This window comes from Anas acuta, chromosome W, assembly GCF_963932015.1.
Source record: "Anas acuta chromosome W, bAnaAcu1.1, whole genome shotgun sequence".
Taxonomy (NCBI): Eukaryota; Metazoa; Chordata; class Aves; order Anseriformes; family Anatidae; genus Anas; species Anas acuta.
In genome coordinates, this window is record NC_089016.1 from 8,933,425 (window position 1) to 9,003,865 (window position 70,441).

Sequence of the window (70,441 nt, forward strand, 5' to 3'; positions counted from 1 at the left end):
GAGGGCCAGGAGAAAGACTTGTGAGAAGGCTGTGAGAAACAGAGACACTCAGAGCTTTAGCAGCTGTCTGTGGATGGAGTAGGAGGACAAGGTCACTCCTGGGACTGGGCCAGGGCTAAAGGTCCCTGCATGAAGCTGGGCTGATGGAGAAGTATCCACCCTGCATGTGTGCCTCAGCCTGGGAGCAGGGGCCTGTCCACAGTGCGGGATGGCTGGGCTGTGCTCAGCCATGCCCCAGGAGATGACCTTGCTCTCTTCCTCCCCACCACTCCCCACATGGGGCAGGCCCTCAGGAAACACCCCTGAGCCTGGACATGCACCAACCTGCTGCAGTGAGGTGCCACTACTGCAGGGGAAGAGGGGAGGCTTGGAGAGACACGTGGGGCCTGTGGGCAAGAGTGGTGTGGCCTGGGGAAGTGAGTGCCTGGGAAAAGTTACCTTGGAGCCATAGGAGCCATTCTGGAAAGAAAACTTGTAGATAGGAACCGCACTTTTGTGATGGTGCAGAGCTGCTGGGCACATTGTGCAGGGTGCTCTGATGGACTTTTGTGTCCTTTTCCATCGTGTCTTAAGTGCCACTTTTCTCTGAAATAGAGCAGCCAACAGAGGTGTGATGGATACTCTGAGATCATGAAAGCCATCAGAAAGCTGATCCCAGTGAAATGACTGATATTGGGAGGTCAGGAGAAAGATGGACAGGAGAGATGTGAGATTTGGGGGAGGGAACAGGGGCTTGGCCAGCAGAAATTAAGGATTTTGTAGAGGTAAGAGGGTTCAGGTTATGCTGATGCTGCTGTAACCATGACCTAAAACAGTCATATGAGGCCCTTCCCCACTTTCAATCAGTAACATTAAGTCCCAAATCTAAATGCTGCTCCACACACTAACAGGAATCCAATACTCTAATGTCTGAACTCAAATCACAGATCACAGATCAAATCACAGAATTTCTAGGTTGGAAGAGACCTCAAGATCATCGAGTCCAACCTCTAACCTAACACTAACAGTCCTCACTAAACCATATCCCTAAGCTCCACATCTAAACGTTTTTTAAAGACTTCCAGGGATGGTGACTCCACCACCTCCCTGGGCAGCCTGTTCCAATGTCTAACAACCCTTTCGGTAAAGAAGTTCATCCTAACATCCAACCTAAAACTCCCCTGGTGCAACTTAAGCCCATTCCCCCTCGTCCTATCACCAGGCATGTGGGAAAACAGACCAACCCGCACCTCACTACAGCCTTCTTTGAGGTACCTGTAGAGAGCCATAAGGTCACCCCTGAGCCTCCTTTTCTCCAGACTGAACAAGCCCAGCTCCCTCAGCCACTCCTCATAGGACTTTTTCTCCAGGCCCCTCACCAGCTTCGTCGCCCTTCTCTGGACCCTCTCAAGCACCTCGATGTCCTTCTTGTAACGAGGGGCCCAAAACTGAACACAGTACTCGAGGTGCGGCCTCACCAGAGCTGAGTACAGGGGGACGATCACCTCCCTAGCCCTGCTGGTCACACTGTTTCTGATCCAAGCCAGGATGACGTTGGCCTTCTTGGCCACATGAGCACACTGCTGGCTCATATTCAGCCGACTGTCCACCATCACTCCCAGGTCCTTCTCTGCCTGGCAGCTCTCCAACCACTCGTCTCCCAGCCTGTAGCTCTGCTTGGGGTTGTTGTGCCCCAGGTGCAGGACCCGGCACTTGGCCTTGTTGAACTTCATGCAGTTGACCTCAGCCCATCGGTGCAGCCTATCCAGATCCTCCTGCAGAGCTTTCCTACCCTCGAGCAGATCGACACACGCACCTAACTTGGTGTCATCTGCAAACTTACTGAGGGTGCACTCAATGACCTCATCCAGATGATCGATGAAGATATTAAAGAGGACCGGCCCCAGCACCGAGCCCTGGGGGATGCCACTAGTGACTGGCCTCCAACTGGACTTGACTCCATTTACCACGACTCTTTGGGCCCGGCTACCCAGCCAGTTTCTAACCCAATGAAGCATGCGTGAGTCCAAGTCAAGAGCAGCCAGTTTCTTGAGGAGAATGCTGTGGGAGACGGTGTCATTTCTTCTGCTTTGTCCTCCTGCTTCCAAGATGGCCCAACTTTGGAGAAACCTGCCTCATGTTCTTCTTCCTCTTTTATTGTCTGGGTAGGGGTTTTATTTCCATTCTATAGAAAAACTGAGTTTCACACCCATTTTTTCCTCTTGCATGTAGAGTCAACAGATGCTGGCTTAGGTTCATTCTCTAGCCCAGTGACGTGTCCCATTGCAGGGGCTGGAGTGGCTGCAGGGCCCATCACAGGAGTTGTTCTGGCTGCGGGGCCTTTCATAGGAATTGGAGTGGCTGCAGTGTCTATTGCAGGTTTGGGAGTTGTTATAGGGCCTATTATAGGGATGTGTTTAACCTTAAGCCCATTGCAGGAGCTGGAGTGCCTGTAGGGCCTGTTGCAGGGTTTGGAGTGGCTTTGGACAGGCTCTGGGCCTGTCAAAGGGGCTGGAGTGTGCCTGCAGGAAAAGTCACAGGGGTGGGAGAGGTGTGGACTGTAGCTTCATAAGCATAACTTAACCACCAGCATATTGCAGTGTTTTGTGTCTCTTTGGAATTGCCGGGGTGATGACACGCTTAAGCATTTCATAGTTTTGTTTAAGATTGCACTTGCTCAGAGGTGAAGTTCCAAAGCACTGGACGTGTCCACTGCTGTAGGTGCCTGCCCAGATCTTCGAACTCTTCCTGCCACTCCTAGCTTTCCTGCCTCTGGACAGATCTCTGGATGGCACGTTTAAGTTGTTGTTTAGACTTAAACAAAACCTGAATGGCATTCAGGAGACCTAAAAATAGGAACATGCTGGTTAGACCATCGCAAGGATATTCAAAGCTTTGAAGAGCTGTTGTAATTAGCCTGGAGGAGAAGCATGAGGTGGAGGAGAAAGGGAGAGTGAAGAAGTGGGGAAAAGCATCCCCCACCACCCTGCATAGATTTACTCCCTGAGGAGAAAAGGCAAAGCCTGTAATTCTTAATAGTTTCCAAGAGATGAAGAGATGGTTCCTGAGGTATTGAGGGGGCAATAATTTGATCCTATCAGAAGTCAGTGTTATCCAATACAGCAAGGCAGTAACCTTAAACCAGCCCCCAGAACTGATAAACAGCATGACATGGAAGTTACTAATGTGCTATACAACACAGTTCTGAAAAGTAGCACAACAGACCCCAGATCAAAAAGATTAATATTGTGATCAGCAACTGTTAAACTCATCTAATGCTTATAACAATTTATTTTTAAAACTCTGCGGTCAGATCTGGCATCTCAACCTCTGTGCTCCACGCTAGGCACCAAGAAGACTTGCTGTGGTTTGACCCTGCAGGAAACTCAGCACTACAAATCTATTCATCCAATTGGATGGAGAGAACTCAGAGGAAAAAAAAAAAGTTCATGGGTTGAGATAAAGGCAATTGAATAGAACGCAAAAGGAATTATTATTATTACTATTATTATTGACACCAATCGACTAAGGTCATGACATTTTTGTGTTCATATCAAAAGACAGGAAAGGTGGTGGTGATTAATCAGAAATTGACAGAGCTGAGCATGACATAGATTGTATGAAATAAGTGCTGGATATTGTCTTAGTTTTGTCTGAGATAGAGTTATTTTTTCTTCCTAGTAGCTGGTATGGAGCTGTGTTTCAAATTTACAGAATCACAGAATAGTTCGGATAGGAAAAGACCTTATAGATCACATAATTCCAACTCACCTCCCATGGGCAGGGACACCTTCCAGTAGACTAGGTTGCTGAAAGCCCCATCCAACCTGGCCTTGAATGCATCACGGGATGGGGCACAGATCTAATAGATCCATATCCTTCTTACACAGGGAGCCCCAGAGCTGAATGCAGTCCTTGAGGTGTGGCCTCACCAGGGCCAAGTACAGAAGGACTATCACTTCCCTACATCTGTTGACCACAGTATCCTTGGTACAAGGCAGGCCTTCTTGGCCAACTTAGCACACTGATGGCTCATATTAGGCCGACTATCCACCAATATCCCCAGGTCCCTTTCCACTGGGCAGCTGTCCAGCCACCCTTCCCACAGCATTGCATGGAGTTGTTGTGCCCCAAGTGCAGGACCCAGCACTTGGCAAACTTCATGCAGTTGGCCTCAGCCCATGGGTGCAGCAATCAACAAGACAGAAGTCACCTCATGAGCATTTTTAAAGAAATGGGATGGCTGCTGCTCTTGCAGCTTCTTGGCAAGACACAGCCAAGCTATGAGCCTCCTGCTCTCCAGTCATGGACTCAAGCTGAAGGGACAAGATGACCCATATGCGGGCCTTCTTTCTGTCTGGGTTCTCCTGGCTCTGGAGGCAGAGGGGATCCCACAGTCAGCATGCCAAGCAGGTGCTCTCTGCTGGCCTAGCAGGGCCACTGCCAGATGTCAGCCCAAAAGTTCAGATCCCAGGTCTATGTCAAGGGTGACCTGCCAGCTACAGACAGAAGTGACCTCACAGTCCCTTTCTGTGACATGTTCCTGCTGCTCCCCTATCCACTGCAGAGACAGAAGTGACCTCACAGTCCCTGCCACAGCCACATTCCTGCTGCTGCGGCAGGAGATCCTGAGGTAGAGCTGACTTCTCTAGTCCCTTAGAGACAAGGGTTCACTTTTCTGGATTAGAGATTTAGCAGATGGGCTGTTCTGTTTAGGGTGTCAGGTCTGTGGTTAGGTTATGGGCAAGCTTTGTGGAACAGTTTTTTGTTTTACATCTGCCTAGAAGTCTAGGTTTAATGGAGCATGTTAATGCTAGTATTGAAGGCAGGGATTAGGGTGAGCCCAAGAGTAAAGGTAAGGGCAAAGGACTATGGGCTGAGTTTTGCTTCACGGAATAGAATCATAGAGTATCCTGAGTTGGAAAGGACCCACAAGGATCATAAAGTCCAACTACTGGATCCACACAGGAACATCCCAAAATCAGACCACGTGTCTGAGAGCATTGTCAAATGCTTCTTGAACCACAGCAAGCTCAGTGCCATGATCACTGCCCCAGGGAGCAGTTCCAGTGCCCGACCACCTTCTGGGTGCAGAACCTTTCCCTCACACCCAGCCTGACCCTCCACTGTCCCAGCTCCATGCCTTTCCCTTGGGTCCTGTCGCTGTCCCCAGAGAGCAGAGCTCAATGCCTGCCCCTCCACTCCCCTCGTGAGGGAGCTGCAGGCCGCCATGAGGCCTCCCCTCAGCCTGCTCTGCTCTGGGCTGAACAAACCAAGGGACCTCAGCTGTTCCTCATATGTCTTGCCCTTTAGACCCTTCACCATTTTTGTAGCCCTGCTTTGGACGCTCTCTAATAGCCTCATGTCTTTATACTGTGGCACCCAAAACCACACACACAGTGCTGGAGGTGAGGCTGAACCACCACAGAGCAGAGTGGGACAATCCCTTCCTTTGATCAGCTAGCAGTGCCTGATACTCAATACTTTGAGTTCAAGCATTAGAATAGGGGATTCTTGTCAGGGTGTTGGAGTGGCATTTAGGTTTAGGGATTACTCTTTAAAACTCTTCAAAAGTGGGTTTTCTTTAAAACTGGTTACTCTTTAAAATTGGCTAACGGCCTTACATCAATGTTTTAATTCTGTGTTAAAGCAGCATCAACATTACCTGAAGCCTCTTACCTCTACGAAATTGTTGTAGAGGTTCACTCACCCTTCTCCCTCCCTCTCTAGGGATGTCCAGATCAGGCCCTGGCTTTGTGTTTCATGGATTACTGAGGGCAGATGGAGAGACATCAGTCAAGGCAGGGAGGTGCTCAGAGCAAGGTGAGAGCAAGGTGGGGAAGCAAGGTGGGTATCTAAGTCCTGCAGGGAAACAGGTGCAGACCTGACAGCATAGGACAGCGTGTGGTGGTTATGGTCAAGGATCTTTTGCAGGATGAAAGCTTTGGCTGCTGGGCTCTGGCTCTTGTCTCCGTCAGCGATGCCTATGAGGAGACACCTCATCCTTACAGCAGTAGGGCCTCAATGCCTCCTCATCCCCCTCCAGGAGCCTGGGAGATGTCCTCCTGTAGCCTTGTACTTGGCACTGCCCTTACCTACTGTGCACCGACACAGGAAGAGCCCTAAACCCAACTGCAGGGACAGCATCTCCCTTCCCAGAGGCTGGGGTCGGGGCCCAACTGTTGAACTTCATGGGACACATCAAGGTTTCCTCAGCATCAGGGCCACCTTTCCTGGGCCTTGGTCTCCCTGTCATCACTGCCTGCCTTTTTCTGCTCTAACAAGTCCATGGGGAGGCCTTGAGAGTAATGTCCCTCAGTGGGACTGTTAGCACTGTGAGAGGTTTTGGAGTTTGCATCAGACTTGGACTACTCGAGAAGCTGCTTCAGCCACCCAGATAAAGCTCCTCTGCCAGGCACTGCAGGGCTGGGGGCACTGCCTGCAGCTGGCATGGGGAGAGGAGAGAAGGGGGAGAGAGGTTCAGGGCAGCCTGAGGTGGGGGGGAAGGCAGAGGAGAGCTGGCAGAGGGAGAAATCTTGCCAGCCACCTCTCCACGGTAAGTCTCTTGGTGCAGAACCTGCCAGGCTCTGCTGGAGCTGGCACAGCCCTCAGCTGATGGGAGCTGTCAGGATGACGCTCGGTGTTGAAGGGCATGCAGGGCTTGTGTGCTGCAAGGTCAGCGTGCAGGGCCCGAGGGCTCCCTCCTCTTGGGGCCAGCTGCAGGCTGTGCAGCCGGGGGTGCAGGCAGGGGTGGCCAGGGCTGTGGTGCAGAGCAGGGTCCCTGCTGTGCCCCAGGGGTTGTGTGCCATGGCAAGGCCTCTGCCACCTGCCAGGCTCAGCACTCAGCCTGCCTGGGGAGCTGCCCAGGGGCTGCAGGGAGAAGCTGCAGGTGGAAGGAGCCCTCCTGGTACCTCAGGGCAGGACAGGGCAGGGTCCTGCTGCTGCCCAGAGCCTGCTGCCTGGGGCAGGCTGCTCACAGCCCCACACCTCCCCAGGGCACTGAACTGCAGAACTGCCCGGCAAGAGCTACCTGAAGGCAATGCACTTTTTAGAATCTGCTTCATTTTCCTGTCCATGTGCTGGGGCAGAAGGATGGTAATGGAGTAGGAGCATCTGTAGTAGAGACAAAGGCTCCTTGAGCATTGCTGTTGCTCTGAGGCACCTCACACACCTCAGCATACAGACAGTACCAACACCACCTTTTTTGCTTCTTAAGGAGTTATTTGACCTTCTCCCGTCCTGCAGACAGGGACATGTCCTTGTGCAGTGGACTTCTCAGATCACTTAGGGTTCCCTTTAACCTGATGCTGTAGACTAGGACTGACTGCTGCAGAGCCCACAGCACAGCCCCCTGCTTCTTGTGGCACCCTCAGAGCACCAAGGAGAGGTAAGCAAAGCAGCTGCAGAAAGCTCTTCCTGTGAAAGGAATGGAAAAGAATGTGTTCTGTGTGACTGTTCTATGAGACGTGCAAAGTATTTTTGTCAGACAAGTCCTTAAATTTTACAATGTCACTTTTTCTTTTGGACAGACTACCTTGCTCAGGGGCAATAAATGTGTAACAACAGCTCCATCACTGAGTTCCTCCTGCTGGCATTCACAGACACGCGGGAACTGCAGCTCCTACACTTTGGGCTCTTCCTGGGCATCTACCTGGCTGCCCTCCTGGGCAACGGCTTCATCCTCACTGCCATAGCCTGCGACCACCGCCTCCACACCCCCATGTATTTCTTCCTCCTCAACCTTGCCCTCAATGACTTGGGCTGCATCTCCACTACTCTGCCAATAGCCATGACCAATTTGCTCTGGGACACCAAGGCCATTCCCTATTCAGGATGTGTTGCACAGCTCTTTCTTATAATCTTTTTGAATTTAGCAGAACTTTCGCTTCTCACTGTCATGGCCTACGACCGCTACATTGCCATCTGCAAGCCCCTGCACTACGGGAGCCTCCTGGACAGCAGAGCTTGTGCCCAGATGGCAGCAGCTGCCTGGGGCAGTGGCTTTCTCCAAGCTGTGCTGCACATTGCCAACATATTTTCACTGCCCCTCTGCTGTGGCAATTCCCTCAACCAGTTCTTCTGTGAAATCCCCCAGATCCTCAAGCTCTCTTGCTCAGACTCGTACATAAGGGAAGTTCAACTTAGTACGGTTACTGCTTTTCTATTTGGGGGTTGTTTTGTTTTCATTGTGCTGTCCTATGTGCAGATCTTCAGGGCTGTGTTGAGGATGCCCTCTGAGCAGGGCCGGCACAAAGCCTTCTCCACATGCCTCCCTCACCTGGCTGTGGTCTCCCTCTTTCTCAGCACAGTTATCTTTGCGCACCTGAAGCCCCCATCAATTTCCTCCCTTTCCCTGGATGTTGTTCTGGCATTTCTGTACTTGGTGGTGCCTCCAGTAGTGAACCCCTTCATCTACAGCATGAGGAACAAGGAGATCAAGGTTGCCATGTGGAAAGTGATGACTGGGTGTTTTTCTTGAGCAATATATTGCCTGCCTTCTTCTGTAAATCACTCATAATGTAAATCATGATAGCTGAAACCAGTGGGTATTATGTTCTTATGTTGTTATTGGTGTTCTGCTTTTTTCTCCATTTTATTTTATCAAATATTTTCAACAAAGAAATATAATTCTTCATTTTGCTTGAGTATTTAAACCAATTAAAGTGACTTTTTGTCTTATATCGTTCCTCTGAGATGTTTTCTGTGGCTTCAGGGACAGTGTGCAGAGTTGGAGAGGAAGAGTCGTGGCAGTCCAGCCTGGGAGCACCACTGCTGGGTCCATGCAGAGCTGCTCTCCTGCCACTGCCACCCTCTCCTGCTGAGCCCTGCTGGTGGAGTAAGGCCTGGCTGCTCCTGTAGCTTGGTGCCAGTGCTGCTGTGAGGCTGTGCTGGGACTGCAGGCATAGACAGGCAGTGGGCACATGAGTGACACAGCTGGCCTCCAGAACAGCATTTCCCTCCTAAAAGGGCCATGCCTGAAGGCTCACATCATCTTTCAGTGTTGCTATCACATCAGAACATGCTCAAAGAGAGTCCCAAAGGCTCCCTGGGACATAGGATGAGCTGGGAGAAGAGCAGGGCCTGTCCAGGTGCAGGACAGACACAGGAACAGAAACCCTTTGCAGCTGCTGCTACCTGCAGGCACATCGTACGCACATGGAGAGAGGAACAAGAGCAAACACAAAGGCCACCAGCTATCCCTAGGGGTGTCATGAAGGCCAGTGGGGCAGAGTGTCTTCAGGTCCCTTTATCCTGAGTGTAACAACCATGGGGCATCTGCCTGAATAGCAGAGAATAGTCCAGGGGGAAGGCACCTTCAGAGACCGTCTAGTCCAAAGTGCAAGACCTGAATGCAGATCTGTGATGTGTTTCCTTGAACCCTCAAGGTCTCTGTGTCCATTCCTCATGCTGTGGGGCATCTCAGAGGAGGACAGAGCAAGGCGATACACCCACCACAGGGCTGAGGTGCCTACCAGCCTCTGGCAGTGGCTGCAGGAGCCAGAGGGACCCTGCAAGTGCTGCAGTGCACTGTGTGTGTGTAAGGCAGGGACTGGTGTCTCTGAACAGCCCAGTGTGGATGAGCAGTACATGAGGCCAGCTCAGATATGGGCATCTATCAATTCCTAAATATCGCAAGTCAGGCAGGCGGGGCAGGAGGCCGGTGTGGCTGACCGGGAACATTCTAATGGAGATTAGGTGGAAACAGAGAGTGTTTCGCTACTGGAAGGAGGGCCAGGTGTCATGGAAAGAATACAGCGATGCTGTTCGTGTTTGTAGGAAGAAAATTCGTGTGGCTAAAGCACACCTAGAGTTGAAGCTGGCTGTGTCTGTGAGAGAAAATAAAAAGGTTTTTTTTAGATATGTGAATGGAAAAAGGAGAACTAAAGAATACATAGGGCCGCTCCTTGATAGGGAAGGTCTCCTCACAGACAATGACATAGGCAAAGCAGAGACGCTTAATGCCTTCTTTGCCTCTGTCTTCAATGCCAATGATGGGCTTCGGGACCCAGGGTGCCCTGAGCTGGAGGACCGGGACGGTGGGGATGACAAGCTCCCAACCGACCCTGAATGTGTGTGGGATTTGCTACTCCACCTGGATCCCTACAAGTCCATGGGTCTGGATGGGATTCATCCCCGGGGGCTGAAAGAGCTGGCGGACGTCATCGCGGAACCTCTCTCAATTATTTTTCAACGATCCTGGGAATCTGGAGAGGTCCCGGTAGACTGGAAGCTGGAAAATGTGCCGATTTTCAAGAAGGGTTAGAAAGAAGACCCTAGCAATTACAGGCCTGTCAGTCTCACGTCAGTGCCTGGTAAAATCATGGAGAAGATGGTTCTCGAACTTATTGAGGCACACCTGGGGGACAAAGCAGTCATTGATCCCAGCCAGCATGGGTTTGTGAAGGGTAGGTCCTGCCTAACTAACCTGATTTCCTTTTAGGATAAGATCACCCATATGGTGGACCAAGGGAAACCAGCTGATGTGATTTTTTTGGACTTCAGCAAGGCTTTTGACACAGTTTCCCATAGGATCCTACTGGACAAAATGTCCAGCATACAGCTAAATAAAAACATCATACGATGGGTGAGCAATTGGCTAACGGGCAGGGCCCAAAGGGTTATGGTAAATGGGGCTGCGTCAGGCTGGCGGGCGGTCACCAGTGGGGTCCCTCAAGGCTCCATTTTAGGGCCGGTGCTTTTCAATATTTTTATAAACGATCTGGATGTAGGAATAGAAGGTATTTTGAGCAAGTTTGCTGATGACACCAAACTTGGAGGAGTTGTGGACTCTGTTGAGGGTGGAAAGGCCTTGCAGAGGGATCTGGATAGGTTGGAGAGCTGGGCAATCACCGACCGCATGAAGTTCAATAAGAGCAAGTGCCGGGTCCTGCACCTGGGACGGGGAAACCCCGGCTGCACGTACAGACTGGGCGATGAGACGCTGGAGAGCAGCCTAGAAGAGAGGGATCTGGGGGTGGTGGTAGACAGCAAGTTGAATATGAGCCAGCAGTGTGCCCTGGCAGCCAGAAGGGCCAACCGTGTCCTGGGGTGCATCAAGCACGGCATCGCTAGTAGGTCGAGGGAGGTGATTGTCCCGCTCTACTCTGCGCTGGTGCGGCCTCACCTCGAGTACTGTGTGCAGTTCTGGGCACCACAGTATAAAAAGGACATGAAACTGTTGGAGAGTGTCCAGAGGAGGGCTACGAAGATGGTGGAAGGCCTGGAGGGGAAGATGTACAAGGAACGGCTGAGGGCACTGGGCCTGTTCAGCCTGGAGAAGAGGAGGCTGAGGGGAGACCTCATTGCAGTCTACAACTTCTTTGTAAGGGGGTGTCGAGAGGCAGGAGACCTTTTCTCCATTAACACCAGTGACAGGACCCGCGGGAACGGGGTTAAGCTGAGGCAGGGGAAATTTAGGCTTGACATCAGGAGGGGGTTCTTCACAGAGAGGGTGGTTGCACACTGGAACAGGCTCCCCAGGGAAGTGGTCACTGCACCGAGCCTGACTGAATTTAAGAAGAGATTGGACTGTGCACTTAGTCACATGGTCTGAACTTTTGGGTAGACCTGTGCGGTGTCAAGAGTTGGACTTGATGATCCTTAAGGGTCCCTTCCAACTCGGGATATTCTATGATTCTATGATTCTATGATCTCACAGAGCCTTGACACTTCTCTGTGCAGAACTCCAGTAATTACCCCCAGTGTTCCCATGAGATTTTTGTCTCCCTCCTTGCACAGGTTCATTGCAAATGCCTCTCTCTGACTTATCACGCTACTCTGCCTTTTGGACTGGTGGTGACAGCAAACTGGTGGCTGTTGGTGACAGCCAACATGGCTTCACACAGGGCAGATAGTGCCTGACAAACCTGGTGGCCTTCTACGATGGGCTTACAGCATTGGTGGAGAGGGGAAGAGCAACTCATGTCATGAACTTTGACTTGTGCAAATCATTTGACACTGTCCCACACGATAGCCTTGTCTCTCAATTGGAGAGACATGGATGTGATGGATGGATCACCTGGTGGGTGAGGAATTGGCTGGGTGGTCACCCTCAAGGAGCTGGAGTCTACAGCTCAAAGTCCAAGTGGAGGTCAGTAGAGTGGTGTTCCTCAGGGGTCAGTATTGGGACCAGCACTGTTTAACACTTTGTCAGTGACATGGACAGTGTGACTGAGTGCAGTCTCAGTGAGTATGCTGATGACACCAAGCTGGGTGGTGCAGTCAATACACTGGAGGGAAGGGATGATATGCAGATGGACCCAGACAGGCTTGAGAGATTTTCCTGTGGGAACCTCATGAGGTTCACAAAGGCCAAGTGCAAGGTCCTGCAGCTGGACTGGGGCAATCCCAAGCACAAATACCAGCTGGTTGGAGAACAGGATAGAGAGCAGCTCTGAGGAGAAGGACCTGGGGTACTGGTGGATGAGAAGCTCAACGTGTGCCGGCAATGTGAATTTGCAGCCTAGAAAGCCAACTGCAGTCTAGGTGGCATCAATCAAGTTTGGCTCAAAGGTTGACAGAGTTGATTCTCTCCCTCAGCTCTGCTTTTCAGTACTGCATTCAGCTCTGGGGCCCCAAATTCTAGAAGGACATGGAAGTATTAGAAAAAGTCTAGAAGAGGCCAAAAGCATGATAGAGAGGCTGGGGCATCTTTTCAATGCAGACTGGCTGAGAAAGCTGGTTCTCTTCAGGCTGGAGAGACCCTATAGCAGCCTTCCAGTACCTAAAGGGGGCCTAAAAGAGGGTGCTTTAAAATTAGGTATAAGAAAGACATTCTTTCCTTTGGGGGTGTTGGTCAATGGAACAGGTTGCCCAGAGAAGTTGTGTCAACCCATCCCTTGCCCCTTCGTGGCCAGAAGCCTCCTATGCCAAACCACGATGGACCGCCCCCCACCCACAATTTGTTGTTTAACCTCATCTTTTCTGCATGGGGCCTCCTCTGCACCACAGAACCCAATCTCAGCTCCCACTTTGCCACAAGCGCTTTGCATGGGTGCTACAGGGCCTAACTCTACCATGTCCTGCCCTGGCTCTGCCATCCTGCTGGGCAGATTTGAGGGTGACAACAGCAAAGGGATGTGTTTGGGTGTGGAACGTGGGGCCCGGCAGAGACAAGGAGTCGAGGGAGAGGACAGGGCGAGGCAGCAAAGGCAGCACGAGCAGTGGTGTTGGTGCAGGGCCACGTTTGTATGAGGAGCCTGAGTGGGCAGCAGCTGGCAGGAGGTGAGGGTGATACTGTAAAAGCCAGTCAAAGTAACTCTCTAAGACTCAGTTTGGAGTTTTAGAAAACAGGTGTTTTTTATGGAGGTGCTGGACACACGGGATCACTCCAGTGCTTCCAGAACTGTTTGAGCTACAGGGGTTATATACAAGCAAAACATACATGTTAATCACATTTCCCTAAAATATATTCATACCACTTCCTGTAACCCCTTAAAATCAGTAAGTGTCGCTGACACATGCACATTTGTTTCCACTGTCTTTCAGGGGTCTCTTGTGGTCATCGGTAGTCTTCCTCACTATGTTCGTTAGTTGAATCCAGTTCTTGACCATGCTCAAGCCATTGAAATCTTTCTTCTCTTATTCTTTCATCTTAGGCATGCATACAAAGCTTAGGTGGTTACACATCCAAGGATATATGCATAGCATGAGTTTCTCACCTAATCTTCTGACACATGCTCTAGGCCTGGGTCACCTTGCCCTCATTCTGAGATACAAGTCTGTAGGCTCTTATAGATAAAGCTGACTAATTAGTGACTAAAGTAACACGAGGGATGAAAGTTTCTAAACTTCCTTCTCTCTAACAGAACCTAGTAAAGTTTTCACCTATCTGCTAATGAAGTTTTTCAAATTTGACGCCATTGTTCTGTCAAGGAAGAGACCATTTTGCCTTTCAGCTCAGTATCGAGGGGAGGCCAGGAAGCGCCTCCTAAGGCTGCTCGTGCCAGCAGAGACAAGGCCGAGGATGAGGGAAGAGAGGGGAATGGAAGGGATGTGGTGAGGTCCCTGTCGCTTTACGGCCTGGTTGCCTGGCAGGAGATGTGCTGTCCAGAAGGCCTTGTGAGGTCACCCAGCACCTCACAGAGCACCCCAAGGCAGCAGGGATGGCACTGGAGAGGCGGGTGGCAGAGCCCAGCCAGGGGCTGGCTGTGGGTCCCCTCTGCTGCAGCCGCCTGATGGCACGTGGCAGGAGGAGGGCAGGCAGGGCTCGGGGCCACTGAAAACCAGGCACCTAGGGGGCTAGAGAGAGGTCAGCTCTGCCTCAGGATCTCCTGCCACAGGAGGAGGAATGTGACCGTGGCAGGGACTGTGAGGCCACTTCTGTCTCTGTGGTTCATAGCACAGCAGCAGGAATGTGTCACAGAAAGGGACTGGGAGGTCACTTGTGTTGTAGGTGGCAGGTCAGCCTTGACTTCTCCCTGGGAGCTGCACTTTTGGGCTGACATCTGGCAGTGGCCCTGATAGGCCAGCAGAAGGCACCTGCTCGGCATGCTGACTGGGGGATCCCCTTTGCCTACATACCCAGGAGGACCCAGACAGAAAGAAGGTCCCAAGATGGGTCTTCATGGGCCTGCATAAGTACCTCAGCCTCTACCTTATCTCCAGACCAGCACCAGATTTTCCCAACATCTAACAAGAATGATGATTCTCCTTAATCCTCCTTTATTTAAAGTGTTTATATAAACAGTTTTTTATTGTCTTTGACAGTAATAGACAGATTTAGCACCAGTTGGGCTTTGGTCCTTCTAATTTTGACCTGCACAACCCCAGAACATTCAGGACACAGCTCCAGACAAACTGACAGCATGCATGAGAAGGAAGCAGGGAAGCGGTGGAACCTGGCAGCCTACCATCCCGTACCCTTCTGTGACTCTGTGCAGCAATTCCAATTAACTGGTTACTCCTGTGTTATCCAAAATTTCCTGCAACTCCTGATGCTGCTGTCTTGTCAGAAATAGCACAATCACACGAAAGTTGAACCATCTGCCTGCAGCCATGAATGGCTGACAGAATGGAGCATCAGTGTGGGGGGAGCTTGAGAAACTGCAGGATTTTGCCTAAAGGAACACCTTGACATTTACAAAGAGAAGAGCTTTGTCCTACACCAGAGGAAGAGTAACCCCACACATCAGGGCAGACTGGGACCCTGCTGAGGGAGCAGTGCCCAGGAGGAGGAGGGCCTGGGCACCACGAGGGATCTCGTATGAGCTACTCAGCTAAGACCTGATGTGACACCACACAAATAAAGGTCTACACAAAACAGGGACAGAGGTGCAGGTCTGGAAGATGCTAAGATAACTCTGGTCATCAGAGGAGCAAGGACAAAGGCAAGGTTGAAAGTCCCAACAGAGATCTTTGTGTCCATGTCTGCGGTTGTTGTTTCTGTCACTGAGGCCTATGAGGAGACAGCACATTGCTAAAGTACCAGGGCCTCCTCATCCCCCCTGATGAACCAGGCAGGGGTCATACCATTCTCCTGCACAACCCCATCTCCTACTGACCCAGGAAGAGCCCTGAGCAAGGTGGGAAGGGAAAGGATCTCCCTTCCCAGGGGCTGGAGGTCAAGGCCTGGCCCTCGTGCTTGCTGACACACATCCAGTTTGTCTACACATCAGTGTCACCTTCACACAGTCTTTGTCTCCTTGCCCTCACTGCCTCCAGTGTTCTGCTCTAACGAGCTCCAAGGGAGGCTGTGTCAGTGCTGGCCCTCAGGGGAACACTGCAGGAAACTTGCCTCTGACTTGCACTTCTGGAAAGATGTCTTCAATTGTCTCTGAGTGCCTGAGGTTTGTCGGCTCATCAGGAAAGCCCCCAGAGGGGTGATTGCAGTGCCTTGGGCTGGTGCTGTGCTGCTGAGCTGGGCCGGGCTAATGGGACAGAGAAAACACTTTTTAAAAAGTCCCATGAAGCAGAGAGCCAGCTGTGCCCAGGAGCAGCTCCTCTGCACAGCACAGCAGGAAAGAGACACAGAGGCAGAGACACAGAGAGATGAAAAGGGAACGGGGGCTGAAGGCAGTTGTGAGTGAGAGGATGCTGAGAGCTGCCTGCAGGAGAAATCTGCACAGCCCTTGACAAGGTAAGTGTCTGGCTGCAGGGCCATGCAGCTGCAGGTCCTGGAAGGGTCTCCTGCTGGGTCTTGTTTCTGGGAGGGCAGTGGGAAACGCAGTAAGCTTTGAGAGTCCTGCTGGGTTGCAGTGCAAGGTGAGAAAGTCTGGCAGAAGTCCCTTGGAGTGTCATAACCCAGCTGCCCTTTTTAGCCAAGAGTTGGGTGTCCAAGTCTCCTCCAGACACTGCAGGGGATGCAGATTAGGTATTGAGACACCCCAGATTGCGAATATCCAGCTCTGTCTGTGGGGCATTCTCTTGGGCTGCAGTCTGCTCTCCCGCAGGATACAGCTCTCTGCTGGCATCCTTGTGTTATCCAGGTACCTCAAGGAGAAGACACCTCCGTACTCAAACCATGTCTGTGCTGCTGGATGGCTGTCTGTGGGCAGCTGGAATGAGACCTCTGCAGCCTTTGCGAAGAAGGAAAAGCTGAGATCCTGCTCATGCACCTGGAGATAAGGTGAGGATAATGTCCATCTGCACTGGGGTTGGGGCTTCTTTGCTTTAAGCTGTCTCCACTTCTTTGGAAACACAAGAGTGTGATTGTTCTACTAAGCATAATAAAATTGGACTCGCTCTACAGTGTGGTTGGAGGTGTTCTTTGCAATAACCCTGCAAAGTTCATGGATCTCGTAAGTGGACTGAACTTGAGTTTCCTCTTTGTTCCTGCTTTCTGACTGCTTCACAGAAGGAAGGACATCTCTAAAGTCCCCAGCAATCCATGCTTTCAGTGCCAGTCTCACCCAGCATTAGCTGGGACTCAAGCGATAGAGCTGCAGAAAGCTCCTTTTGCAAAGAGAGATGCTTCAGATGAGAGTGCTCTAAGGCTTGCAGTAGGTTTTCCTCAGAGAATGGTCTTCTAAACTTTTTCTGCCTTCTCCTTCTCTACAGACAACAGTGTTCAATGTCAGAAAATGCCCAACGTCAGCTCTGTGAGTGAGTTCCTCCTGCTGGCATTCACAGACACACGCGAGCTGCAGCTCCTGCACTTCGCACTCTTCCTGGGCATCTACCTGGCTGCCCTCCTGGGAAACGGCCTCATCCTCAGCGCCGTAGCCTGCCACCACCGCCTCCACACCCCCATGTACTTCTTCCTCCTCAACCTTGCCCTCCTCGATGTGGGATCCATCTCCACCACTCTGCTCAAAGCCATGGCCAATGCCCTCTGGGACACCAGGGCCATCTCCTACCAAGGATGTGCTACACAGGTCTTTTTTTTTCTCTTCTTCGTATCAGCAGAGTATTATAACCTTACCATCATGGCCTATGACCGCTACGTTGCCATCTGCAAGCCCCTGCACTACGGGAGCCTCGTGGGCAGCAGAGCTTGTGCCCAGATGGCAGCAGCTGCCTGGGGCAGTGGCTTTCTGTACAGTGTCCTGCACACGGCCACTACATTTTCCCTGCCCCTCTGCCATGGCAATGCTGTGGACCAGTTCTTCTGTGAAATCCCCCAGATCCTCAAGCTCTCCTGCTCAGATGCTTACCTCAGGGAAGTTGGGGCAGTTCTGTTTAGTATTTTTTTAGCCTTTGGTTGTTTTGTTTTCATTGTGGTGTCCTATGTGCAGATCTTCAGGGCAGTGCTGAGGATGCCTTCTGAGCAGGGACGACACAAAGCCTTTTCCACGTGCCTCCCTCACTTGGCTGTGGTCTCCCTGTTTCTTAGCACTGGCATATTTTCCTACCTGAAGCCCCCCTCCATTTCCTCTCCATCCCTGGACCTGGTGGTGTCATTTCTGTACTCGGTGGTACCTCCAGCAGTGAACCCCCTCATCTACAGCATGAGGAACCAGGAGCTCAAGGATGCAGTGAGGAAACTGTTTCCATACATGATTCTTAAACATCCATGATGCTTTCAGAAGGTGTATTCTTAATAATATGCATATATTTTGATTCACATTCTATCATATCATTTTTATCGTTACTAGTGTTATCATAACATTGTCATTAATAAGAATCCCAAGAGAAATCAAAGGATATTTGAGAAAATGACACAACATTTTTAAAATTATTTTTCTCTGTTTCTATTTGAACAATATTTCATTTTGTTTTTAATAATCTAATTCTTAACATTCTGAATGTTACTTCTTGTGTTAGGTTTGACCACATCATCTAATGTACATACAGAACCAGGCTTCCTTGCTAGAGAAAGACAATAAAGATATTATCAAAAATTCATTGGTCTCAGTTTCCTTTTCTTCCCATCTACTCTGGAGCTGGGGGAGCAGCCCCAGCATCCAGGAGGGGCTCAGGTCCAGGAGCCCAGCTGCCACAGTTAGGAGCAGTGTATTTGGATTCGACCTTGTGGATCTAGGTGACAGTCCTGTCGTCTCTATAGCAGGGCCGGCACAAAGCCTTTTCCACGAGCCTCCCTCACCTGGCCATGGTGTCCGTCTCCCTCAGGCCTGTCATGGTTGCCTACCTGAAGCCCTCCTCCCCATCCCTGGACCTGTTGGTGGCAGTTCAGTACTCAGTGGTGCCTCCAGCAGAGCACATCCTCATCTGTAGCATGAGGAGCCAGGAGCTCAAGGATTCCTTGTGGAAATTGATGTCTAGATGTGTCTTGGATGCAAGAAATTTCTGATCTGCTTCTGCACGTGACTTGCAATGTCAATAATTGGAGGAAGAGCCAGTATACCTGTTTGTGTTTCTTTTGTTTGTTTGTTTGTTTGTTTGTTTGTTTGTTTTTGGTGTGGTTGTTTTTGTGCATATTCTTATTACATTAATTCAGCTAATGAACACCCATTAAAATGATATGGATGTACCTGTTGAATATAGCTCATAGACTCGGTGCATGTGAAGCCATGCTCTCGGTGAATTTAACCTTAAGCAAGTTAAGATTTTACTGCTTTTTTTGTCTGACATCCTTCCTCTGAGACCTGTTCTGGCTCTGCCGGGCAGTGTCTGTGTGCAGGGGTACAGACGAAAAGAGTCCCATCCCAGCAGCACGGCCAGGGAGCACCAGCGCTTGGGGCATGTGGAGTTACTCTTTTGACCATCCCACTCTCTCCTGCTGAGCCCTGCTGGTGGGGTCAGGCCCGGCTGCTCCTGGAGCTTAGTGCCAGTGCTGCTGTGGGGCTGTGCTGGGACTGCAGGCAGGGACAGGCAGTGGGCACGGCAGTGGCACAGCTGGCCTCCACTGCAGCACCTCCCTCCTAAGGGGGGATCTCCTCCAAGGTGGACTGACCAGAGCTCAAGTGCTCAGTCTGGTGTGAGCAGGCAGAGGAGAGCTCTGCAGCCACAGGGCAGCGGGCACCACAGCCCCCTCGCTCTTCAGAGCAGCACCGCCAGCTGGGGTTCGGGCTGGGGCTGGGGCTGGGGTTGAGAGGGCGCTTCTCCTGAGTGTCTGCTAGGCCAGCTTCAGGCTCATGGCTTCTAGATACAAATGTGATCCCCACTGTGCACTAGGAGCTGAGAGACTGCCAACAGGCACGGGGCTGGAACATTACCTGCAAGGTCCCTCCTGCTTTAGCTCCTCACAGGACTGGCACGGAACTGGCTCCTGAGTGTCAGAGAGGCTGGGAGCCCAGCAGGTGTGCCATGAGCTTGGAGGATCACAACCAGATCACTTCTACCTGGGCAGGTCCTGGCCCAAAAAGGGGGTGTTTTGTAGGTGTGGTATTATAAGCTCAGTGGTGCCTCAGAAACACCAAGTCCAGCAGGAAGCGAATGGCTGTTAAATGGCCTGTGAGGTGACTGCTTTCTGAAGTAGCTGACAGGTCATCCCTTGACTCCTGGCTGGGATCTGTGCCTTTAGGCTCACATCTGCCAGTGTCCATGGTAGGGCAGCAGAAGGCACTTGCTGTGCATGTAGTTTCTGAGATCGGCTCTTTCTAAGTACCTGGTAGGCCCCATAGTGGAAGAGGTCTTGGATAGGGGTTGTCATGTCAGAGGTGTCAGCTTTTGCCTGAAGTCATCCTTTAGGACTGCTTTCAGTTTTCTACACAGAGTGGGCCACTGCCTCCAAGACGCTTGGGGCAAACTGCATGAGGGTTTGGAAAAAGATAGCCTGGGTGCAAAGAAGCCTTTCCGTATCCAGAAGTTGGAGGCAGGAAACAAGATTTTGGGGTGGTACGAGAGCTGCAGAACACATTGTGCAGGGTTCACCTACAGCCTTTGTGTTCTTTTCCATCCTGACTTAGGTGCCATGTCAGTCTCAAGAAAGGAGTAGCCAATGGATATGAGGCACGTACTCTGAGATCATGAAAGCCATCAGAAAGCTGCCTCTACGAAGATGACTAATATGGGGAAGTCAGGAGAAGCCTGGCCAGGAGAGATGTGATATTTGGGGGAGGGAAAAGGAGCTTAGCCAGCAGAAATTAATGATTTCTGTGATGTTAGAACGTTCAGGCAATGTTGATTCTGCGATAAAACTGGCTTAAAACAGTCATTCCCCTATTTTAACCCGTGACATTAATTCCCAAAATAAATGCTACTCCATACCCTGACAGAAATACACTATTCTTATGCCTGACCTCAAAGTATCCCTTGAAGCCAAAAACCTAGCCCATAGCCCCTTTCCGTTAACTTTACTCTCTTGCTCACCCTAATCTAATCAGCCTGTGGGCCACAAGAAGGGTGGGAAAGCTCTGATGAGCTCAGCTCTGCCTCAGGATCTCCCAAACCAGCAGGAGGAATGTGACTGTGGCAGTGACTGTGAGGCCACTTATGTCTCTGCACTTGATAGGGCAGCAGCAGGAACGTGTCACGCAAAGGGACTGTGAGGTCACTTGTGTCTGGAAGTGGCAGGTCAGCCTTGACTTCTCCCTGGGATCTGCACTTTTGGGCTGACATCTGGCAGTGGCCCTGCTAGGCCAGCAGAAGGCACCTGCTTGGCATGCTGACTGTTGGCTTTGCTTCCTTGCAGCACTGTACAGGGGTGTGGAGGTGTCATAATGAAGTAGCATCACTGTACCCACCACATCCCACAGACCCCAAGACTAGCCCTGAGCCAGACAGGGGGGTGCAGGGTCTCCTCTCACAGTTCTAGGGGTCAGGCCTTGGCTCTTCTGTTTCACCAAAACCAACCAAGATTTTTCTCAGCACAGTTCTTTGCCTGTCTGTAACCATGGCCTCCAATTTTCTGCCCTAACAAGGCCCTGGGGAGGCTTTGTTAGTAACAGCCCTCAGTGGGGCCCATTAATACTCCAAGTCACTTCAGCTTTTCCTTCTGACTTTAGCTTCATCAATCTCCTCTCAGCACCAGAGCCGAGTACAGGGGGACGATCATCTCCCTAGCCCTGCTGGCCACACTGCTTCTTATGCAAGCCAGTATGCTATTGGCCTTCTTGGCCACCTGGGCACACTGCTGGCTCATATTCAGCCAACTATCAACCATCACTCCCAGGTCCTTCTCTGCCTGGCAGCTCTCCAACCACTCCTCTCCCAGCCTGTAGCTCTGTTTGGGGTTGTTGCGCCCCAGGTGAGGAACCCTGCACAAAGAACCCCAGAAAACTGAAGAGCAGGGAACAACCTCTTGGCTGTATTCCTGTCATCAGCTTTGGGGAGGCGTCCAGGCTTCTGGGTTTGCCCTGAGCAAGACCGTTCTGTTACTGTGGTGCTAGGAGGGAGGCCAGCTGTGACCCAGTGCTGCACAGTGCCTGCTGCTGCCTGCAGCCACAGGGATGTCACTACAGAGACAACAGGACTGTCACCAAGGCCTGTGAGATCTGACGGCTTATCCGAATAAAAGAGCACAGAAGAACACACTGAAAGTCAAAAGAGAACAGCAGTGACAAGGCCACGTCCTGCTGCTGGCCATGGCCATGGCTCCAGGGAAGCAGCAGCCCCCACCCAAACTCCATGTAGCAGCTGGGTTCTTGGCCCAGAGCCCCTCCTGTGTGCTGGGGCTGCTCCCCCAGCTCCAGAGGTGTTGGGAAAAGATTGCAGCAGATAATAATGTAGTTCTGGTGGTGTTTTTTTTTTTTTTTTTTTGTTGTTTTGTTTTTCATTTTATTTATTATGTTTCTCTACATAACCTACTTCTTTCAATAATTAGATGAATGGGTCACTATAGATGAAAAAATATAAATAAGAAAATCAGGTAGCAGGTTAAGGATAGCATAATTTAAATCAAAAGAAAGAATTTGTAGAAAATACTTATAGACAAATATAGTAAGAAAAATTTTTCCTCACAGTTCCTGAAATAATCAGGGAACTCACAAACATTATTGATTGCAAAGAAGCATGTATCCAAATAGTCTCCTTACTGCATCCTTGAACTCCAGGTTCCTCATGCTGTAGATGAGGGGGTTCACTGATGAAGGAACAACTGAGTAGAGAACTGACACAATAAGATCCATGGATGGGGAAGAGATGGAGGGGGGCTTCAGGTAGGCAAACATGCCAGTGCTGATAAAGAGGGAGACCACAGCCAGGTGAGGGAGGCACATGGAAAAGGCTTTGTGCCGGCCCTGCTCAGAGGGCATCCTCAGCACTGCCCTGAAGATCTGCACGTAGGATAACATGATGAAAACAAAGCAAAGAAAGGCTAAAGAAACACTAAACACAAGTGCCCCAACTTCCCTGAGGTAGGCATCTGAGCAGGAGAGCTTGAGGATCTGGGGGATTTCACAGAAGAACTGGTCCACAGCATTGCCTCGACAGAGGGGCAGGGAAAATGTGTTGGCCGTGTGCAGGACAGCATTGAGAAAGCCACTGCCCCAGGCAGCTGCTGCCATCTGGGCACAAGCTCTGCTGCCCACGAGGCTCCCGTAGTGCAGGGGCTTGCAGATGGCAACGTAGCGGTCATAGGCCATGATTGTGAGAAGATAAAATTCTGATACAATCAACAAGACAAACAGAAAAACCTGTGCAGCACATCCTTGATAGGAGATGGCCCTGGTGTCCCAGAGGGCATTGGTCATGGCTTTGGGCAGAGTGGTGGAGATGCATCCCAGGTCAAGGAGGGCGAGGTTGAGGAGGAAGAAGTACATGGGGGTGTGGAGGCGGTGGTGGCAGGCTACGGCGCTGAGGATGAGGCCGTTGCCCAGGAGGGCAGCCAGGTAGATGCCCAGGAAGAGCATGAAGTGCAGGAGCTGCAGCTCGCGCGTGTCTGCGAATGCCAGCAGGAGGAACTCACTGACTGAACTGCTGTTGGGCATTTGCTGACATTAAGCACAGCCTCCTGTTGAAGATGACAATGCAGATCAAAGTTAGAACAGACTTAAATGAAGAAAACCTATTCCCTGTCTTAGCACACACCCCAGGCGATCTTCTCTCTTTACAGGAGAACCTGCCAGAATCTCATTGTTTCCATTCTGATCTCTCTGTGCAATGCTCTGGGATTCTCAGTCTCCTGTACAATCCTGAGAACACATTAACCTCAAACTTGCCTCTTCTGCAGTGCAGGAATTGGAAAGCACTGAACCAAAAAAAAAAAAAAAAAAGCCTTCTCCTTCAGATAAACAAAGCCTCAATCTTCTTGTGGAAATGACCCCTTATAAATGTCATTCTCTAAAGCATCTTCCACTCCTTTCTGGAGAAACAGAGAGACCCAACCTGACAGATGCTATCAGCCATTGGATGGGCCAGCTGTAGAAGACCCCTCTGGCAACCCCACCTGCATTGCCCTGCTGCCAGAGCCTCACGGTGTCAGGAGCCTGCAGATGTGTCCTGCCACACGCTGCCCTCTGTTGTTGCGCTCCTCAGTGCCTCCAAGCCCTCTCTCCTTCTGTCCTCTCTGCGTGCCAGCTGCAGTCAGAGCCACCAGCCCTGCTGCGCTGTGCAGAGGAGCTGCTCCTGGGCACAGCTGTCTCTCTGCAGCGCTTACCAGGAGTTCCCCTTGGGCCCAGGAGCCGGGCCCAGCTCAGCAGCACAGCACCCAACCATGGCATCGCTTGCTCTGTGCCCTTGGGCTCCCTGGAGGTGTCCCCAAGGCCTCAGGGCTGACAGCTCCCCAAGGCAGCAGGGTCTCTGCTGGGGTGTGGTGTCTGAAGCAGCCTGAAGTCATCACTTACTGCTTCTCTCTGTAGATGTCAGAGAGTGATTTTTTAAAGTGTGATTTGTGCTGTTGGACTGTGGTTGTCAAGCATGTTGTGCTTTATCCTGGCAGAAAGCTCAGCACCACATAGCTCATCCTCACCCCCAAAATGCTCATGTGTTGAGATAAGGATGGCTTGATAGCAAAGGAAAGGAAGAGATGTTGCTGCTTCTGCTGCTGCTGCTGATGATGATAATGTAGTTTAATAAATCAAGCGATGCACAGTGCAATTGCTCACCACACACTGACCGTTACCCAGCCCATCCCCAAGCAGGGGTCCCCCTGAACCTGGGCAGCCTGCCTCAGGATCTCCTGTGTAGGTCCTTTGACCTTATGTTGTTTTACATCAAAATCAGTAGTGGTGGGACTTCATTCAGTCCACAGACGTCCACCATTATCTTCCACTCCCCATTAGAATTTTGCACTGTCCATATGGGACTATTAAAGGGTGAGAAAGCCTTGCTGATCACTCCTTGGCTCTCCAGTCGATGAACCAGGTCATGCAGGGTAGTCAGGGAGTCTCTGTTAGTGCAATACTGCCTCAGGTGCACTGTTGTGGTAGCGATTGGCACCTGCTGCTCATTGGCCATCAGCACCTCCAGAGCAGAAGGGTCCTGTGAGAGAGTGGGCAAGGTAGACAACTGTTTGATGTCCTCCATCTCCAAGGCAGCTGTGCTAAAGCCCACCAATACCCTTGTGGATCTTTGAAGTATCCTTTCCTGAAGTAGTCTATGCCAAGGTTGCACAGAGCCTCCAGGCCAGTCCCAATGGGTTGCATTTGCCACTCCTTCCCAGCTAGACTCACTTCAGCCTCCAATACAGTTAACTCTTGGGTTTGATTTGTCAGGCTAATAATCCTCAAAGTCCAGTACACCCAATTGTTCTCTCCCTGTCCCTGGCTTGAGACAGGGCCTCTCTCATCCTGCTCATAGTATTCATTATACTGTTTGGAGGACTGCCTGCTGGAGCATCAGTTTTCTCAGAAGAACCACTTTTTGCGAAAGGTTTTCCTTGTGCTTCATGTATCCATGCCTCTAGGGTCGAAGTAGATTTTTCCATCCCATTTTCTCATGGTCTTTCCATGGTCACACAGTCAAAACTAAAGGGTTGCACGTGGTATGTACCCACTTGCTCATTGGTGTCCTAACAAGAGAGGGGGGACCAGAATGCTCTAAAAATATTTCCCTGAAGGGAATGAGACACTAAGACACCATTCATTAAGTTTCCCTAGCTGTCCATTGGAAAGATCCTCTACGCATACTCAAATCTCTTCCTCTTTCATATATCCAGCACGGTGACTAGGATGTGGAACACCCTCATCACTGTGCTGGTGCCTCCCAAAAAAACCTGCAAATGCCTGTGGCCTTCTTCCTGGGGGAGAGTTGTCCTCCTTGTACAGCTCCAGCACCCTGTGCCAGATGCTGGCCAGCTTCCTGGCTGGGGACAGCACCCTCTTTGCTCACAGAGGTGGCAGCACTCTCAGCTGCACCTTCTGCATGACCGCAGTGCTTCCTTCTGGGGTCATGTCCTACGGTCAGCCCTGGGCTGTATGCCATCCCTGTTCTCTGCAAGGCTCGAGAAGTGGAAGGCCTGACTCCAGAAGGAAGCTGTACCTGAACCGGGTGAATTTCTCTCATGTACAGGAATTCTTTCTCCTCCTCCCAGCTATTCTTCTGTGTCCCCAGTGTCATAGACACCTTCTGTGGTTTTGCCCCATTGCTGCAGCTGTCCTGCAGTACCACAGTGATACTCATGGTCTTTGATTTCATAATCTACATTTTGGATCCAATCTTCCTCTTCCCTCTCACGCAATTCTCATGTGTGTACGTCCTGTGTTGACAGGCCCAAGGCCTTATCCACCTGCTCTTCTGTCTACACAAGTGTCACTGTTTTCTATGATACTGCCATCAATGTCTGTGTGAAGCCCATAACAGCCTTCCTCAGAGATTTTAATGAAACCCTTTCCCAAGTAAACATCATCCTCCCGGTCACTCCTCAGGTTGCATAGAGGTGGTGTGGGAATGGTGAGAGAGGTGTTGGTGGAGCTGCAGACATTGTTATAAGACCTCTCTCAAAGACCTTGTAAAGGCCAGATAAAGGAGAGGTGTTGGTCAGGATTTTGAAAAGGCATCTTCTACAAGAAGGGTAAACAGAAGGATGATTAACTAAGGATTGATGAAAATGCAAGCTTTAAAGATAGCTCTCTAACCAAATCTAAACTAAAACCCTCAAAACTTCTCCTTATCTCAGATCCTGAGCAGGCACCTTGAGCAGAACACCAATCCCTCCTTTGATACCGTTGCCATTCCCTTAACCCTGTAGGGTGAACTCTAATTCCTAAACACTAAAATGATCATCTGACCCCCAAAGCCCACCACCATGCACACAGCACATCTCAGCTTCAACCCCACTCCAACCCATAACCTCAGCTGCTTGTCCCCTTGGGGCAGGGCAGGGACTCTGAGGTCCTGCAGCAGTCCCATGGCGTTGGAAGAGGCATGTGAGGTGACAGGAATGTGATCAGATCAGAGGCCACAAGGAGGAGTTGACTGGGAATGCTGGGATGAGGTCAGGTGTGCCTCTGAATCTGTTGGGCCTGCAGGAGGCACATGGCTGTGAAGGAGGCTGGGAGGTCACTTTTGCCTCTGGAGCTGACATAAGGAGGAATGTGGCACAGATAGGGACCATAAAGGGCAGAAGCATGCACATGGCATTGAAGATGATGGCGAGGCACCATCTGTTCTGTTCAGGTGATAGGCCACAGGAAGGCTGATGGCATGGGAGTCATGCTTGAGGTATAGTTTGTGAGACCATAGAATCATAGAATGGCTCCTGTTGGAAGGGACCTTAAAGGTCATCTGGTTCAAACCCCTCAGCCATAAGCAGGGATGCCCCCCATGAGATCAGATTGCCCAGGGCATCATCTGACCTGCTCTTGATCAGCTCCAGGGATAGGGCACCTCTAAGGTCTCTCAGCAACCTATTCCAGTGCCTCACTACCCACTAATCGAAGAAATTTTCTCCTAACCTCTAAGATAAATCTCCCCTCTTTTAGCTTAAAACCATTCCCCCTTGTCCTATCATTATCTAATTGAGCAAAGAGTCACTCTCCATCTTTTTATACAACCCTTTTAATACTGAAAGGCCACAAAGAGGTCATACTGGAGCCTTCTTTTCTCCAGGCTGAACAGCCCCAGCTCTCTCAGCCTTTCTTCATAGGAGACATGCTCCAGTCCCTTGATCATCTTTGTGGCCCTCCTCTGGACCCGTTCTAACAGACCCACACCCTTCTAGTGCTGGGGGCCCAGTCCTGGATGCAGGACTCCAAGTGGAGCCTCACAAGGGCACATTAGAAGGAGTAGAAGTAGAAGTGACCTTCCTCTACCTGCTGGCCACTCCTCTGCTTATGGAGCCCAGGATGCAGTTGGTCTTCTGGGCTACAAGCGCAAAATGTACTGTCTCATTGTCGATCTCACTGTCTGTCACAGATAAAGATATTAAACAGCACCAGTCCTAGGACAGACCCCTGAGGTACAACACTTGTCACCAGCCTCCACTTGGACATAGAGCCGTTGAGCACCAGGTGTGACCTTCAAGCCAACTCCTTTATCCACTGAATGGTTCACCCATCAAATGCGTATCTCTGTAATTTAGAGACCAGGATGTCATGTGGGACAGTGTCAATGGTCTTACAGAAGTCCAAGTAGATGACATAGGTCGGTCTTCCCTTGTTGTCTGATGTGGTCACTCCATTGTAGAAAGCCACCAGATTGGCCAGGCACCATTTACCCTTTGGTGAAGCCATTCTCGGATCACCTTTTTGTCTTGCATGTGCCTTGACATCGATTCCAGGAGGATCTTTTCCATGATCTTTTCAGGCACAGAGCTGAGGCTCACCATTCAGTGGTTCCCTGGGTCCTCCTTTCTATCCTGTTTTAAAAATGGGAGTGATGTTTTCCTTTTTCCAGTCACCAGGGACTTCACCCAACTGCCAGGACTCTTCAAATATGATGGAGAGAGGCTTGGAAACTACATCAGGCAGTTCCCTGAGGACCCTGGAATGCAAGTCATCAGGCCCAATAGACTTGTATTTGTTGAGTTTCTTCAGGTGGTCTCAAACCTCCTCTTCACTTACAGCAAGTGAGAATTTGCACCCCCAGCCTCCATCTATGAGTTCAGGGAATGAAAGGCTTGGGAAGCCTGACTGGCAGGGAAGACTGAGGCAAAGATGTTGTTGAGTCCCTCAGCCTTCTCCATGTCTGTCATTATCAGTTCACCCTTCTCATCCATCAGAGGGGGTACACTCTCCTTGGCCTTTCTTTTCTGAGCGACGTATCTACAGAATCTCTTCCTGTTATTGTTTTCATCCCCTGCTAAGCTCGGTTCCATCTGTGCCTTGGCTTTCCTTATCATATCCCTCCACATCTGAAACTGAAACATGTGAGAGGGCCTGGGAAAAGTAGCCCTTGATCCAGAGAAGCCACTTGGGAAACAAAACTTGTAGGTCGGAAGCGTGATTTTGTGGAGGTGCAGAGCTGATGGGCACATTGTGCAGGATGCGCCTAAAGAATTTTGTGTCCTTTTCCCTCCTGACTACAATGCCACATCCTTCTCAGGAATGGAGGAGCCATCAGAGGTGAGACAGATGCACTGAGATGGTAAATGTCATCAGAAAGCTGATCCCAAGAAGATATGGGGAGGTCAGAAGCAGCCTGAACAAGAGACATGTGAGATTTTGGGGTGGTAAGAGGAGCATGGCCAGCAAAAATTAATGATTTCATAGAGGTAAGAGCATTCATGCAATGCCGATGCTGCAGTAACACCGACTTAAATCAGTAATGTATGTCCCTTACCTTACTGGAAACAGTGATTTTAATCCCTAAACCTAAATGCTACTACAACACTCTGAATGGAATCAATTTTCTCTCTTGAAAACCATAATCCCTTCACTTAACACCAACATTAAAATGCTCTATTTAACCCTAAACTCCTTGGCAGATGTAAAACACCCGTAACCACAGAGCTTGTCCATACCTCAACCACAGATGTGACAGCACAAGCAGAACACCAAACACTCCCACTAAAACTTTGCTGAATCTCTAACACAGAAAGTGAAAAAGAGGTACCGAGGGGGCTAGAGAAAGCTCACATTTACCTCAGGATCTCCTGCCCCAGCAGAAGGAATGTGACTGTGGCAGGAACTGTGAGGTCACTTCTGTCTCTGCACTTGATAGGGCAGCAGCAGGAACGTGTCACAGAAAGGGACTGGGAGGTCACTTGTGTCTGGAGGTGGCAGGTCACCCTTGACTTCTCCCTGGGATCTGCACTTTTGGGCTGACATCTGGCAGTGGCCCTGCTAGGCCAGCAGAAGGCACCTGCTTGGCATGCTGACTGGGGGATCCCCTCTGCCTCCAGACCCACGAGGACCCAGGCAGAAAGAAGGCCCCCAGATGGGTTGTCCTGTCCCTTCTGCTTGAGTCCATGAGTGGGCAGCAGCAGGCACAAGGCTTGGCTGTGTGTAGCCAAGAAGCTGCAAGGCCAGCATCAGGCCCCTGGCTTGGGAGATGCTGGTGAGTATCTATGATCAGACCCTAGCTTCGTTTTTCAAGGAACAGCTGGTGAGGGTTGATGAGACGTTGGTGAAATGATGGAAATGCTGGGATGAGAGCAAGGTGGTGAACAGAGATGGCTGTCTGCAGACTTCCAGGAAATAGGACAAAGTGTGGGACAGCATATTTAAGCGTGCAGAGGAAAAGACAGAGGTTTCTGGTAAAAAGGGAAGGCCCCAACAGTCCTGATGCTTTGGCTAGAACTTTTGAGAAAAAGAGATATAGTCATTGCAGTGCAGCCTCTTTGCTTCCCTGCAACCTTGTGCAGAGGCAGGGTGGTGTCATACCAGTTTTCCTCTCGTGGCATCACACTGCCCACCACATTCCTCAGACCCCCAAGAAAAGTCCTGAGGCAGACAGGTAGGTGCAGGATCTCTCCTCGCAGTGGCTGGGGTCAGGCCTTGGGCCTTGTCTTCACCAAAATCAACCAAGACTTTTCTCAGCACCGTGCTTTGCCTGTCTAATCATGGCCTCCAATTATCTGCCCTAACAAGGCCCTGGGGAGGCGTTGTTAGTAACAGCCCTCAGTGGGGCCCATTAAGACTCCAAGTCACTTCAGCTTTTCCTTTTGCATTTGCTTTTTCGCACAGTTGCATCATTCTCCTCTCAGTACCCAAGTTTCATTGACTCAGCACCAAAATACACCATGGACTTCATTAAAACACAGAAACTCCTAATGAGCCATGTCTCTCCCACCATTTTCTTCAAGTCCTCAAGACTTGATCAGCTAATTGGAGAGCTTTCATGTTGTAGTTAAGGGGGAAGATTTCAAGGAGCATCTAATAAAAGTCTTTCTTCATTTTAAAGGCTGAATTTTGTTGTGTTTCAGTTTAGAGCATCATTCTCCTGGTTATATTGGTCTAGGGTTTCTCTTTCGAAGCCCTGTTTAGGTGGGAAGAACAGTGTTTTTCCTATTTCAAAACAAACAACAGGAAATCATGCTGCAATTAAAAAAAAAAAAAAAAAAAACAGAAACAAAGAAACAAAAAAAAACACAGTTCAAGTTCCTTATTTTATTGCCTCCAGTGATGTTTACCTTCCAAAAAGGATGACTGTACATGATGTATTTTACAGTGATTTAATTAATTGTGTTAATATTAATCCATATCATACTAATTCAGTGATAAATGATGAGTAGTCTTACTAAGGAAACCATTACAAAGACTGCTGAGAGATGGGCGACCTTGAACTCACTGATACTCCAAGCAGCAACTGGGTCACTGAGAGTGGTCTGAAGGATTAAACGGTAAGAGGAGGGCAAACCAGGAGAATGACGGGAAGTGCATAGGTCCAGACAGGCAGCTGGAAAGGGGACATTCAGCAGGGTCTATGTAATCAAGATGAGTTTTGTGCCTGGATGATGAGGGAAGGAGCACACCACGATAGAAAAGCGATGACAATGCAAGTACAGGTGAACACCAGTATTTCTTCTCCTGGGATGAATATGCAAAAAAAATATGAAAAATCACATTTCTTCATGATAGAAATTACCCTTCACATGAGACATTTTACAGAACGGATTAAGTCTTTTGAGCTGATGAGTTGTTGCTTTATTATTCAAGTACTGAAAAAAATACTGGGTATTCCGACAGAGCTTTGCTGCCTGACCATAAGCATAACCAGGGAAAACCTCCAGTGACCCCGTTGTGTTTGAGGCACTTCCCCAGATTGGCAGATGTCATTAAAGACCTGCAGGAGGCCAGAGCCCTTTGGGAAAATCAGGTGGAGCCAGGTGGAGTTAACAGGGCACCTCCACTGCCAGCAGTGCTCTTTGTCCCTGTAACTGCAGCCCAGTCCAGCACAGGAACACCCCTTCAAAGGCAAACCTCTCAAACCTCTTCTTCAGTGGGTTCCTTGGATTGACCTAGATTTGAAATGGGCACTGGAAACCTGAGATACTCTCCCTTACTTAAACTAGAAACTTGAACATCTGTTGATGACCTTCCTGGGTCATCTTTAGCAAACTCAGGCTGAAAAACTCAAGTATAGCATGCTTGAAATGGCTGAGGCAGGACACATCAGCTTGCCCCACTTTGCAAATGGCCCCCGTCCAAATAACATTTTAAAAGCAACAAATACAGAATGACCCATGAGGTCAATGTGCAGAGTAAGGGAAAGTCACACATATTGTGCTGGAGTAGCAGAAGGCAAAAAGCATTGCATTGTGCCTCAGAATAATCAAGGAGACCTAATCCAGTTCATCCATGAGGAAAAGCAGAGAGAGAAGGACGTTGAGTTTGGCCTAACATGAAGAAGAATGTGCATCACTGGTGAAGGAACCGTCATTTGTGCCATCATCAATGTGAATTACACAACCACCACCGCACCTAATGGTAACCTGTCTGCCCCGGCTTGGTATTCCCACAGGGCAGTGGAAAGGGAGCCGACAGCCAAGGGACACATTTGGGTGTGGAAGGTGGGGCCCAGAAGAACCAAGGAGTCAAACCCAGGGCCAGGCGGGTGGCAGAGCCCCATGCCCCATGCAAGGGCTGTCTGGGGGTCCCCTCTGCTGCAGCCAGTGCACGCAACGTAGCAAGAGGAGGGCTCCCTGCACATCACAGGGCACAGCCTGGCCCCACGGGGGTTCCTCCTGACATCCCTGCAACTCCTGGCAGGCTGTGATGAGGTGCCCCTCAGCCTTCCCTCCTGTACTCCCAGGGCACATGGCTGCCTCCTGCCCAGCTCACTGCCCACCATGAACGTCCAACACGGCTACTTCGGAAGTTGGGCCTTGCCCAGGGTCAGTCTCCTGCAGGGATAGAAAATGGCCCTTGTCCTGGTGGCTTTTTATGAACTTCCTCTCAGTACATGCGCTTCTCATCCTTGATCTCTTTTTACTGAATACAGAGGCCTAGGGGAGCATTTTGGTACCGACTAATACCAACAAAACATGTCTACTTCATCTCTGTCTGCTGCTATGAGCTGTCTGTGAGACATGGATTTGCTATCAGATCTTTTCCTCTGACAGTCTCAGCAATGCCCGGTGATTGGACAAGACATGGGAATTGCACACAGGAAAACACTTTTACTGTGAGCAATATCAAGAACTGGATCATGTTTCCAATACCAAGCACTTGATCAGGTTTCCCCAAAATGAGGGAGTCCTCCTCAACTGGAGATACCCCAAACCCAACTGGAAATGGGCCTGGGCTGCCTGGTGTAGGTGTCCATGCGTGTCTAGTGGGGGTGGCTAGATGGGCTTTGGAGGTCCCCTCCAAAGGCTGCAGGGAGGGAGTGCCTGCCAGGGCAGAAAGGGCAGCCCCAAAGGAGGACACCAGGGCTTTCCAGCACGTTGCAGCAGGGATCTTCATCCCAAAACCACTGCTGTGCCTGAGAAGAATTTATGAGAAATGAGATCCACAGAAACTGCCTACCTGCTGGTTCCTTTATTTAGTTAGCTACAAAGAGCTTAGAAGCACCTCTACAGGAGATCTTTGGGTAAAAAAAAAAGTTAGAAGAAGACAGAGGAAGAAAAATATCTTAAATTTATAAAATGAAATTATAAAATTATTTACAATATTGGTATGATATTGAAAAGGATGAGTAATTTTGAAATAGATGAACAAAGGTGTTTCTGCCTTCTCCAGGTATACTTCAGGGAATCAGATGCAGAAGACCATTTCCTTTTTGAAATACTGAATATTGCAATAACGTCCTCAGTGCCTCCTTGAGCTCTTTATTCCTCATGCTGTAGATGAGGGGGTTCACTGCTGGAGGCAGCACTGAGTACAGAACTGCCACCACGAGATCCAGCGATGGAGAGGAGATGGAAGGGGGCTTCAGGTAGGCAAACATGACAGTGCTAAGAAAGAGGGAGACCACAGCCAGGTGAGGGAGGCACGTGGAAAAGGCTTTGTGCCGGCCCTGCACAGAGGGCATCCTCAGCACTGCCCTGAAGATCTGCACATAGGACACCACAATGAAAACAAAACAACCGAAGGCTAAAGAAATACTAAACACAAGTGCCCCAACTTCCCTGAGGTAGGCATTTGAGCAGGAGAGCTTGAGGATCTGGGGGATTTCACAGAAGAACTGGTCCACAGCATTGCCTTGGCAGAGGGGAAGGGAAAATGTAGTGGTAGTCTGCAGGACAGCATTGAGAAAGCCACTGCCCCAGGCAGCTGCTGCCATCTGGGCACAAGCTCTGCTGCCCAGGAGGCTCCCGTAGTGCAGGGGCTTGCAGATGGCAACGTAGCGGTCATAGGCCATGACGGTGAGAAGGGAATACTCTGATCCAAACAAGAAAGCAAAGAGAAAGACCTGCGCAGCACATCCTTGATAGGAGATGGCCCTGGTGTCCCAGAGGGCATTGGCCATGGCTTTGGGGACAGTGGTGGAGATGCAGCCCAGGTCGAGAAGGGCGAGGTTGAGGAGGAAGAAGTACATGGGGGTGTGGAGGTGGTGGTCACAGGCTACGGCGCTGAGGATGAGGCCGTTGCCCAGGAGGGCAGCCAGGTAGATGCCCAGGAAGAGCGTGAAGTGCAGGAGCTGCAGCTCGCGCGTGTCTGTGAATGCCAGCAGGAGGAACTCAGTGATGGTGCTGCTGTTGGGCATTTGCCTGTTTTGTGTATGTTGTCCTGCTAAGGGAACAGAAATATAGTGAAAATATATCAGGATTATCTGAGAAAAAACATTTCCATTTTTCAATTAAACCTCTCAAAGCATTTTCCGAACTGCACTTAGACAGTTGGCAGGTCCCTTTCCTTCATTGGTTTCAGTTGTTCTCTCCAGTACAATCTAGACAATTCATCGTCATGAAACCTGCCTCCCCTCCATACTAGAAGCACAGAATCCAAGAAAGTCTTCTGTTTCAGATAAACCAAGCCTCGATCTTCCTGTTAAAATGCCCCCTCAAAAATACTATTCCGTAAAACATCTTCTATGCCACATTACAGGTAGAATAAGACCCATCCTGACAGATGCTATCAGCCATTGGATGGGCCAGCTGTAGAAGACCCCTCTGGCAACCCCACCTGCATGGCCCTGCTGCCAGAGTCTCATGGTACCAAGAGCCTGCAGATGTGTCCTGCCACACGCTGCCCTCTGTTGTTGCGCTCCTCAGTGCCTCCAAGCCCTCTCTCCTTCTCTCCTCTCTGCATGCCAGCTGTGGTCAGAGCCCCCAGCCCTGCTGCGCTGTGCAGAGGAGCTGCTCCTGGGCACAGCTGTCTCTCTGCAGCGCTTGCCAGGAGCTCCCCTTGGGCCCAGGAGCCTGGCCCAGCTCAGCAGCACAGCACCCGACCATGGCATCGCTTGCTCTGTGCCCTTGGGCTCCCTGGAGGTGTCCCCAAGGCCTCAGGGCTGACAGCTCCCCAAGGCAGCAGGCTCTCTGCTGGAGTGTGCTCATTGAGGCAGACTGAACTGATCATCTACTGCTCCTCTCTGAACACAAGATTTTTAGAAGTGTGATTTGCGCTGTTGGACTGTGATTGTCAAACATGATGTGCTTTAACCTGCCAGGCAGCTCAGCACCACACAGCTGTTAGCTCACACCATCCCCCCCAAATTCTTATAGGTTGAGGTCAGTGCAGTTGAAAGGACTGAAATGGTAGAGAAAGAATTATAATAGCAATTATTTTTAGTACTATTATTGTTATGTACAAAGCAAGCTATGCACAGTGCAATTGCTCATTACTGACTGGTGTCCAGCCTGTCCCCAACTGGTAGAACATTGTGGTAACCATCTGCACCTGCTCTTCTTTGACCTTCATCAAGTCCACAAATGGAAGGGTCCTCCCAGGGACTGGGAAAGGTAGACAGTTCTTTAACATCCTTTCTCTTGAAGACAGCTATCCCAAAACCCCACCTGTACCCTTTTGGATCTTGGAAGTACCCTCTCGTGGGGAAGTTTATGTCAAGGTTTCATAGATCAACATTCTTCTCCCTCCTTTCTTTTCTGGACAATAGTTCTCTTCCATTCTCAGGGGCCTGATTTTCACACCCTCTGTTTTCTCCTGCATATAGAGGGAACGGATCCTGGCACAGGTTGGTGCTCTGGCCTAGCAAGAGCAGAACCAGGGGTCTGGTCTAGTCTGGGGCCTGTCACAGTGGATGGAGTGGCTGCGGGACATGTCAGAGGTGTTGGAGTAGCTGCAGGGCCTGTCCCAGGGCTTGGAGTGGCACTGACTGAGGCTCTCTTTGGAATTCCCTTTGGAATTGCCAAGGTGATAACCCCTCCTTTTCAAGCACTTCTGCAGTTTTTAAGGATTCTGCACGTGCTCAGGGGGAAGTTCCAAAGCACTGGAAGTGCCCACTGCTCTAGGTGCCTGCCTAGATCCTCTCATGCTCCCTGCCACTCCTAACTCTCCGGCCTTGGGGCAGGTCTCTGGAGGGCATTCTTCAAGAGTTATTTATCCTTAAACAACAGTTGAACCATATTCAGGAGACGTCACAGTAGGATCATCCCATGGATATTCTAAGCTTTGTAGAGCTAGTGTAATAAGGCTGGAGGAGAAGGGGAGGTGAAAAAGTGGAGGTGTCCCTCCCTTTTCCTCTCCTAGATTGGCTCCCTAAAACAAAAAGTTTAAGCGTGTAATTCTTAAGTTTCTGAGTAACGGTTCCTGAGGAATGGACGTGATGGCAATGCTCAGTACAAAGAACAGATTTGTCACATGACCAATAATTTTATAGACTCATAAGGTAGTGTTACACAACATAGCAAAATATCTTTAAACCAGACCCAAAAATGATAAACAGCACAATGGGAATACAGGCAGTAAGTAATGTGCTATACAACTCATTTCTGAATGAAAGCCCAACAGACCTGAGATCCAAAATGTCGACCTTGTGATCAGCAACTATTAAACTGGTCTAATGCTTATAACAATTTAACTTTAGCACTCTGTGGTAAGATCTGTCATTATCTCAACCCTTCGTGCCCCACACTGAGCACCAAAAAGACTTGTGGTTTAATGCGGCAGTTTGACTACTTCGAATTATATGTAGAGGTCCAGAGAAGAGCCACAAAGGCGATCAAGGGGCTGGAGCACTTCTGCTATGAAGGCACGCTGAGAGAACTGGCACTACTCAGCAGCGGAGAAACCTTAAAGCAACCTACCAGTGCTTAGAGAGGACTTACAGGAAAGCTGGGGAGACAGTCTTTGTCTAGGAGTGGAGTGATAGGACAAAGAGTAATGACTTCAAACTAGAAGAGGGCAGGTTTAAATTAGGTATGTGGAAGAAATTCTTTCCTCTGAGGATGGTGAGGCACTGGAACAGGTTTCCTGGAAAAGCTGTGAATGTCCCATCCCTGGAAGTGTTCAAGGAGAGGTTGAAATGAGTTTTGAGCAAGCAGGTCTAGCAGGAGGATGGTTGGAATAAGAGGATCTTTAAGATCTCTTCCAACCCAAACCATTCTACATGTATGATTCTATGATCCCATGTTTCTATGATTATCTGTGACACTGCTACCGTTGCCCTTGTGAAGCCCGTAAAGGCTCTCCTCAGAGATTTTAACCAAGATTTTTGGATAGTCCGGCTGACATCCTGTTACACGTGGTGTCCCCCAGGGGTTGGTACTGGGACCTATCTTGTTTAATGTCTTTACTGATGACCTAGATGAGGAGATTGAGTGTACCCTCACTAAATCTGCAGATGACATCAAGTTGGGAGGTAGTGACAATACACATGAGGGAAGGGTGGCCTTTCGGAGGGATCTGGATAGGCTGGATTTCTGGGTTGAGGTGAATGGGATGAGGTTCAACAAGGCCAAGTGCAGGGTCCTGCACTTTGGCCACAATAACTCCATGCAATGCTATAGGCTTGGGGCAGAGTGGCTAGAAGACTGTGAAGAGGAAAAGGACCTGGGAGTGTTGATGGATGCTCGGCTGAACATGACCCAGCCGTGTTCCCAGGTGGCCAAGAAGGCCAAGGGCATCCTGGCCTGTACTAGAAATAGTGCAGCCAGCAGGAGCAGGGAGGTGATCGTCCTCCTGTACTCGGCTCTGGTGAGGCCACACCTCGAGCACTGTGTTCAGTTTTGGGCCCCTCATTACAAGAAGGACATTTAGGCCCTGGAACATGTCCAGAGAAGGGTAACCAAACTGTTGAGGGTTCTGGAGCACAGGTCTTATGAGGAGTGGCTGAGGGAACTGAGATTATTTACTCTGGCGAAGAGGAGGCTCAGGGGCGACCTCATTGCACTCTACAACTTCCTGAAGAGAGGTTGTGATGAGGTGGGGGTCAGCCTCTTCTCTCAGATAACTAATGATAGGACTTGAGGAAATGGCCACAAGTCGTGCCTGGTGATGTTTAGATTAGATATTACAAAAAAAATTTCTCTCAAAGAGTAGTTGGGAACTGGAATGGTCTGCTCAGGGAGGTGGTGGAGTCACTGACCCTCAGTGTTCAAGAAGCACCAGGACAAAGTGCTAGGAGATATGGCTTAGTAGCTTAGTGGGTATTATTAGTGATAGGAAGGTTGGACTAAATGGTCTTGTAGGTCCTTTCCAAATTTGTGTTTCTATGATTTCTATGATTTCTATGATTTCTATGACTCTATCATTGGACAAGGAGAATGGTTTTAAACTGGGTAGGTTTAGATTCGATAGTCAGATGAAATTCTTGACTTGGAGGTGAGGCACTGGAACTGGTGTTGTGGGTCCAGAGGTCACCCAGAGGGAGTTTGGATCAGCCCATGCCCTTGTGTTTGAAGGAACAGCTGGTGAGAGTGGAAAGGCAGCAGTGAAATCATGGGAACAGCAGAGTGAGAGCAAGGTGGGGAAGAGAAGTGGTTGTCTGCAGCCTTCAGGGAAGTGTGAGACAGCACAGGAAAGCATGCAGAGGAGAAGGCAGAGGGCTCTGACAAGAATGGAAAGCTGCGGCACACTGACATCTTTGTCCCCTTGGCCATGGCTTATAAGGAGACGTCTTTTACTCATGGCATTGGGGCCATGTATTCTCCTTTCAACCCTTCACAAACACTGGAAGGTGTCATACCAATGTCCTTCACATGATATCATGGGCATTGCCCCCTACCCCACAGACCCCAGGAAGAGTGAGACATGGTGGTGCTGGGGTTGCAGGATCTCCCCTCCAGTAGCTAGGGTCAGGCATTCACCTTCTGATTCACCAAAACAAACTAAGATTTCTCAGCACAGTGCCTTTGCCTGTCTGTAGTCATGGCTTCCAATTATCTGCCCAAACAATTCCCATGGGAGGCTTTCATAGTAACAGACTAGAATAGCCAACAGAGTCTGGAATATAGAGTCTAGAGCAGTCTAATACCACAGAATAGAGTAGCCAACAGAGGTGAGACAGGTACTCTGATATAATAACAGCCATCAGAAAGCTGATCTCAGTTAGATGACTGATATGGTGAGGTTAGGAGTAGCCTGGCCAGGAGAAATGTGAGATTTGGGGGACGGAAGAGGAAGGGAAGAGGAGCTCGGAAGCTTACCTTTGTAGCGGTAAGAGGGTTCATGCAATGTTGATGCTGCTGTAACACTGACTTCAGTCTTGTAAGGCCTGTAAACAATAACAATAATCCCTCAACCTAAACATTAGTGCAACATCCTGACAGGAATCCACTATTGGAAAGCAGAATTCAAAATACCATGTGAAGAAAAACTAAGCGCAGAGCCCCCTTCCCTTGCATTTCCTCTCTTGCTCACCCTAATTCCTTGACCTTAACACTAACATTAAATGCTCTGTTTATCCCTAGACTTCTTGCCAGACCTAAACAAAACCCTAAACCATAATGCTTGCCCATACCCTAAACAAACACCTGACACAGTACAGAACAGCACACACAAACAGAAGAGCAAACCTTCCAACTAAAACTTTATTTAATCTCTAAACCAGAAAGGTGAGCCGAGTCCATAGAGGACAAGAGAGAGGTGAGCTCTGCCTCAGGATCTCCTGCCCCAGCAGGAAGAATGTGACTGTGGCAGGGACTGTGAGATCACTTCTGTCTCTGCACTTGATAGGGCAGCAGCAGGAACGTGTCACAGAAAGGGACTGTGAAGTCAATTCAGTCTGGAGGTGGCAGGTCACCATTGACTTCTCCCTGGGATCTGCACTTTTGGGCTGACATCTGGCAGTGGCCCTGCTAGGCCAGCAGAAGGCACCTGCTTGGCATGTTGACTGGGGGATCCCCTCTGCCTCCAGAGCCAGGAGGACCCAGACAGAAAGAAGGCCCCCATATGGATTGTCCTGTCCCTTCTGCTTGAGTCCATGAGTGGGCAGCAGGAGGCACAAGGCTTGGCTGTGTCTCCACAAGAAGCTGCAAGGCCAGCAGCAGGCCCCTGGCTTGGGAGCTGCTGCTGAGGTGACTTGTGTGTGGTTGGCTGACAGGCCACAAGGAGCCTGCTGGGTTGGGATGCCTACTTCAGGAGTGGTTTCCATCCTGATGGAGCTTCCTTTGGTAGTAGGAAAGAGCAGGAAAAAAAAAAAAAAAACTGCCACAAAGTGCACCATGGATGGTTGGCACTGGCTACAAGGAAGAAGAAATGTCAGGGGGAACAACTGGTCTTGCTGCTAGAGTCTGAAGCAAAGAAGACATTAAGTACCTCATTATTTACCTTATCTCGAGATCTTCAACAGATTTCCCGCATATCTAATAAAGGATGATGGTTCTCCTTAATCCTCCTTTATTTATAGTATTTTTATAAACAGTTTTTCATTGTCTTTGAGAGTCACAGATAGATTGAGCTCCAGCTTGGCTTTGGCCCTTCTAATTTTGACCTGCACAGCCCCATAACATTCAGGACACAGCTCCAGACAAACTGACTGCAGGCATGAGAAGGAAGCACAGAAGAGGTGGAACCTGGCAGCTTTCCATTCTCTTCTGTGACTCTGTTCTGCAATTCCATTCGACTGGTTACTCCTGTATTATCCAATCTGATGCTGCTGTCTTGTCAGACATAGCACAATCACACACAAAGGTTGAACTGTCTGCCTGTAGACATGAAGAGCTGACAGAATGGAGCATCAGTGTGGGGCAACCTTGAGAAATTGCAGGATTTTGCCTACAGAAACATCTTGGCATTTACAAGGAGAAGAGCCCAGTCCTGAAACAGAGGAAGAAGAAACCCACACATCAGGGCAGACTGGGACCCTGCTGAGTAAGCAGTGCCCAGGAGGAGGAGGGCCTGAACACAACGAGGGATGCCATATGAGCAGTGGTGCCTGCTCAGCAGCAGCTAGGCCAGATTCCCACCGAGCTCCCTTACGAGGAGCATGGCCACCAAGAAGATCTGAGTTATCAGACTCCTCAGAGATCCAGTGTGGCACTACACAGAAGAGGGCCTACAGCCAACAGGAAAACACGTACAGGTCCAGGAGTCCCTAGGACAGCCTAGTATGGAGAGGATCAAGGGCTCTACCAAGGCTCAAAGTCTCAACAGGACCCAGGTCTTTGTGTCCATGGCTATGACTGCTGTCTCTGCCACTGAGGCCTATGAGGAGACAGCTGATCGTTAAAGCACCAGGGCCTCATTGCCTCCTCGCCCCCAACCATGAAGCAGGCAGGGGTCGTACCATTCTCCTGCACTTGGCCATGCACATCCCCATCTCCTACTGCCCCATAAAGAGCCCTGAGCAACTTGTCAAAGGAAAGGATCCCCCTTAAAATGGGATAGATGTCAAGTCCTGGCCCTTGTGCTTGGTGACACACATCCAGTTTTCCTCCACATCAGTGTCACCTTCACATTGCCTTTGTCTCCTTGTCCTCACTGCCTCCAGGGTTCTGCTCTAACGAGCTCCAAGGGAGGCTGTGTCAGTGCTGGCCCTCAGGGGGACTCTGCAGGAAACTTGCCTCTGACTTGCACTTCTGGAGAGATGTCTTCAGTTGTCTCTGAGTGCCTGAGGTTTGTGGGCTCATCAGCAAAGCCCCCAGAGGGGTGATTACAGTGCCTTGGGCTAGTGCTGTGCTGCTGAGCTGGGCCGGGCTCCTGGGCAGAAGGGGAGCTCCCGGCAAGAGCTGCAGAGAGACAGCTGTGCCCAGGAGCAGCTCCTCTGCACAGCGCAGCAGGGCTGGGGGCTCTGACCGCGGCTGGCACACAGAGAGGAGAGAAGGAGAGAGGGCTTGGAGGCACTGAGGAGCGCAACAACAGAGGGCAGCGTGTGGCAGGACACATCTGCAGGCTCTTGGCACCGTGAGGCTCTGGCAGCAGGGCAATGCAGGTGGGGTTGCCAAAGGGGTCTTCTATAGCTGGGGATGGGTCTTATTCTACCTGTAATATGGCATAGAAAATGTTTTAGAGAATGGTATTTTGAGGGGGCATTTTAACAGGAAGACTGAGGATTGGTTTATCTGAAATGGAAGACTTACTTGGATTCTGTGCTTTCAGAGTCTTGGTGTGGAGGAGAGGCAGGTTTCATGACAATGAATTTTCCCGATTGTAGAGGATATGGAGACTCCAAGATTATTCCAGTGAGAGATCAATATGGCAACAATTAAACTGCAGGCACCTCAGACTAAAGACTGAAACAACAACGTTTGTTGTCTTCTCAGGACTTATCAGGTCTTTAGGAGCTGCAGCCCCCATGATGCCCTGTACTCAGGAATTGCACAGCTTGTGGGATGGGGTCTGTAAGGAAGGACTTAGAAGATGCATGGGGACAGAGATCCTGTTTCCAGCAGGGACATAGGAAGGCAGTAGAGATATGAAAAGGGCAGGTGGTGAGAGGGAGCTGCTGCCAGAAATGCTGTGCAAGGAAGGGCTCAGGCACCTCACTGCCAGACCCTGTAGGGAAGGTGCCTTCCCTGGGACACCCCCTGCTCTCCTCTCCCACCAGCACAACCTCTGCCCTCAAGCCCCCAGTTTCCCCAGCAGGAGCTGCCTCATCTGCAAGCAGAGCTGCAGCACAGGAGGGTCTGCTGAGTGTCCGTCTGTCTCTCCCTGGCCTTGCCTCCCCTGGCAGCAGCACGCTGGCATTCCTCCTGGCTTCTCCAGCTGGCTGTGCTGCTGCTGGTCTTGTTCCCAGGCTGGCTGGGGATGGGGGTTTCACATGCCCATGGGGTGAGCCCTCGGTGTGTTGGGTTAGAGGGGAGTAGGGGGACAGGGTGAGGGTTCTGGAGATGGGCACTTTGAGCCTGGATGTCTCTGCTCTCAGCAGCCTCTTTGTTCTTTTCACTCAAACGTGTGTAGATCTTCCCTGCAGCTCTCACAGGGCATCTGAGACCACACTTGATGGACAGACTGGCTGTCCTCCCTGAAGAACACTGTGCGCTAAAGTGACAGTCCCTTTTTCTGTGATGATGATGATCTGCAAGGATTCACTTTGAGTCCAGCAGAAGTAACCAGGGTTTGTGACTTGGAAACACTCCTCAGGAGTGGTGGGACAGCTGAAACAAAAAATCAAAAACAACAATTTGAAATAATAATAATAAAAAGTCTCCACAGCTCTGCTCTGCAGTTTGTTGAACTGGGAGTAATGCTTGGGCAAAATTCTTTGAGATTAGGAGGGAAGTGAAACTGACATTCCCCCATGTTCCTCTTCAACTCTTGCTGTAGAACAGGACTGATTCCTGCATTGCCAACAGTAGAGCCTCCTGTTCCAACAGACACCCACAGGCAGAATGAATCAGGATGCAAGAAAGGGATCTGCCAAATGTCTGCCAGAAAGTACACAATATAGGCAATGATTTTAAATGAAAAACTGAATTTGTTTCCCTCTGATACATTTCTTGTACTTTATTACTCTCATCCTCTTCTTTGTTCAGGACCACATCCCCAAAAAAGAAGATGCCCAACAGAAGCACCATCACTGAGTTCCTCCTGCTGGCATTCACAGACACGTGCGAGCTGCAGCTCCTGCACTTCGCGCTCTTCCTGGGCATCTACCTGGCTGCCCTCCTGGGCAACGGCCTCATCCTCAGCGCCGTAGCCTGCCACCACCGCCTCCATACCCCCATGTACTTCTTCCTCCTCAACCTCGCCCTCCTCGACCTGGGCTGCATCTCCACCACTCTGCCCAAAGCCATGGCCAATGCCCTCCGGGACACCAGGGCCATCTCCTATCAAGGATGTGCTACACAGGTCTTTTTCTTTCTCTTCTTTATAGCAGCAGAATATTCTATTCTCACTATCATGGCCTATGACCGCTACGTTGCCATCTGCAAGCCCCTGCACTACGGGAGCCTCCTGGGCAGCAGAGCTTGTGCCCAGATGGCAGCAGCTGCCTGGGGCAGTGGCTTTCTCAATGCTGTCCTGCACACGACCACTACTTTTTCCCTACCCCTCTGCCAAGGCAATGCTGTGGACCAGTTCTTCTGTGAGATCCCCCACATCCTCAAGCTCTCCTGCTCAGATTCAGACTACCTAAAGGAAGTTAGACTTCTGGTGGTTAGTGCATGTTTTGCATTAGTTTGTTTTGTTTTCATTGTGGTGTCCTATGTGCAGATCTTCAGGGCAGTGCTGAGGATGCCCTCTGAGCAGGGCCAGCACAAAGCCTTTTCCACGTGCCTCCCTCACCTGGCTGTGGTCTCCCTCTTTGTCAGCACTGCCATACTTGCCTACCTGAAGCCCCCCTCCATCTCCTCCCCATCCTTGGACCTGATGGTGTCAGTTCTGTACTCAGTGGTGCCTCCAGCAGTGAACCCGCTCATCTATAGCATGAGGAACCAGGAGCTGAAAGCCACACTGAAGAAACTGATTCTAGTGGTAATACTTACTTAGCAATAAATTGGCTATCTCACTTTTCTAGTTTACCTCAAGTTAATATCAGGCAATATATGACCTCTAGGTATAGCATTTGTCCTTGTTTCAGCTCGGAGAGTGTTAATTTTCCTCCTAGTAGCTGGTAGGGTGTTATATTTTGGCTTAGGATGAGAAGAGTGCTGATGAAATGCTGATGTTTTACTTGTTGCAGAGCAGTGCTTACAGCTAATTAGAGCTAATGGTTGTGTGGTATTTAACTGCCGGCCGGGTTAAACCACAACAATCCTTTTTAGCACCCAATGTGGGGCTCAAAGCGTTGAGATAACGACAGATCTGACCAGAATGTGTTAAACTAAAATAAGTATAACTATTAGACCTGCATAATAGTTGCTAGTCACAATGCTGATTGCTTTAATCTCAAGTCTGCTGCACCTGTTTTCCAAACTGAGTTTTATAGCACGTTACTTTCTGTATGTGCTCCCTGTCATGCTGTTTATACTTTCTGGGCCCCGGTTTAAAATTGTTATGGTACTGTGCGGTATAACAGTGGCTTATGATATGATGAAATTTCTGGTCATGACCCTAACCTGGTATTTGTACTCAGCACTGTCGTAAACTCTATACTTTGGAAACCATATCTCGGAAACTATTAGCAATTACACCTATTGTTTTTTTTTGTTTTGTTTTGTTTTGTTTTTTGGTCAAGGATCCAATCTGTGGAGGGGAAAGAAGGAGACATTTTTTCTTACTCTTTCAACCTTCCTTTCTCCTTCACTTCCTTCTTATCCTCCGAGCTTGGTACGATAGTTCTCCAAGATGTTGAATATCCTTGGGACACTCAGACGAGCATGTTCTTGTTGTTATGTCTCCTGAATGTGCTTCAGGTTTTGTTTAAGGTTAAACAACCACTTAGGAATTTTATCCAGAGATCTGTCCTGAGGTGGGACACTTGTGAGTGGCAGGGAGTGTGGGAGGATACGGGCAGGTTTCTAGAGCAGTGGGCACTTCCAGTGTTTTGGAAATTCTCCCCTGAACAACTGCAAAATCCTAAAAATGGGTAGAATGCTTGAAAAAAGGGTGTCATGACTCTGGCAGTTCCAAAATGACACAAATCACTGGAGTGTGCTGGGGTCTGGCCCATGCCTATCGAGCTGCAGCTGATACTACTACCAACTTAGTGACAGACCCTGCAGCCACTCCAAGTCCTGTGACAGACCCAACGGCCACTCCGACCCCTACGATGGACCCTGCAGCCGCTCCAGCTCCTGCTTCTGCAGCTGCTCCGGCTCCTGTGGCTGGGTCAGAGAAATGAGCTGTAGCACTGCAAGTAGCCCCTGTAGAGAATATTCCGTGACAGTTCTGTACATGGTGGTGCCTATAGCACTGAACCCCCTCATCTACAGCATGAGGAACCAGGAGCTCAAGAAAGCCTTGTGGAAACATGCTTCTTTGGCATCAATAATGTGCCTATAAAACGAACAGGACAGACAGGTTTTCTAAAAAACCTCTTCATATAACAGCTTGCAATTCTTCTATTATTTTTAAATTATTTCTTAAACTTGTGATTTTGACTGAATTCTACTCATGTCTTCCTGCCTACTAATTATTTATTATCTGTCACCCAATCATCTAATATACCTACAGAACTGGGTTCTCTGTGGATAAATAGAATAAAGAAGCTGTGAACTTTGTGGGTGTCAGCTGCCGTCTCTTCCCATCTCCTCTTGAGGGCCAAGAGCCCAGCTGCCACATGCAGGAGCAGCTCCGGTGGCCCTCGGGGCTGCCCCCCCCTGCCCGCTGGGCTCTGCCTCTCTGCTGCCTTCGGGTCGGGGCTGCTGCTTCCCTGGAGCCATGGCCATGGCCAGCAGCAGGACGTGGCCTTTTCACTGCTGCTCTCTTTTGGTCTCCACATTTTTCTACTGTGCTCTTATATTTGGATAAGCTGTCAGATCTCATGTACCTTGGCGACAGTCCTGTTGTCTTTGCAGTGGCATCCCTGTGGCTGCAGGCAGCAGCAGGCACTGTGCAGCCCTGGGTCACAGCTGGCCTCCCTCCTAACACCACAGTAACAAAAGGGGCTGCTCAAGGCAAACCCAGAAGCCTGGATGCCTTTTCCAAAGCTGCTGTCAGGAATATAGACAAGGGGTTACTCCTTGCTCTTCTGTTTTCTGGGCTTCTTCATGGAGTGATAGACACAGGCTGAAAGTCCCAGGGGGTCTGTGAACGAACAAAGTGATGGACCCAGAGCTCAATTTGTAGTGGCACTTCTCCAAGCAGACAGCAACTGATCTTGGACTCATCAGCACTGGACTGTGCCCCCCGCAGTGTGGGTAGCCGATGCCATCCTGGAGAAGAATCTGGAGCTGCCAGAAGATGTCAGGGAAACCCAGGGAAAACGAGCTCAGTGCACAGTGAATAGAAAACTTCATAAAATGAGTGACCGTCCAATGAAAGTTCTGGTAAAGGAAAAGGCGAATCTGAGGAGTCCATGGGCTAAAGGAGGGCTCTGCAATGCCCTCAAATCTGAGGGGACCATGTGCTAAGGGGGATGCACAAACCTCCTCCAGTGAGATGCAACTACTGCAGGAGAAGAGGGGAAGGTTGGAGAGACACATGGGACCTGTAGGCAAGTGTGGTGTGTGCAAAGCATTTGGAGATATATGCAGGGGCAGCAGCGTGAGCCCAGGAGACAGCAGTGAATGGAGCCCACAGACCAAAAGCCTGTCCAAGGTGGACTGACCAGAGCTCAATTGCTCAGTCTGGTGTGAGCAGGCAGAGGAGAGCTCTGCAGCCCCAGGGCACACAGCAGCCCCAGCAAAGGAGCCTGGCGAGTGATTGCTTGCAGCCCTGGGGCAATGGCAGTGATCCCATGAGCTGGGTCTGCCTCCCAGCCTGCCCAGCATGGCCCTGCAAAGTGCCCCTGTGCCCCGGGCACCACAGCCCCCTCGCAATGCAGAGCAACACCTCTGGTTGTCATGTCAGAGATCTCAAATTTTGACTAAACTCATACCTCAAAGCTATTTTCAATTTTCTCCATAGAGGCAACCACTGCCTCCAAGATGACTGAGGGGAGGTAAATCCTGCATGAAGGCCTGCAAAATGTTAGCCTGGATCCATAGGAGTCATTCTGGAACCAACACTTGTACGTTGGATGTACACTTTTGTGGAGGTGCAGAGATGATGGGCACTTGCAGGATGCTCCTACAAAACTTTGTGCCCTTTTCCCTACTGACTACAACACCACTTCTGTCTCAGCAACAGAGTAGCCGGCAGAGCGAGACAGATCCTCTGATTCCATGAAAGCCACCAGAAAGCTGATCCCAATAAGAAAACCAATATGAGGATGACAGGAGAAGCCTGGCCACCAGAGAATTGAGATTTGGGGGAGGGAAGAGGAGCTTGGGAAGCAGAAATTAAGGATTTTGTAGAGGTAAGAGGTTTCATGTAATACTGATGGTGCTTTAAAACTGGCTTAAAACAGTCATGTAAAACCCTTACCCTATTTTGACCAGTAACCCTAATCCCAAAACCTGAATGTTGCTCCAACACCTTGACAGAAATCCCCTGCAGTAATACCTGACCTCAGAGTATCCCTTCAAGCAGAACTCAGCCCATAGCCCCTTTCCTTACCTTTACTCTCTTGCTCATCCTAATCTCTTCCCTTAACACTAGCATTAAAACACTCTATTTAACCCCAGACGATTTCTTCGCAGACATAAAGAGAAGCATAAACCACGAAGCTTGTCCATACCCCAGCCACAGACCTGACACCCTATGCAGAACACCAAATCCTCCCAATAAATCTTTGCTTAAACTCTAACCCAGAAAAGTGAGCCCTAGTTGAAGGCCAGTTGGCACGTGACTTTGGGCAACCTAATCTAATGGAAATTGTCCCTGTCCATAGAAGAAGGTTTGACTAGATGATCACAGAATCCCAGAATCATCTAGGTTGGAAGAGACCTCCAAGATCACCTAGTCCAACCTCTGGCCTAACACTAACCAGTCCTCCGCTAAACCATATCACTAAGCTCTACATCTAAATGTCTTTTAAAGACCTCCAGGGATGGTGACTCCACCACTTCCCTGGGCAGCCCATTCCAATGTCTAACAACCCTTTCAGTATGTAATAAATGGCTCAGTCGTCAAAATAGGACTACAATCAAAGTTTACAATTTATTAAAGGAATAGAGGTAAGCAAACAGCGCTGGGTGCGCCAGGAATCTCTGCTCCACCAAGATGCACACCAGTTACATCAAGCAGCTGACTTTTATGCTCCTAGGCTGATACATATTCATTACTACTTCTAAAACAAAAACAGGATTATTATAATTCGTTTCCAGAATCCGAACCCTCCTACTGGAGCATGCGTATCTGTCTCTCGTGGTCCCTCTGGGGGGTCTCTCGTGCTGAAGGCTCATAGTCTTCCTTCCTCTTGTCCTTCTCCTTTGTCCAACTTGTCTGTATGTCAGAGACTTGTGCAATGTCCCCTGCAAGCTTTATCTTTTAGTTGTTCTTCAGCTCTCCCCGTCTCCTTAATTTCCTGGCCAGATATCAGAAACTTGCATAGTGCCCCATGCAATAGTCATAATAGTTAGCAGTTATTCTGAACCCCCTCCCTCTCCCCCCCAGATATCAGAGACTTTAAGGAAAAGCCTACAAATACATTTCCCTTCAAGCTCTCTATTGACACAAATTGCTAAAACATTCCTGTGCAAGAAACAAGAATTATATACATTAACCACTCTGTTTTTCTTAGACTTGTGTTTATACAAGGGTATGTAAGAGAGAAGGTCACATTCATCATACCATGCAGCCCTAGCATTGTTCCATACTGACACGAATCAGATGAACATATCTCACAAGTAGAGAAGTTTTTCCTAATAGCCAACCTAAACCTCCCCTGGCACAACTTCAGCCCATTCCCTCTAGTCTGGTCACTGGGCATGTTGGAGAACAGACCAACCCCCACCTCTCTACAGCCTCCTTTGAGGTAGCTATAGAGAGCTAAAAGGTCACCCCTGAGCCTCCACTTCTCCAGGCCGAACAATCCCAGCTCCCTCAGCTGCTCCTTGTAAGACTTGTTCTGGGTTACACGTCCCAGAGTAGTGTAAGGAACAATGCAATTCTTTTTGCCTTCTGCATCTACAGCAGAGGAAGTAGGATTTTGAAAAAAGTAGGATTTTTGAAAAAAGAGTAGAGTAAAGAGTAGAGTAAAAAAAAAAAAAAAGTAAATGTCTTTACTTTTCATCCTGAGTTTTCTACAGAAGATGCAAGAGAGACCATGGATGACCAGGTACCTACTCATATTACAGCTGAATTTCACCTACTAATATTTAAGCTGAATTTCTCTGGTTCCAATGGTCATTTCAATTTTATTTTATTTTATTTTATTTTATTTTATTTTATTTTATTTTATTTTATTTTATTTTATTTTATTTTATTTTATTTTATTTTATTTTATTTTATTTATTTTATTTTATTTTATTTTATTTATCTAAAGAAAAAAACACCTGACTTGTCTTAGAAAGGGTTTAATGTGCTGGGCTGGGCTTCAGTAACAAGGATAAAGACCACTGCTGGCAGTGGAAGTGTCAGCCCTCTAGACTCTGCTATTCCTCCCTGTGGAGGTCTCCAAATAAGTCACCCTGGATCAACAGCAAGAGGAGAATGATGCTCAAAACTGAAACGCAGCAAAAATCAGCCTTTAAAACTAGATTTTTTTTTATTAGCTGCTTTTTGAAATCTTCTTTGACTATATCATGCAAGCTCTGCAATTAGCTACACAAGGCATGAAGGCTTGAAGAATACTATGGAAGAGATGTTAGGAGTTTCTGCATTTTAATGAGTTCCATGGTGTATTGTGGTGCTGAGTCTATGAAGCTCAGGTACTGAGAGGAGAATAATGCAACTGCTAGAGAAAGTAAAGTCAGGAGGAAAAGCTGATGTGACTTGGAATATTAATGGGCCCCATTGAGGGCTGTTAAAAACTAAGCCTCCCCAAAATCTTGTTTGTGCAGATACATGGAGGCCATGGTTACAGACAGGCAAAGCACTGTGCTGAGGAAAGTCTTGGTTGGTTTTGGTGATGCAGAAGAGCCAAGACCTGACCCCAGCCACGGGACAGGGAGATCCAGCACCCCCACGTCTAGCTCAAGGTTCTTCTTGGGTCTGTGGAATGTGGTGGGCAGTGGGATGTCGTGAGAAGAACTGTGGTATGAAACCTCCAAGCAGCTGCACAGGGTTGAAAGGAATCCGTGAATCCCCATCACAATGAATATAACATACCTCCTACTAAGCTCTAGCCGAAGGGACAAAAAATTCAGGGCAGTTAGGGCCTACTCTTTTTACCAGCACCCTCTGCCTTCTCCTCTGCAGGCTTTCCTATGCTGTCCCACACATTGCCCTATTTCCTTGAAGTCTGGAGACACCCATCTCTGTTCACCATCTTGCTCTCATCCCTTGCTTTCACTGATGTCTTGTCAGCCCTCATCAGCTGTTTCTTGAAACACGAAGCAAGGGTCTGATCAGAGGGTGATCTCTGGCACCAAAGCATGACCCTTTGAGGGACATTTCTTCCTCCTTGTATTGAGTACCAGCCTTCCCTGGAACACTATGTGGCAGTTTTTTCTTTCCTGCTGTTTCCTACTACCAAAGAAAGCTCCCTCAGAGTGGAAACCACTCCTGAAGTAGGCATCCCAACCCAGCAGGCTCCTTGCGACCTCTCAGCCAAGCAGACACAAGTCACCTCAGCAGCAGCTTCCAAGCCAGGGGCCTGCTGCTGGCCTTGCAGCTTCTTGGCTACACACAGCCAAGCCTTGTGCCTGCTGCTGTGCAGTCATGGACTCAAGCAGAAGGGACAGGACAACCCATCTGGGGGCCTTCTTTCTGTCTGGGTCCTTTTGGCTCTGGAGGCAGAGGGGATCCCCCAGTCAGCATGCCAAGCAGGTGTCTTCTGCTGGCCTAGCAGGGCCACTGCCAGATGTCAGTCCAAAACTGCAGATCCCAGGGAGAAGTCAAGGCTGACCTGCCACCTCCAGACACAAGTGACCTCCCAGTCCCTTTCCATGACACGTTCCTGCTGCTGCCCTATCAAGTGCAGAGACATAAGTCACCCCGTAGGATGCTCCAGAGGAGATGGAAAGAGAAGGATACTGAGAGAAATGAATTTCCAATAATATCTTTATTGTCTTTAACAACAAAGGAAACATGATCTCTGTGTACATTAAATGATATGGTAAAAACTAAGACAAAATGTAACATTCAAAATGCTGAGAACTATACTACTAAAAACAAAATAAAATATTGTTGAAATATTAACAGAGAAAAATAATTTTAAAAATGTTTTGTCATTTTCCCAAATACCCTTTTATTTCTGTTAGGATTATTAATAATGACAATTTTATGATAACACTAATAATGATAAAAATGATATGATACAGTATGAATCAAAATATTTGCATATTATTAAGAATACGTCCTCTGAATACATCACAGATGCTAAAGAAGCATGTATGGAAACAATTTCCTCACTGCATTCTTGAGCTCCTGGTTCCTCATGCTGTAGATGAGGGGGTTCACTACTGGAGGCACCACCGAGTACAGAAATGACACCACCAGGTCCAGGGACAGTGAGGAAACGGAGGGAGGCTTGAGGTAGGCAAATATGGCAGTGCTGACAAACAGAGAGACCACAGCCAGGTGAGGGAGGCACATGGAAAAGGCTTTGTGCCGGCCCTGAGAGGAGGGCATCCTCAGCACTGCCCTGAAAATCTGCACGTAGGACAGCACAATGAAAACAAAACAACCAAAGGCCAAAAAAACACTAAAAACAAGTGCCCTAACTTCCCTGAAGTAGGTATTTGAGCAGGACAGCTTGAGGATGTGGGGGATTTCACAGAAGAACTGGTCCACAGCATTGCCTTGGCAGAGGGGCAGGGAAAATGTGTTGGCCGTGTGCAGGACAGCATCAAGAAAGCCACTGCCCCAGGCAGCTGCTGCCATCTGGGCACAAGCTCTGCTGCCCAGGAGGCTCCCGTAGTGCAGGGGCTTGCAGATGGCAACATAGCGATCATAGGCCATGACGGTGAGAAGGGAATATCCTGCTACAACCAAGAAGACAAAAAAGAAGACCTGAGCAACACAGCCTTGATAGGAGATGGCCCTAGTGTCCCAGAGGGCATTGGCCATGGCTTTGGGCAGAGTGGTGGAGATGCAGCCCAGGTCGAGGAGAGCAAGGTTGAGGAGGAAGAAGTACATGGGGGTGTGCAGATGGTGATCGCAGGCTACGGCTGTGAGGATGAGGCCGTTGCCCAGGAGGGCAGCCAGGTAGATGCCCAGGAAGAGCGCGAAGTGTAGGAGCTGCAGCTCGCGTGTGTCTTTGAGTTCCAGCAGGAGGAACTCACTCACAGAGCTGCTGTTGGGCATTTTGCTGACATTAAGCACAGCCTCCTGTTGAAGATGACAATGCAGATCAAAGTTAGAACAGACTTAAATGAGGAAAACCTATTCCCTGTCTTAGCACACCCCCCAGGTGATCTTCTCTCTTTACAGGAGAACCTGCCAGAATCTCATTGTTTCCATTCTGATCTCTCTGTGCAATGCTCTGGGATTCTCAGTCTCCTGTACAATCCTGAGAACACATTACCCTCAAACTTGCCTCCCCTGCAGTGCAGGAATCGGAAAGCACAGAACCAAAAAAAAAAGCCTTCTCCTTTAGATAAACAAAGTCTCAATCTTCTTCTGGAAATGACCCCTTATAAATGACATTCCCTAAAGCATCTTCTACTAATTTCTGGAGAAACAGAGAGACTCACCTTGACAGATGCTATCCGCCATCGGATGTGCCAGCTGTAGAAGACCCCTCTGGCAACCCCACCTGCATGGCCCTGCTGCCAGAGCCTCATGGTGTCAGGAGCCTGCAGATGTGTCCTGCCACACGCTGCCCTCTGTTATTGCGCTCCTCAGTGCCTCCAAGCCCTCTCTCCTTCTGTCCTCTCTGTGTGCCAGCTGCGGTCAGAGCCCCCAGCCCTGCTGCGCTGTGCAGAGAAGCTGCTCCTGGGCACAGCTGGCTCTCTGCACCAGGGCCCTCTTGCCAGCAGCTCTCTCTGTCCCATGAGCCCGGCCCAGCTCAGCAGCACAACACCAGCCCAAGGCACTGCAATCACCCCTCTGGGGGCTTGGCTGATGAGCCCATGAACCTCAGGCACAAGGGGAAAAAATAATCATTATTATTATTAATAGAGAAAGATTATTATGAACTAAATAATTTAACTAAGGGGAAAAGAAGGGGAAAAGGCAGGGGGAAAGGGAAACACAAACAGACAATCAAACAAAACAAATAAAGCCTATGTGGAAGTGCAGAGGGAAGAAATTACTCTCTACTTCCACAAATGTACTTTCCACACTTTTTTGCCCACCCCCTAGGAGGGTTAGAGAGAGTCCTGATGCTGTGCGAGCACTGCTCAGCAGCAGACACAACACTGGTGTGATCCCACTGCTGTTCTAGCTCCACGTGCAGAGCACAGCACTGTATGGGCTGCTGCAGGGAAAGTTAACATCCCAGCCAGACCCAGTACAGTAACTTTGTATGGACTTTGCTGTCCATGCAAAGTCCTTAAAGCCCTCCTCAGAGCTTTTAACCAATATTTTTGGTTAGTCCAGCTGGCATCCCGTTACAAGTGGCGCCCCCGCCAGGGGTCGGTACTGGGACCTATCTTGTTTAAGGTCTTTATTGATGACCTAGATGAGGGGATTGAGTGTACCCTCAGTAAGTCTGCAGATGACACCAAGTTGGGAGGTAGTGATGATCCGCATGAGGATCTGGAGGTGGCCCTTCAGAGGGACCTGGATAGGCTGGATTTCTGGGTTGAGGTGAATGGGATGAGGTTCAACAAGGCCAAGTGCAGGGTCCTGCACTTTGGCCACAATAACTCCATGCAACGCTAGAGGCTTGGGGCAGAGAGGCTAGAAGACTGTGAAGAGGAAAAGGACCTGGGAGTGTTGATGGATGCTTGGCTGAACATGAGCCAGCCGTGTGCCCAGGTGGCCAAGAAGGCCAAGGGCATCCTGGCCTGTATTAGAAATAGTGCAGCCAGCAGGAGCAGGGAGGTGATCATCCCCCTGTACAACATCCTGACAGGAATCCACTATTGTAAAGCAGAACTCAAAATATCACCTGAAGAAAAACTGAGCGCATAGCCCCTGTGCCTTTCATTTACTCTCTTGCTCACCCTTAACACTAACATGAAATGCTCTATTTATCCCTAGACTTCTTGCCAGACCTAAGCACAACCCTAAGCTGTAATGCTTGCCCATACCCTAACCAGAGACCTGACACCACAGACAGAACAGCAAACCTTCCAACTAAAACTCTGTTTACTCTCTAAACAAGAAAGGTGAGCCCCAGTCCATAGAGGACAAGAGAGAGGTGAGCACTGCCTCAGGATCTCATGGCCCAGCAGGAGGAATGTGACTGTGGCAGTGACTGTGAGGCTACTTCTGTCTCTGCACTTGATAGGGCAGCAGCAGGAACATGTCAATCAAAGGGACTGGGAGGTCACTTGTGTCTGTAGGTGGCAGGTCCACCCTTGACTTCTCCCTGGGATGTGCACTTTTGGGCTGACATCTGGCAGTGGCCCTGCTAGGCCAGCAGAAGGCACCTGCTTGGCATGCTGACTGGGGGATCCCCTCTGCCTCCAGAGCCAGGAGGACCCAGGTAGAAAGAAGGCCCCCAGATGGGTTTTCCTGTCCCTTCTGCTTGAGTCCATGAGTGAGCAGCAGCAGTCACAAGGCTTGGCTGTGTGTAGCCAAAAAGCTGCAAGGCCAGAAGCAGGCCCCTAGCGTGGAAGGTGCTGCTGAGGTGACCTGTGTCTGGTTGGCTGACAGGCCAGAAAGAGCCTGCTGGGTTGGGATGCCTACTTCAGGAGTGGTTTCCACCCTGACGGAGTTTACTTGGGTAATATGAAAGAGTAGGAGAGAGAAACTGCCACAAAGCGCACCCTGGAATTTTGGCACCAGACATGAGGAGGAAGAAATATCCAGGGGAACAACTGGTCCGTCTGCTAGAGTTAGAGGCAAAGAAGGTGTTAAGAGCCTCAGCCTTTACCTCCTTTCTTGTTACCAGGTTTCCCCTCACATCCAATAAAGGATGATGATTCTCCCTAATCTTCCTTTATGTGAAGTATTTATATAAGCAGTTTTTATTTTCTTTGACAGTAATATACCACTGGAGCTCCAGCTGGGCTTTGGCCCTTCTAATTTTGACCTGCACAGCCCCATAACATTCAGGACACAGCTCCAGACAAACTGAAAGTGTGCATGGGAGGAAAGCACAGAAGACTTTCCTGCAAGTCCTGATGCTGCTGTCTTGTCAGAGATAGCACAATCACATGGAATTAGAACTGTCTGCCTGCAGACCTTAACGCCTGACAGAATGGAGAGTCAGTCCACGGGAACCTTGAGAAACCTCAAGATTTGTCTAAAGGAACATCGTGCCCTTCACAAGAAGAAGACGCCTGTCCTGCACTGATGAAGAGTAACCCCACACATCAGGGCAGCGTGGGACGCTGCTGAGTGAGCAGTGCCCAGGAGGAGGAGGGACTGGGCACCATGAGGGATGCCATACGAGCAGTGGTGCCTGCTCACTAGGAACCAGGCCAGCTTCCTACAGAGTTGCCTTACGAGGAGTATGGCCACCAAGATGATATGAGTTATCAGACTCAGCTCATCTGTGTAAGAGACCACCAACAGAAGGGTCTGCAGCCAGCAGGGTAAGAGGTACAGGTATGAGAGTCCTTAGGTAAGGCTGCTGTGGAAAGGATTAAGGGCTATGACAAGACTGAGAGACCCAGCAGGACCCAGGTCTTTGTGTCTATGGCTATGGCTGTTGTCTCTGCCACTGAGGTCTATGAGCAGACAGATTACTGTTAAAGCACCAGGGCCTCATTGCCTCCTCACCCCCAACCATGAACCAGGCAGGGGTTGTACCATTCTCCTGCACTTGGCCATGCACATCCCCATCTCCTACTGCCCCACAAAGAGCCCTGAGCAATGTGTGAAGGAAAGGATCTCCCTTCCCAGGGGACAGGGGTCAAGGCCTGGCCCTTGTGCTTTGTGACACACATCCACTTTTCCTACACATCAGTGTCACCTTCACATTGCCTTTGTCTCCTTGTCCTCATTGCCTCCAGGGTTCTGCTCTAACGAGCTCCAAGGGAGGCTGTGTGAGTGCTGGCCCTCAGGGGGACACTGCAGGAAACTTGCCTCTGACTTGCACTTCTGGAGAGATGTCTTCAATTGTCTCTGAGTGCCTGAGGCTCGTGGGCTCATCAGCAAAGCCCCCAGAGGGGCGATTGCAGTGCCTTGGGCTGGTGCTGTGCTGCTGAGCTGGGCCGGGCTCGTGGGATAGAGAGAGCTCGTGGCAAGAGGGCCCTGGTGCAGAGAGACAGCTGTGCCCAGGAGCAGCTCCTCTGCACAGTGCAGCAGGAAAGAGACACAGAGGCAAAGACATAGAGAGAAGAAAATGAGAGAGTGGTTGAAGGCAGTTGGGAGTGGGAGGATGCTGAGAGCTGCCTGCAGGAGAAACCTGCACAGCCCTTGACAAGGGAAAGGTCTGGCTGCAGGGCCATGCAGCTGCAGGTCCTGGAAGGGTCTCCTGATGGGTCTTGTTTCTTGGGGGGGCAGTGGGCAATGCAGTAGGCTTTGAGAGTGTTTGAGGTTCTGCTGCAAAAAGAGGGGCTTGGGCTGGAAGTGTTCTTAGGTTTGTAATAGGTTTTAGTTTAAATACTCTGTTCTAACTCTGCTCTGCCTTCTCTTCTTCAACAGACAACAATTTTCGAGGTCAGAGAATGATGAACATCAGCTCTGTGCGTGAGTTCCTCCTGCTGGCATTCGCAGACACGCGCAAGCTGCAGCTCACAGAATCACAGAATTTCTAGGTTGGAAGAGACCTCAAGATCATCGAGTCCAACCTCTGACCTAACACTAACAGTCCCTGCACTTTGGCTCCTGCACTTCGCGCTCTTCCTGGGCATCTACCTGGCTGCCCTCCTGGGCAACGGCCTCATCCTCAGTGCTGTAGCGTGCCACCACCACCTCCACACCCCCATGTACTTCTTCCTCCTCAACCTCGCCCTCCTCGACGTGGGCTGCATCTCTACCACTCTGCCCAAAGCCATGGCCAATGCCCTCTGGGACACCAGGGTCATCTCCTATCAAGGATGTGCTGCGCAGGTCTTTCTCTTTGTATTTTTGATGTCAGCAGAGTATTCCCTTCTCACTGTCATGGCCTACGACCGCTACGTTGCCATCTGCAAGCCCCTGCACTATGGGAGCCTCCTGGGCAGCAGAGCTTGTGCCCAGATGGCAGCAGCTGCCTGGGGCAGTGGCTTTCTCAATGCTGTCCTGCACACGGCCAACATATTTTCCCTGCCCCTCTGCAAAGGCAATGCTGTGGACCAGTTCTTCTGTGAAATCCCCCACATCCTCAAGCTCTCCTGCTCTGATGCTTACCTCGGGGAAGTTGGGGCACTTATTTTTACCGTTTGTTTAGCCTTTGGTTGTTTTGTTTTTATTGTTTTCTCCTACATGCAGATCTTCAGGGCAGTGCTGAGGATGCCCTCTGAGTAGGGCCGGCACAAAGCCTTTTCCACGTGCCTCCCTCACCTGGCTGTTGTCTCCCTGTTTCTCAGCACCATCATTTTTGCCTACTTTAAACCTCCCTTTCTCTCCTCCCCAGCTCTAAATCCGGAGGTGTCATTTTTGTACTCAGTGTTGCCTCCAGCAGTGAACCCTGTCCTCTACACCATGAGGAACAAGGTACTTAAGAATGCAGTACGGATTTTTTTTGAATATATGCTTCTTCGAAAGTAATAATGTGCCTTTAAATTTCAAATTAATTTTGGAAACTCTTAGGAAAATCTTATGTCTTATCTTATGTCTACTTTGTTTTCTCTTGTTTTCTGTAATTCATTTCTTTTTTTTTTCATTGATCTTCTTTCTCTTAACATCCAACCCGTTAATTTTATCTTCTTTGACCAAGTCTCACAAACCTATATTAGCAGGCTTCTTGTATACATATAAATGATAAAGATGCCATGAGAAAATAATTTGTCTTAGCTGCTGTCTCTTTGCATGTGCTCTGGAGCTGGGGGAGCAGCCCCAGCAGGCAGGAGGGGCTTGGGGCCAAGAGCCCAGCTGCCACATGCAGGAGCAGCCTTGGTGGCCCTCGGGGCTGCCCCTCACTGCCCGCTGGGCTCTGCGTCTCTGCTGCCTTCGGGTTGGGGCTGCTGCTTCCCTGGAGCCATGGCCATGGCCAGCAGCACGACTTGGCCTTGTCACTGCTGTTTTCTTTTTGGTTCCTCATTGCTTTCTTGTGCTCTTGTATCTGTCTAAGTCTCGAGGTCTCATATGCCTTGGTGACAGTCCTGTTGTCTCTGCAGTGGCATCCCTGTCCCTGCAGGCAGCAGCAGGCACTGTGCAGGCCTGGGTCACAGCTGCCTCCCTGCTAGCACCACAGTAACAAGAGGGTCTTGCTCAGGGCAAACCCAGGACCCTGGACACCTCTTCCAAATGTGCTATCAGAAATAGAGCCAAGAGGTTGCTCTCTGCTCTTCTGTTTTTTGTTTTTTTTTCATGGAGTGAGAGACAGAGGCTGAGAGTCCCAGAGTGGTCCCTGAGGAACCAAGCGCTAAGCCAAGAACTTCCTTTGTGGCAGCACATGCCCAAATAGACAACACTGCCCTCTGCAGTGGGGCAGATGGCCAATGCCAGCTTGGAGAGGAATCTGGATCTGCCAGGAAACGTCAGGGGATCTGCAGGGACATGGTGCTCAGTGGGTGTGTTGGATCTGTCTGAGCTGGAGTCACCTTTCCCTGAAGAAGCCCACACAGTGCTGTGCTCTGCACTCGTAGCTGGAACAGCACTGATATCACTCCAGTGTTGTGTCTATTGCTGCGTAGTGCTGGCACAGCATCACGACTCCTTCCAAGCCCCCAAGAGCCAGCAGGCTGGGGGTGGGCAAGTTTTGGGGAGGGGACATTGCCAGGGCAGCTGACCTAAACCAACCAAAGGGATATTCCGTAACACCTGATGTCACACTCAGCAATAAAAGGGGGGACTCTTGTGGGGGAGGGGGCTGTTCCTCCTGAACAACCACTACATGTTTTGAGGCCCTGCTTCCCAGGACGTGGCCGAACACCGCTCGCTGATGGGAAGTAGAGAGTAATTTTTCTCTCTCTCTGTGCTTCCGCGCGGATTGATAGTTTTTTTTGTATCTGTTTTTCCTTCCCATTCCCTTTCCCTTTAATTAAACCTTTCTCATCTCAAACCTCGAGTTCTCTGTGTTGTATTTTCTCCCCTTTCCTTCTGAGGAGAGGGGGAGTGAAAGAGCGGTTGTGGTGGAGCTCGGCTGCCCACCTGAGTAAAACCACCACAGCTGCATCTCCACCACTGTCCCCAAAGCCATGGCCAATGCCCTCTGGGACACCAGGGCCATCTCCTATCAAGGCTGTGCTGCACAGATCTTTCTGTTTGTCTTCTTGATTGCATCAGAATTTTATGTTCTCACTGTCATGGCCTACGACCGCTACATTGCCATCTGCAAGCCCCTGCACTATGGGAGCCTCCTGGGCAGCAGAGCTTGTGCCCAGATGGCAGCAGCTGCCTGGGGCAGTGGCTTTCTGTATAGTACCTTGCACACGGCCAACACATTTTCCCTGCCCCTCTGCCATGGCAATGCTGTGGACTAGTTCTTCTGTGAAATCCCCCACATCCTCAAGCTATCTTGCTCAGAGACATGACTCAGGGAGGTTTTCCTTCTCGAAGTTAGTCTATGTTTAACCTTTGCACGTTTTATTTTCATTTCATTTTCTTATATGCAGTGCTGTTCAGGGCAGTGCTGAGGATGCCCTCTGAGTAGGGCCGGCACAAAGCCTTTTCCACGTGCCTCCCTCACCTGACTGTGGTCTCCCTGATGGTTAGCACTGGCATGTTTGCCTACCTGAAGCCTCCCTCTGTCTTCTCCCCATCTGTGGACCTGGTGGTGGCATTTCTGTATTCAGTGGTACCTCCAGCACTGAACCCCCTCATCTACGGCATGAGAAACAAGGACCTAAAGTATGGAGTGAGGAGACTGCTCCTATACGTGCTTCTTAAACATCAATAATGAGTTTATAATATATAGTCATAATTATGTGAAATTAATGTTATTTACGTCAGTTCACTTTTACCATTATTTCAGTAATGTTATTCTTAGCATCCTGCCTGTTAATAAATTTATATACATTGACCATATCATCTAATCTACCCATAGGATTAGTCTTCCAGTGGAAATAAAGACAATAAAGAAGCCATCAGAAATTCACTGATCTCAGTATGCGTCTCTTCCCATCTCCTCTGGAGGGGCTCAGGGCCAAGAGCCAAGCTGCCACATGCAGGAGCAGCCCCGGTGGCCCTCGGGGCTGCCCCTCACTGCCCACTGGGCTCTGCCTCTCTGCTGCCTTTGGGTCAGAGCTGCTGCTTCCCTGGAGCCATGGCCATGGCCAGCTGAAGAATATTGTCTTGTAGGGAGTGTAATCTTAGCATAACATAAGTGATGTCATATAAGGGGTGGATATATATCCTGGTTTCAGTTAAGACAGAGGTAATTTTCTTCCTAGTAGCTGGTAGAATGCTGTGCTTTGGCTTAGGATGAGAAGAGTGCTGATAACACAGTGATGTTTAATTGTTACAGAGCAGTGCTTATACCAAGCCAAGGACGTCTCAGCTTCTCACTCTCTCCTGCCAACGGGCAGGCTGGGGGTGCAGCAGGAGCTGGGAGGGGACAGACCCAGGACGACTGACCCAAACTGGCCAAAGGGGTATTCCATACCATCTGATGTCACGCTAAACAATATATAGGGGTGGCTAGCCATGGGGAGGAGGGCTGAACTGCTCGGGGTTAGACTGGGCATCGGTCAGCGAGTGGTGAGCAATTGCATTGTGCATCACTTGTTTGTACACATTATTAGTAGTAGTACTATTATCATCATTATTGTTGTTATTGTTATTGTTATTTTCCTGTCTTACTAAACTGTCTTTATCTCAACTCACGGGCTTCACTTTCCCATTTTTCTCCCCCATCCCCGAGAGGGAGGGGGGAGGATGAGTGAATGACTGTGTGGTGTTTAGTTGCGGTTGGATTAAACCACAACACCTGGACATGAGAGTTTTGATCTTTGTGGGTGGTAAGAGGAGCATGGGCAGCAGAAAATAATGATTTTGTAGAGGGAAGAGGCATCATGTAATGTAGATCGTGCGGTAACACTGACTTGTACAGTCATATATGGCCCTAACACTATTTTAACCAGTAGTTTTAAACCCTAAATCTAAATGCTCCTCCAACACTCTGACAGGAATCCATTCCTCTAAAGCTTGAACATAAGGTGTCCCTTGAAGCAAAACTCACCTCATAGCCCCTTTCCCTTACTTTTACTCTCTTGCTCACCCTAATCCCTTCCCTTAACATTAGTATTAAAATGCTCTATTTAAACCTTGTCTTCTAGGCAGACATAAAAATGAACTAAACCACAGAGCCTGCCCATACCCTAAACATAGAAGAACACCAAACCTTCCCATTAAACCTTTGTTTACTCTGTAACCCAGAAAGGTGAGCCCCAGTCCAGTGGGAACTAGAAAGTAGTCAGCTCTGCCTCAGGATCTCCTGCCCCAGCAGGAGGAATGTGACTGTGGCAGTGACTGTGAGATCACTTCTGCCTCTGCACTTGATAGGCCAGCAGCAGGAACGTGTCACGCAAAGGGACTGTGAGGTCACTTCTGTCTCTGCACTTGACAGGACAGCAGCAGGAACGTGTTACAGAAAGGGACTGTGAGGTCACTTCTGCCTGTAGGGGGCAGGTCACCCTTGACTCCTCCCTGGGATCTGAACTTCTGGGCTGACATCTGGCAGTGGCCCTGCTAGGCCAGCAGAAGGCACCTGCTTGGCATGCTGACTGGGGGATCCCCTCTGCCTCCAGAGCCAGGAGGACCCAGGCAGAAAGAAGGCCCCAACATGGGTTGTCCTGTCCCTTCTGCTTGAGTCCATGACTGCACAACAGCAGGCACAAGTCTTGGCTGTGTGTAGCCAAGAAGCTGCAAGGCCAGCAGCAGGCCCCTGGCTTGAAAGCTGCTGTTGAGGTGACTTGTGTCTGGTTGGCTGAGAGGCTGCAAGGATCCTGCTGGGTTGGGATGCCTACTTCAGGAGGTGTTTCCAACCTGATGGAGCTATCAGTGGTAGTAGGAAAGAGCAGAAGGGAAAACTTTCCACAAAGCGTGCACTGGATTGTTGGAACTGGCCACGAGGAGGAAGAAATGTCCCTCAAGGGGTCATGCCGTTGTCCCACAGGTCACCCTCTGATCAGACCATGGCTTTGTCTTTCAAGGAACAGCTGGTGAGGGTTGACAAGACATGGGAGAAAGCAAGGGATGAGAGCAAAGTGGTGAACAGAGATGGGTGTATGAAGACTTCAAGGAAATAGGACAAATTGTGGGATAGCATAGGAAAAGCTACATAGGAGAAGGCAGAACATGCTGGCAAGAATGGAAGGTCCCAACAGCCCTGAAGGTTTTGTCGCCTTGGATAGAGTTTATAAGGAGAGATGTTATACTCGTTGCAGTGGGGCCTCATTGATTCCTTTCAACCCTGTGCAGCAGCTCAGAGGTGACATACCACTGTTCTTCCCTTGGCATCACCCTGCCCACCACATCCCACAGAACCCCAGAAAGAGCCCTGAGCCAAACACTGGGGGTGCAGGATCTCCCCTTCCAGTGGCTGGGGCCAACCCTTGGCCCTTCTGCATCACCAAAACCAGCTAAGACTTTTCTCAGCACAGTGCTTTGCCTGTCTGTAACCATGGCCTCTAATTATTTGCCCTAACAAGGCCCTGGGGAGTCTTTGTTAGTAACAGCCCTCAATGGGGCCCATTAATACTCCAAGTCACTTCAGCTTTTCCTCCTGACTTTACTTGCTCAAGCGGTTGCATCATTCACCTCTCTGTACCTGAACTCCATAGACTTAGCACCAAAATAAACCATGGAACTCATTAAAATGCAGAAACTCCTAACATCTCATCGATGGTTGTCTTCAAGCCTTCGTTCCTTGTGCAGCTAATTGCAGAGCTTGCAAGATGTAATTAAGGAAGAAGATTTCAAAGAGCAACCAATAAAAACATTTTCTAGTTTCAAAGGCTGAATTTTGCTGCATTTCAGTTTTCAGCATCATTCTCCTATTGCTATTGATCCAGGGTGACTTCTTTGGAGACCTTCATTGAGAGGAAGAGCAGAGTGTGCTGGTCTGACACCTCCACTGCCAGCAGTGGTCTTTGTCCCTGTAACTGCAGCCTAGCCCAGCACATGAAATCCTTTCTAAGATAAGTCAGGGGTGCCTTCATTTAAAATAAAATAATTAAAATTAAAATTAAAATTAAAATTAAATATAAAATAAAATAAAATAAAATAAAATAAAATAAAATAAAATAAAATAAAATAAAATAAAATAAAATAAAATAAAATAAAATAAAATAAAATAAATAAAAAATATAAAATAAATTTGAAATAAAATAAATTTGAAATGACCATTGGAACCTGAGAAATACAGCCTGAATCTTTCTAGACAACTGGACATCCACGGTTTCCCTTCGGTCTTCTGTGGGAAACTCAGGATGAAAAGTAAAAAAAATATATCTTCGAGTGGCTGTAGCTGCACCCATGAGCTTGGCCTCATTGGGGAAATTTCCCCTTTCAGACACGGAAACCTACATTGAGTAAAGTGAAAAGAGCTGCCCAGTCAATAGAGTAGGGCAAAGTCCTACTTCCTTTGCTATAGATGCAGAAGGCAAAAAGAATTGCATTGTGCCTGACACTACTCAAGGACGTGTGACCCAGTCATATATCTTTACCTTAGTGCTGACAAGTCCATCACTAAACCACGCTACCAAGCTCTATATCTACCCCTTGGCTCTCCAGTCAATGACCCAGCTCATGGATGGCAATCAGGGAGTCTCGGTTAGCGCGACGCTGCCTCAGGTGTGCCACCATGGTAGCCATTGGCACCTGCTGCTCTTCAGCCCTCAGCAAACCCCCAACAGAAGGATTCTGTGGAAGGCCAAGCAAGGTAGACAACAGTTTCTTGTCCTTTGTCTCCAAGGCAGCTCTGCCAAAGCCCCACAGGTGGTGCCCTCTTGGAACTCAGAATTCCCTCTCCTGAAGCAGTCTATGCCAAGGATGCACATAGCCTCTGGGCCAGTCCCAATGGGGTGCTTTGGCCATTCCTTCCCTGTTAGACTCACTTCAGCCTCCAGTGCAGTTATCTCTTGGGCTGCCCCTTTCACTCCAGAAATACAGGTGGGTTCTACCTTTTTACAGCTTGATGGCAATAGGGTACTCTGTGCACCGGTGTCTAGTAGAGCCTGATACATTTGTGGGTCTGATGTGCCAGGCCATTAAATATACCCAGTCCAGTAAACCTGATTGTCCCTTTCCTCTGTGTCCCTGCCTTGGCTGGAAGCACGACCCCTCTAGTCCAGCTCCCAGTATTCATTGCTGTGTTTGGTAGATAGTGCACTGGAAAGCATGTCCCATCATGTCAGGGGAGAGGTCACTGAGAGCCAAGGAATGAAATTCGGTGAAGGAGTTGGGGCCCAGCACAGACAAGGAGTCAAGGCAGTTGGGTGGGGGAGGCCAAGAGAAGCAGCCCAAGAGGTGGTGCTGCTTGTGAGGACACGTTTGTGGCAGCAGCCTGAGTGGACAGCAGCTGTGCGCAGACGAGGGGAGGCCAGGAAGCGCATGGCAAGAGCGCACTTGCCAGCAGAGCTAAGGCCAGGGCCAAGCCCAAGGGCAGAGGCAGGCCCAGGGCAGGGGGCTGCAAGGGCCATGCTGAGCTCCCTGCCCCTGCAGCAGCCACCTTGGCCCTCAGCAGACGTACTGGTAGCCTGCGGGGAGGGGACGAATGCCCTGGGCCCCCCTTCCTTTCTGCCTAGCCCAGCAAGGGCTCAGAGCGGCCTCCTCTCCCCTGCCCCTGCAGCTCTGGGCTCCCTTGGCGCAGCCCTGGCTCTGCAGCACCAAGCCCTGCTGGGAGCCCTCCCCTGCATGCTGCCACCACTCCCTGACTCTGCTGTTGCCCTCTGCCAGGCACTGCCCAGCCCAGCCCAGCCCCTGCTCACCTCTCCCCACCTCCCTGCCCTCTCCCCAGCACAGCCCAGCCCAGCAGCCCAGTTTGGGCTGGCCCCAGGGCAGTGCCCACCGCAGGCTGCTGTAGGGCTCTGGGCACGGCCACCACAGCCCCAACCCCTCGCAAGGCACCGCAGCTGCTGGCACAAAGGCAGCTCTGGGCCTCCCCAGCAGCCCCCGCGCTCAGGAGATGGAGGTCCGTGAAGCTGCAGAAGCCCTCTTCTCTTGCCTGGCAGATCCCCAGCACACAGTGCCTGTGCCCCGCAGGGCCAGCCCCACTCCCCAGGCCAGCACAAGAGGCCTGGCCCAGCCACAGAGCAGCTCCACATTCCTCTCCAGCATGCCATTTGCCATCAGACTAAGCACAACTGGGACAGTCCCAGGCCAGTCAAGGCCAGTTATTGTTTGCTGAGCCATGGCCAGCCAAGAAGGCAGCTCCCAGTCCAGCACTACACTGAGCACTCTGAAATTCTGATCCACAGTGAAGCCCCGAAAAGCAAGAGGCCCGTTCATGCAGCAGTTCCTTGGGTATGTTCCTAGCACCAGCTTTGGAAGAGCTGTGCAATGAAAGAGATGCCACTGTACAGACAACAAGATTGTCAGCAAGATACATGAGACCTCAAGACTTAGTTGAATGTGAAAGCACAAGAGAACAATGACGAAGCCAAAGGGAGCAGCAGTGACAAGGCCACATCCTCCTGCTGGCCGTGGCCATGGCTCCAGGGAAGCAGCAGCCCCGACCCAAAGGCAGCAGAGAGGCAGAGCCTAGCGGGCGGTGAGTCTCTTGGCCCTGAGCCTCTCCTGCGTGCTGGGGCTGCTCCCCCAGAATCAGAGGAGATGGGAAGGGAGGGATACTGAGTCCAATGAATTTATGCTGTCTTCTTTATTGTCTATACCTAAGGAGGAAACCTATTTCAATAGGTTGAATAGAAGATGAATTCAAAGTAAATAATTACTTAATAAATTAAACCAATATAAAAAGTTATGAAAATAATAAAAAATGAAAAATGAAACGAAAATCTCTCATGTCAGCTTCTCAAATAGAATGGTAGAGTTTAGAGGATTATTATTATTATTATTACAATATGATAATAATACTAAGTACAAAAAATGATATGATACAAATCACAATAATGTTAACAACACTGACGCTTAAGAAGCACATACAGAAACAGTTTCCTCACTGCAACCTTGAGCTCCTGGTTCCTCATGCTGTAAATGAGGGGGTTCACTGCTGGAGGTACCACTGAATACAAAAGTGACACCACCAAGTCCAGAGATGGGGAAGAGATGGAAGCGGGCTTCAGGTAGGCAAACATGGCAGTGCTGACCATCAGGGAGACCACAGCCAGGTGATCGAGGCATGTGGAAAAGGCTTTGTGCCGGCCCTGAGAAGAGGGCATCCTCAGCACTGCCCTGAAGATCTGAACATAGGACAACACAATGAAAACAAAAAAAAACAATGCTGAAAGAAAAACTAATCACAAGTGCCCCAACTTCCCTGAGGTAGGTATCTGAGCAGGAGAGTTCGAGGATCTGGGGGATTTCACAGAAGAACTGGTTCAGAGCATTTCCGTGGCAGAGGGGCAGGGAAAATGTAGTGGCCGTGTGCAGGACAGCATTGAGAAAGCCACTGCCCCAGGCAGCTGCTGCCATCTGGGCACAAGCTCTGCTGCCCAGGAGGCTCCCGTAGTGCAGGGGCTTGCAGATGGCAACGTAGCGGTCGTAGGCCATGATGGTGAGAAGATAAAATTCTGATACAATCAAGAAGACAAACAGAAAGACCTGTGCAACACAGCCTTGATAGGAGATGGCCCTGGTGTTCCAGAGGGCATTGGCCATTGCTTTGGGCAGAGGGGTGGAGATGCAGCCCAGGTCGAGGAGGGCGAGGTTGAGGAGGAAGAAGTACATGGGGGTGTGGAGGCGGTGGTTGCAGGCTACGGCACTGAGGATGAGGCCGTTGCCCAGGAGGGCAGCCAGGTAGATGCCCAGGAAGAGCGCGAAGTGCAGGAGCTGCAGATCGCGTGTCTCTGTGAATGCCAGCAGGAGGAACTCACGCACAGAGCTGATGTTCATCATTCCCTGACCTAGAAAATGCTTGTCTGTTGAAGAGGAGAAGGCAGAGGAAAGTTAGAACAGACTACTTAAACTAAAACCTATTCCAAGCCTAATAACACCCCCAGCACAAGCCCCTCTTTTTGCAGAAGAACCTCAAAGACTCTCAAAGCCTACTGCATTGCCCACTGCCCTCCCAGAAACAAGACCCAGCAGGAGACCCTTCCAGGACCTGCCGCTGCATGGCCCTGCAGCCAGGCACTTACCTTGTCAAGGGCTGTGCACATTTCTCCAGCAGGCAGCTCTCAGCATCCTCCCACTGACAACTGCCTCCAAGCCCTCTCTCCTTCTCTCCTCTCTGTGTCTTTGCCTCTGTATCTCTTACCTGCTGCGCTGTGCAGAGGAGCTGCTCCTGGGCACAGCTGTCTCTCTGCACCAGGGCCTTCTTGCCACGAGCTCTCTCTATCCCACGAGACCGGCCCAGCTCAGCAGCACAGCACCAGACCAAGGCACTGCAATCACCCCTCTGGGGGCTTTGCTGATGAGCCCACGAACCTCAGGCACTCAGAGGCAATTGAAAACATCTCTCCAGAAGTCCGAGTTTCCTGCAGTGTCCCCCTGAGGGCCAGCACTGACACAGCCTCCCTTGGAGCTCGTTAGAGCAGAACCCTGGAGGCAGTGTGGACAAGGAGACAAAGGCAGCGTGAAGGTGACACTGATGTGTAGGAAAAGTGGATGTGTGTCACCAAGCACAAGGGCCAGACCTTGACTCCAAGTGCTTTGGAAGGGAGATCCTTTCCTTTACAGGTTATTCAGGGGTCTTTGTGGGGCAGTAGGAGATGAGGATGTGCATTGTCAAGTGCAGGAGAATGGTACGACTCCTTCCTGGTTCATGGGTGGGGGCAAGGAGGCTGTGAAGCCCTGGTTCTTCAATGATAAGCTGTCTCCTCATAGGCCTCAGTGACAGAGACAACAGCCATAGCCATGGATACAAAGACCTGCTTCCTGTTGGGACTTTGAGCTTTGAAACAGCCTTTGCTCCTCTCCATACCAGGTTGTCTTAGGGACTCACAGACCTTTACTTCTTTTCCTGATGGCTGCAGGCCCTCTTCTGTGTGGTGCCACACTGGATCTGAGCTCAGTCCGATAACTCAGATCTTCTTGGTGGCCATGCCCCTCGTAAGGCAGCTCTGTAGGAGGCTGGCCTGGTTCCTGGTGAGCAGGCACCACTGCTCGTATGGCATCCCTCGTGGTGTCCAGGCCCTCCTCCTCCTGGGCACTGCTCACTCAGCAGGGTCCCAGTCTGCCCTGACATTGGGGGTTATTCTTTTTCTGGTGAAGGACGAGGTTCGTCTCCTTGTAAATGCCAAGAGGTTTCTATAGGCAAAATCCTGCATTTTCTCAGGGTTCCTCGACACTGATGCTCCATTCTGTCAGCCATTCATGGCTGCAGGCAGACAGTTCAACCTTACTGTGACTGCACTATCTCTGAGAAGACAGCAGCATTAGGAGCTGCAGGAAAGTTTGGGTAATACAGGAGTAACCAGTTGAATGGCATTGCAGCACAGATTCACTGAAGGGCAGGGGATGAAAGGCTGCCAGGTTCCACATTTGCTGCTCTTTATTCTCATGCATGCTGTCTGTTTGTCTGGAGCTGTTTCCTGAATGTTATGTGGCTGTGCAGGTTAAAGTTAGAAGGGGCAAAGCTGAGCTGGAGCTCAATCCAGCTGACCGTAAAAGAAAATAAAAAACTTTTTATATAAATGTTTTAAATAAAGTTTTTATTTATAAAAACTTATATATAAATATAAGTTTTATATTATATTATATATATATTTTATATTCACATTATATATATATGTATAAACTTTTTATATAAATGCTTTAAAAAAGTTTTAAATAAAACTTTTTATATTAAATGCTTTAAATGTCATCCTTTTTTAGATGTGGGGGAAATCTGGGAATGATCTAGAGATAAAGTAAAGGCTGAGGTACTTAATGTCTTCTTTTCCTCAGTCTCCAGCAGCAAGACCACTCCTGGATATTTCTTCCTGGATATTTCTTCTTCCTCATGTCCAGTGCCAATGTTCCAGGACACATTTTGTGGGTGTTTCTTCTCTCCTGTTCTTTCCTGGCACCAAAAAGTTCCATGAGGGTGGAAACCACTCCTGAAGTAGGCATCCCAACCCAGCAGGCTTCTTGCGGCCTCTCAGCCAACCAGACACAAGTCACCTCAGCAGCAGCTTCCAAGCCAGGGGCCTGCTGCTGGCCTTGCAGCTTCTTGGCTACACACAGCCAAGCCTTGTGCCTCCTGCTGCCCACTCATGCACTCAAGCAGAAGGGACAGGACAACCCATCTGGGGGCCTTCTTTCGTTCTTGGTCCTCCTGGGTGTGGAGGCAGAGGGGATGCCCCAGTCAGCATGCCAAGCAGGTGCCTTCTGCTGGCCTAGCAGGGCCACTGCCAGATGTCAGCCCAAAAGTGCAGCTCCCAGGGAGAAGGCAAGGCTGACCTGCCACCTACTTCAGACAGAAGTGACCTCCCAGTCCCTTTCCGTGACACGTTCCTGCTGCTGCCCTATCAAGTGTAGAGACAGAAGTGACCTCACAGTCACTGCCATGGTCACATTCCTCCTGCTGGGGCAGGAGATCCTGAGGAAGGGCTTACTAGTTTCTAGTTCCCACAGGACAAAGGCTCAACTTTCTATGTTAGAAAGTAAACAAAGTTTTAATGGGATTGTTTGGTGTTCTTCTGTGTTTAGGGTATGGTCAGGCTCTGTAGTTAAGGTCATTTTTATATCTGCCTAGAAACCTAGTTTTAAATAGAGCATTTGAATATTAATATTAAGGGAAGTAATTAGGGTGAGTAAGAGTGTAAAGATAAGGGAAAGGGGCTATGGGCTGAGTTTTG

The 70,441-nt window shown here is 49.7% G+C and overlaps 5 protein-coding genes across 5 annotated transcripts in view; 3 read left to right on the forward strand and 2 right to left on the reverse strand.

The window, feature by feature from the left end:
* The window catches only part of LOC137846824 (olfactory receptor 14C36-like), a 5,586-nt gene extending 3,341 nt beyond the window's left edge, over nt 1-2,245 (forward strand). The window contains exon 2 of the mRNA XM_068664935.1: nt 2,212-2,245. Coding sequence (XP_068521036.1) covers nt 2,212-2,245 — 34 coding nt within the window. The remainder of the gene's footprint in view (nt 1-2,211) is intronic.
* Nucleotides 2,246-7,531: 5,286 nt separating this feature from the next.
* Nucleotides 7,532-8,458, forward strand: LOC137846825 (olfactory receptor 14C36-like). Its single transcript, XM_068664936.1, has one exon. It carries the CDS (start codon nt 7,532-7,534, stop codon nt 8,456-8,458), a length of 927 nt encoding a protein of 308 aa, XP_068521037.1.
* A 13,795-nt stretch (nt 8,459-22,253) lies between these two features.
* On the reverse strand, nt 22,254-23,189 carry LOC137846826 (olfactory receptor 14C36-like). The gene has a single exon (XM_068664937.1). It carries the CDS (start codon nt 23,187-23,189, stop codon nt 22,254-22,256), a length of 936 nt encoding a protein of 311 aa, XP_068521038.1.
* A 20,172-nt stretch (nt 23,190-43,361) lies between these two features.
* Nucleotides 43,362-44,294, forward strand: LOC137846828 (olfactory receptor 14C36-like). Its single transcript, XM_068664938.1, has one exon. The coding sequence runs from the start codon at nt 43,362-43,364 to the stop codon at nt 44,292-44,294; it is 933 nt and encodes a 310-aa protein (XP_068521039.1).
* Nucleotides 44,295-51,773: 7,479 nt separating this feature from the next.
* Nucleotides 51,774-52,700, reverse strand: LOC137847302 (olfactory receptor 14C36-like). Its single transcript, XM_068665590.1, has one exon. The coding sequence runs from the start codon at nt 52,698-52,700 to the stop codon at nt 51,774-51,776; it is 927 nt and encodes a 308-aa protein (XP_068521691.1).
* Nucleotides 52,701-70,441: the final 17,741 nt, after the last annotated feature.

Coding starts and splice junctions, on each gene's coding strand:
- LOC137846825 (XM_068664936.1), top strand. CDS start 7,532: ATGTGTAACAACAGCTCCATCACTGAGTTCCTCCTGCTGGCATTCACA.
- LOC137846828 (XM_068664938.1), top strand. CDS start 43,362: ATGCCCAACAGAAGCACCATCACTGAGTTCCTCCTGCTGGCATTCACA.
- LOC137846826 (XM_068664937.1), bottom strand. CDS start 23,189: ATGCCCAACAGCAGTTCAGTCAGTGAGTTCCTCCTGCTGGCATTCGCA.
- LOC137847302 (XM_068665590.1), bottom strand. CDS start 52,700: ATGCCCAACAGCAGCTCTGTGAGTGAGTTCCTCCTGCTGGAACTCAAA.